Below are 72089 nucleotides of genomic sequence, written 5' to 3'. Positions count from 1 at the left end.
GTCTTCGCTAGCAAACCTTTGTATGAACTGTGTGAGTACGAGATTACTTCTTCACCTAAGGGTTTACTGAGTAAGGTGAGTGTCCTGATATGCTTCAGTTATGACCTTTGGTTACCTAAAGTATCAAAGCAAAGATATGCTACTTGTATGGGCAGGTAATCATCCCTATCCTTTGGTTTTTCTCATGGGTAAAATATCTTGCATGTGATTGATTAGGTTTAGAAAATGATTTCAGAAATTATGTTAAGCTCTCAAAATGTTGAATATTATGTTGATCATAATCTCATGTTGGCCACACGTTGTTTTAATATATTGTTTATTCCCTTACTAAGATATGTCTCACCGGAATACAAATTATCTTTTTCGGGACCTCCACGAGATCGAGCTTAGAGAGCTCGAAGTTATTATAGCATTTTTGAGTTAGAGAAATGAAGAAAAAAAAGGTTATAAACTTGATGATATTTTGGGGTTGTATAAATTTATGTTTTATGTTTTATGTTTTAAATCATCTAAGGAATGGATGAATGTGAATACTGGAAGTTGTGGTTTATGTTTTTGGAGTTATGTATATATGTGGATATAGGTGGACGTATGATGTATGATGGATTTTTGATAGATGTAGAAAACTTTGGTATTATACTGATTGAGGATTATAGTTATGTTTTTTGCTGTGTAATTATAAATGGAATAATAGGTATGAGAAAATGAATGATGTGGCACCCGAGTCCCATAAGGCGGGTTCGGGGTGCCACAAAGCACGGTTATTGAGGTTTAACACACTGGACCGGGTTTTCAGGTTTGAGGCGTTACACCGATGCCCTCTCTCTGTTCCATATGCTATATGCGACACCTGCGAGAATGTCGGGTCAAAGAGATTGTATGTTACCGATGCCATTAGTCAAGCCACATGGCGAGGGATTGTCGAGCACTGCCAGTGAATATGCCTACTCCTAGACCATACCGAAGAGGTCACCAGGAACCTCGAGGTGAATAGTAGAGGAATACCGCCCTTGACTGAGTCAATGTGTTGACACTGGGAAGTGTTAAGGCGGAAGAAGATGTCGTGACGGGTACTGTTTCAATACTGTCATATAAAGTTACTGCCTTGTTTGATTCAAGGGTGACTCATTCTTCTATCATTTGAGAATTTGTTTAATTTTTTGGGATAAAGACTCAGTAGTTAGACATTAATTTGTCAGTTTCTACACCGACCGGGGCTGTAGTATTGTGTAGAAAAGTACTCAGAAACTGTCCAGTTTGTATTCAGGGGAGGTCGTTACTAGCTAATTTGGTGATTTTAGAGATGCATGGGTTTGAGGTATTTTGGGGATGCTAGCTACGCTAGTATTGAATGTTATCAAAGAGAGGTAGTTTTCAGATCTCCAGGAGGACAGGAGTACAGATTTGTGGGGTCATGTGTGCGCACCCTACCGCAATTGTTATTCACCATTTAGGCAAGGAGGTTGTTGCTAGAGGGTTGCCAGGGATATTTTGCTTGTGTGAAGGAGGTATCAAAAAGGGAGTTGAGATTAGAGGATATCCTGGTAGTGAGGGATTTTCTTGATGTATTCCCTAAGAATTTTCCAGGACTACCTCATGAACGTGAGGTAGAATTTGCTATTGATCTAATTCCGGGAATAGTGTCGATTTCTAAAGCGTCGTATAGAATGGCACCAGTAGAACTAAAAAAGTTGAAGGAATAGTTGTAGGAATTTTTGAATAAGGGGTTTATTTGGCCCATGATGTCGCCCTGGGGAGCGTTAGTATTATTTGTGAGGAAGAAGGATGGGTCAATGAGAATGTGCATTGACTACAAGAAAATAAATAAAATGACTATCAAGAATAAGTACCTGATTCCCCGTATCAATGATTTGCTTGACCATCTACAAAGGACATAAATTTTCTCAAAGATTGATTTGCGGTCTAGGTACCATCAAGTGAAGGTTAGGGCGGAGGATGTTTCAAAGACAACATTCAGGACTCGATATGAGCACTATGAGTTCCTGATTATGCCGTTTGGATTGACAAATGCTCTTGCAGTGTTTATGGATTTGATAAACAAGGCTTTCCACCAGTATTTGGATCAGTTCGTGGTGGTGTTCATTGACGACATACTGGTGTATTCAAAGAGCCTAGGAGAGCATGAGGAACATCTGAGGATAGTGTTCCAGGTGCTGAGGGAAAATAAGTTGTATGCAAAGCTCAGGAAATGCGAATTCTGGCTGGTGCGAGTTACTTTTCTTGGACATGTGATATCCAGGGGTGGTATTTCTGTGGATCTGAGCAATATTGAGGCGGTAGTAGATTGGGTGTGACCAAAAAATATGCAAGAGATCAGGGGTTTTCTGGGTTTGGCAGGATACTATCATAGATTTGTTGAGGGTTTCTCTAAATTGTTGGGTCCTTTAACGAGATTGACCAGGAAAGGTGTGAAATTTGAGTGGTCGGATGAATGTGAACTAAGTTTTCAGGATTTAAAGCAGCGACTTATCACTGCACTAGTTTTGATGATCTCTTCAGGAGAAGAGGGTTTTGTGATTTACAGTGATGCGTCACATAAAGGGCTCAGATGTGTTTTGATGCAGCAAGGGAGAGTTATAGCATATGTGTAATGACCAGCTATTTAACTGGATTTTTTTTTATACTATGATATTTAACATGCTCTGATACCATACTGGATTGAACCCAATCGTTAACCTAAGCAGCAAGAAGCGGAAATCAAATATACATATTTATATATAATTATATACAATACCAGAGTGCTAATAGAATTCCCAAAATACACATATTTGACTGTTCCCCCAATATCCTCAACCGGTGAGGGCTATACAAAAATACTCTCAAAAATATACTCACTCTCTGACAAGGAAGTACTGTGACCTCTCTATCTGCGAGTCTGGTCCGCTCGCCCAACTGGCTCACCTGAAAAATAATTCAACACTAGGATGAGTCAAAACTCAGTAAGACGAAATATGCTATTACTAGTGTGTGGCAATTGAGGTACAATACTGAGAAAATCTATTACTATATAGTCATGTATCACTGAATCTGTAAAGCACAATACTAGAAATATAGTCTTCATCTTTTACCTGTTGCTTAACATTTTTGTACTTTAGGTTTCTATTCAAAATACTGCTAATATATGTATATATTTTCTGTTTCTGTAAAGTTGTATAAACATAATAATAACTGTAAACTTCCCTGTAGATAACTGTGTGTCATGATTTAACCCCTTATGACATGGTTGTGCGGTTTACCCTAGCTGGCCAACTAGGAATAAATTACTATACTCCATAGTCTGATCAGCCCTCCTCAACCCATATATAATGGGGAGCTTGTCCACTCGTGGGCTCTATGCGATCGACCTTTATACCACGTATTATCTGAATAGGTGGTTGCACTCTATAAACTGTATGTAGCTACAGTACTGTGCTCTATAACTATATGGTCCAACAGGGTTTGATACTATATAATACACCTCTATATACAACTATCTGTTTTACCATGATTCTGTAATAACTGTATAAATCATAACGCTGTGGAAAACTGTATCTCTATATCAGCTGTGTTTCTGTAATTAACTATGAATCTGTATGTCATGGTACTATAAAATTATATAATCATGGTATTTCTGTAATTGTTGAAAATACATTCACTATCTGTATATTCTGTAAAACACATCTCTGAAAAATACTGTAAAGCATGTTTCTATACTAGGTACATATTCTCAAGCCACACAGTAATTTTAAAACATATTAACCATATTTGATAAACTGCATAAATTTCTATTATAGATCAATACTCTGGTGAAACATTTATAATTTTATACTGAAAACATTCTCAAATAACCTAGCATAGCATATTTCCTTTACCTGTTTCCTGCTAAAAATTCCCTACTATAACGGGTTCAACACTCGCAGGATTCTCCACTCAACACCCTGAAAACCATAAATCTTAGACAAAACATCAATATTTCTTGGCCTACATCATTTCCTACAACTGTCAGGAAGCCAAAATCTGAATAAAAGACCTTACCCTGGATTTGGTATGAATTCCAACTTCGTTTCACCAACAATCCGTTCCGGCAGACTTGAAGAAAACTTCGCCAGAAACATCGTGGTGGCCTCAGATCATCGATCTGGCGACTGACGGGGCCGAAATAGAAGAGAGAAAGGAGAGGGACCATAAGAGAGAGAAAGGAGAGAGAGAGAGAGAGAGAGAGAGAGAGAGAGAGAGAGAGAGAGAGAGAGAGAGAGAGTACTGCAAATGTCATAAAAATCTGATTTTTCACTACTTATAGGGCCAGATTCGTCGATGAGACACGTCACCTCGTCGATGAGTCCTTCATTAAATTCATTGACGAACCTTTCCCTTCTTCAATGAAATTCAGAGTAGCCCAAAATCTTCGCTCGGTATTTTCTCGTCGACGAAGTAGAACCTCATCGATGAGATCCTGAAGACCTTCGTTGACGAAATCTTGCATTCGTCGATGAAGCCTAACAATTCTTGAAATTTTCCTCCTTCTGTCTCTATTTCTATTTCTCTCTCTCTTTATTATTTAAATACCATTATTTTCTTGGTCGTTACAATATGTCTTTTGATAGTTGAAAGATTATGAAAAGAATTACCCTACCTATGATCTGGAGTTAGTGGTGGTGGTCTACGCGTTGAAAATTTGGAGACATTTTATCTCTGGGGGTAGGTGTGAAATTTTTACTGATCATAAGAGCTTGAAAAATTTCTTCACACAAAAAGAATTAAACATGAGGTAGAGGAGATGACAAGAGCTGATAAAAGATTATGATTGTACCATCAGTTACCACTAAAGAAAAGCTAATGTGGTAGCTAATGTTCTGAGCTGAAAATCAATGAGAGCAGTAATGTCAGCACGGATGATTCAGCATCTGATCCAGATAGATTTAGAAAGGTGTGAAGCTGGTGGATGATGATCACCGGGAATTTATTGCCAATTTGGTATTACAATCGATCCTATAGAGGAGAATTAAAGCTACTCAGAGGAGTGATGCAGAGTTAGTGAAGCTTATGGATCAAGTGCCAAATGGACGTGGGACAAAACTTAGTATTTCAGATGATGGGGCCTTGAGGTTCTATACTAGACTGTGCGTACCTACCGACCCTAAGATTAAGGAAGTTATTCTAGAGGAAGCACACCGATCCCTGTATACTATACACCCTGGTGGCACTAAAATGTATAGGAATCTTCAGGAGTCATTTTGGTGGAGCAACATGAAGAAAGAAATAGCCAAGTATGTAGAGCGATGTTTGACATGCCAGTAGGTGAAAGCTGAGTATTAGAGACCGGCGAGATCATTGCAGCCACTTCACATTCTTGAGTGGAAGTGGGAGCATATATTAATGAATTTTGTCACAGGGTTACCGCTAGCACTACATAGACAGGATGCCATTTGGGTAGTCGTAGATCGACTGATGAAGACTGCCTATTTCTAGCCAATCAGAGTTAACTACTCCTTGAGCATGGTAGAGCTATATATATAGGAGGTAGTTAGACTCCATGGTGTGACAATGTCCATAGTTTCAGACTGAGACTCACGGTTTACATCTTAGTTGTAAAGACTTGAAAATTTTAATAATTGAATAATTAGGAAGAAGGATAAATTTAAGGGAGATTAAGCAGGGTTCGTTGACGAATTTGTTCTCTTCATCGACAAACCACCTTCTTTACTTCGTCGACAAAGCCACGTGTCTCGTCAACGGGAAGACCTTGAGACAGGCATGAAATTCGTCGACAAAGGGTAGGAGTTCATCGACGAAATTCCTTCCTGTACTCGTTGACGAGGTGACGTGTCTTGTGGACGAAGCCACCTGTATAAACATGCCAAATTTGGGATTTCAGCATGAGAATTTTCAGGAAACCTTTTCTCTCTCTCTCTAAAACGTCTCCCCCTCCTTCTTTCTAAGTTTCTGGCTTCATCCTTTGCTAGTTCGATGATCAAAAGCTGCCACGCTACTCCTGGGAATATTCTCTTCAAATCTTCTGGAGTAGTTCGTTGGTTAGGCCAATTTGGGCACCATCCCAGAATCTAGGTAAGTTGGTTATTTTGAGTTTTATAAGGTATTTGGTATTTCTGGACTGAGGAAAATGCTTTAGATAGAATAATACTGAAGTTTTGTTGGGAAAAATGCAATTTTAGGGTGTTGAGCTGGGGAACACACGGGTGTAAATTTGGAATATTTTGTGGGCTTCTCAGTAAGTCAGGTAAGGAGATAAATTAAGTCAGTATTTTTCATGAAATTATTATGAATTAAACAACATTTACTTTCGGGAAAGTATGTATGATATAGAATTATGTTTCGGAATACTGTTGTTGAACAGGGGAATGATTTTAGCACATTTTATACGGAAATATGATTTCAGAATAAATTATGGGTTTATAAAGCTATGTACATTTGTGTGGCATGAGTATAATATTTTCATGAAAATTATGCTATACTGAAATATTACAAGTTTTCCAAGATAAGCATGTTATAGCAGTTTTCAGGAAAATCTTGAAAACAATACATGAATTATGTCTTTAAAGATTATGTTAAATAGTGCAAGAATGTATGATGTTTATGTTATGAATTATACGGCATAAATGTCATGATTCTTATGTTATGAAATATGTCGGCATAAATGCTGTGATTTTTACGTTATGAATTATACCGATGTTGATGCTATGATTACATATGATATGTAATAAATCATGAAATATGGTTATGTCAAATATTACTCTGAATTACGTAATAGTTATGTTTTAATATGGAATGTATTATATGTTATCAGAACCTGGATAGCTTAGTTCAGTTTTATGAAGCATGGTACCGTAGCTATATGTTTACGATTATGAATATGTTAGTGCTACCACACATCTTATGTAGAGTGTGGGAGATGGTAGTCGATGTGGCTTTCTGGGAGTGTCATAGTTCCCCTGGTAGTCCGGAACAGGTGGAATAGGCCCATCGTACTTACACACTTATGTTTGACTTAACATGGTCGGCTAGCCATTGCTAGGTCTTGCCTTCAGGCCGCACAACCTAGCATGACGGGGTAAGACATAACAATAGCTAACTAACTATCTATCCTAGGTAATAAATCAAGTATGATATGATTATATAAGATGATTACTAAGTACAGAAATTTAGTATGCCACACTATGTTATGATAAACACTACAAAAAATTGGCTTTTAGTGACGGAATTATTATTGACAGATTCAATTTCGTCACTAAAGTGGGGTATTAGTGATGAATTTGTCAACCGTCACTAATACAGAACTATTAGTGACGAAATTGAATCCGTCACTAATAATTTTGTCACTAAAAATTGAAACAAATCGCGGGAAATAGTCTTTCGCACAGAAATTATTTCGGGAAAATACTTGCAATGATTTTTACAGTATTAGTGACGGATCTTATTCGTCACTAAAAGATTCTTATTAGTGACGAATAAATAACCGTCACTACTATTATTTTAAAAATAAAAAAAATTATTTTAAAATATTAGGGACGAATATACAAGTTCGTCACTATTGCCCCAGTATTAGTGACGGATTTGGGAACCGTCACTAATAATTCCCGTATTTAAACATAAATAAGAATATTTCGTTTCAGAGTATTAGTGACGAATATATATATTCGTCACTATTGCGTAGTATTAGTGACGAATTTGAGAACCGTCACTAATACATCACATATTTAAAAATAACTAAAAATTTCTTATTTCAAAGTATTAGTGACGATTTTGTTTATTCGTCACTATTGCACCAATATTAGTGACGGATTTGGGAATCGTCACTAATACTTCCCGTATTTAAAAATAATTCAAATATTTTTATTTCAGAGTATTAATGACGACATTATATTTTCGTCACAATTGCCTTAGTATTAATGGCGGATTTGAGAACTGTCACTAATGCTTCCCGTATTCTAAAATAATTTTAATTTTTTTATTTCAGAGTATTAGTAACGAATTTCAATATTCGTCACTATTTCCCTTGTATTAGTGACGGATTTGAGGACCGTCACTAATACTTCACGTATTTAAAAAAAAAAAAAAAAGAATTTTGGTTGCAGAGTATTAGTAACGAATTTATTAATTCGTCACTATTGCCCTACTAGTAGTGACAGTTATGGATTCACCACTACTAGTACTTTTATAACTTTGCCCTAATCTTCCTTCTCTTCCCTCCTTTCCATTTCCTTTGCCGCTCTGCCTCTGCGCTCTCTCAATCCCCCTCCTTTCCCTCCTCCTTCTTTCTCCTCCTTTCCCTTCTCCCTTCTTTCCCCTCCTTTCCTTCCTCCTCCGGTTGCCCTCAGAGCCGCCCTCGGAGCCGCCCCCTCCTTTCCCTCCTCCCTTCTTTCCTCTCATTTCCTTCCTCCTTTGGCTGCCCTCGTAACCTCCACCGCCGCTACCCGCCACTCGCCGTCGAGTCTCTCTCTCAGTTTGTCCATCTCTCTTCCTCGCCACCAGCACTAACGCTCCAATTTGTCCCTGTCGCCTTCTCCAAGGAGATCAACCGCTGGAGGCCTTCAAGGTATTCTCCGGTCTCTCTCTCTCTCTCTCTCTTTCTTTAATGCTCCCCTAGGCCACTCTCTCACTCTCCAGTTCTCTCTCCTACCCCTCAGCTTGCTGGATCGCTCTCCTCGACCGGTTCAGAAAACTAAGGTTTTTCATTCTCTAATTGTTTTAAGCGTTATTCCAGGAACAAGTAAGGGAAATAGATTATGTCAGCTCTTTCTTAAATTTGAACTGTTTAAACTCCAATATATGGACTTGTGTTTATGGTATATGATTTTCTGAATGATTCTGGCATATAAAAATGATAGTTTTGATTATTATATGTATTTGGGGAAAACTAAAGTGAATGGGTTGATCATCAATCTCCTTTTTCTAGTAAAACATATAGTTTGAGTTAAATTAAACCCTAGGGATGAACATACCCTTGTCTTCAGCAAATTATACTTTTCCCCAGGTAGTTTATTATATTATGATTTATCAGTCAAAATGGTGTGGCATGAGAATGTTATGATTTGTGCATAATTAAACCCAATGTTTTTATTGAATGACGACTGTATGCTGGGTTGTGAAATGACAATTGTATGTGTTGACCTTATAGGTCATATCCCTGTTTTGATTATGACAAATACTCATGTATTAAATGGCTATCTAGTTTATGTGTAGGAATTCTAAGTTACAGATCATAATGCACAGAGAGAAGATCAAAGATTGAAGACCCAATTTCTGTTGTATTGTATTTCATATTTATTGAAAGGGTCTGTAATAGTAAATAGGTTCTCTGGTTTGTAATAATTGCATGCATCACCTGCATGATCTAATACGTAAGCTCAAACAAACCGTGAATGAGAAAGGACCTTAGAAAGACCTTAGGTTCGGTCGACCGACATCGGACTTTTTTTGTGTCTTAAAATTGGATCCCAAGTGACCCTAGGACACACACATTTACACATATGTTTGTTAGACACTTGAATAGGGCTTGTATGTTTTGAAACGGGACCGAAATGCACACATGGTGCACTTTTGGTCGACCAGCACAGTCAGTTCATTTTGGCCTAGTCAACCGAAACTTCCCTGGGTCAACTGTTTGACCAAGGCCTTGGTTGACCGAACCAGAATAGTTCAAAAAGCCCTAGTCGACCGAAACCCTCTATGGTTAACATTTTGACCACCTGGTCGACCGAACCAGGTAGTTTAAAAAGCCCTATTCGACCGAAACCTCCATGGGTCAAAAGTTTGTCTATCTGGTCGACCGACCCTTTTTGTACTCCAACTACTTAGTCGACCGAAGGTCCTCGGGAGAAATCCCAGCGGTCTGGTCGACCGAACCAGCCAGTTCAAAATGCCCTGGTCGACCGAATCTCGAAAAATTGAGAAATCGCCCTCTCTTGGTTGACTGAGCCCTCAGTTCAAAAGTCTCCTGGTCGACCGAACCATATACGACTTGGTCGACCAAAACATTTATGGTCGACCAGACCTCTCGGGTTGCCCTGATTTTTACCGCGGTTAAATATTTTTTAAACAGGGTTAAATTGTTTTAAACGTCATTAAACTTCCTTAATAATACCCAATAGGTCCTTAACGGTCATATTTCTTTCCATGTTTATATATATGTGATCATTTGTGCAAATTAATATTAGATTAGAAGATTGGATTAGGGTGAAATTCTCTGAAAATCATAAAACCCGTAATACTCATCTTTGAGCCTCCAACACTTATTCTTACTAGATCTTACTTCTCAAATACTTTTGTAAGTGTGATTTAAGTGTTGTTGTTCCTTTAGGATTACTCTCTCAAGATTGTGCTTGTATGAAATTTATTTTATTTGAGAGCACATCCTCAAGTGTTCTTAGGTGGCTTTATCAATAAGTCTTTCCTAAGAAGACTTTTTTGGAACTTCTAAGTATTGCATCATCATTGCAATATCTTGAGAAGTTTATATTTGATTTTTTTGGAGGCAAAAACTCTTTCTAAATCACTTTCAAATATCTAGTGTGTTATTTGATAAATCTTTGAAGAGATATTTGTTTGGGTGACTAAAATCTTTGTTGCAATATTCATTGATTTATATCACTCGTTGAATGCAAAGATTAAACTCTTTTTGCAAACAAATCATATATATTACTTGAGCATCATACATATGAGAAAATCTTCTGATTGAAATATACATATATATTGTCTGGCTTGTATCTTTGTCTGAGCTATTAGATTGAACACATATTGTGATACAAAGATCATACTGGTTAACATCTCACGTAAGCATTACACTGATAGCAAATACCTTTGAGAGTTGAACTATCTAGACGACACTGAGCTTACATATTAAAAAATCATATTGTGGTGTTTGTAATTGCGCGTATCTGGGTACACATATGCTTTACTTGAAAACACATTCATTGTACCATTTGGTTGTATTTTTAAATACTATTATATTTCCAGGCACAGGCCTAAAGAGGGAGACTAGCCCTGGAATAGTCCCGAATTAGCTTTGACCTGGTTAGGAAAGCTAGGTGTGTCGTCCTGTTAAGGTGTGTAGGTTGAGGTCAACCTCGCTAATTGACCTGATTAAGGTTGAGGTCAGTCCTGTGTTAATTTGACCTGGTTGTAAACGATGTCGCTCCACCCTTAAGTGAGCCTTTAGTGGAATCCTCGAGCTTGCAAGCTTGAGGCGGGGACGTAGGCACAGTTGGCCGAACCTCGATAACATATTGTGTGTGTTCTTTACATTTCCACAATTTATTTATCGCACGTGTATGTTATGGTGTGAATGATGTGCATGATTTAAATTTTTGCATCATATATTATCTACACATTTGGAATTGTATAGAAAGACCCTGGGCTGCAAATATACCATTGTTTGATTAGCTAAACCTAGGAGAAAAGTTTAAAATTCCAATTCACCCCCCTCTTGGGATCACACCAATTCCAACAGTATGTTGGGTTATGAAATGACGGTTGTATGTCAGGTTGTGATTTGACGACTGTATGTTGGGATATGAAATGATGGTTGTATGTCGGGTTATGATGTGACGGCTAAATGCCGAGGTATGATATGACAACTTTTATATGGAAATGCGTATATGGCAGGTTTTATACTGATTTATGAAAAATGAGATCACAATACCATTTTTATTACTTAAATTGCATTATATAGTTTAAGAACCATGAGGACCATTTGTATTAAGAGCACGATACCATTGCTAGTGAATGAGTTAGTGCAGCCATACGATACTAAGACACGTATGCCTTTAGACAGTCAATTTGGCCGCAAAAAGTTGTTGTACCCCTCTGGAGTCCGGACAAGACTGGGTAGGCAAGTCAAACTAATAGATGGGATTTTATTGACTTAGCCTGGTGGAAGGCCAGTCAGGATTAAGTCCAGTCTTCAGACCACACAACCTGATTATGGGGGTTTATACATGATGATGTTGTTCATCCAAAAGGGGATTTCTTCTAAGTCATGTATATGATGTGAGTTACTAAACTATTTTATATTATGAAGGAAATGTGTATTTTCAATTGTATAGGCATGAGTTATTTTATACAAATGTCATGTTTGTCAGAGAAAGTAAATTAAAGAATGTGTCTGATTTCACTAAAACCCATATTAGCTACACATTGATAATAATCTATTTCGTTTTACTGAGAAGTGTCTCACCCCAACATGTATATCAACTTTTGATGACCTACAAGAAATCAAGCCTAAGAGCTCCAAAGCGGGACTTAGACGTTCTCACTGAGGGCGAGTGTTGGTGGGACACTGGTTCGTTTGTTTTAGAATGTTTTGGGGTTGTTGGGTTGTAATATAATTCTAGATATGGTTGATGTAATGGTTGTGAGATAGTACTCTGGTATGTATGAAATGGATGGATTTTTTGCTTTTGTTGTTTATGTATAGAAAGATTGTACCCAGGACCCTCTATTTGGGTTCGGGTCATATTATATGTGGTATCAAATATGTATGATATATGAATGGAAAATAGCACTCCGGGCCCCACCGAATTCAGGATGCTACAACACTCCTTTAATTTTAATTGGGAAATGGTTTGGTAAATTAGCAAATTAATTATTCCCCGCTTTAAAGCCTTCCCCCCTCCCTCCCAAAAGTAAATCCCACTTGAAAGTGGGATTCAATCGTAATTTTTTTATAATTTAAATAATAATAAAATATATATTATCTTTCAAATTTTAAAATTTATGTAAAAATTTTTAATTAAAAAATATATTTTTAAGTGTCATTTAATACTAAAAATATTTTCTACTTTTTATTTATTTTTCAAATGAATTATTATTTTTTTTTACTTTTTATGGTTCTATTTTAATAGGAAGGGTACAACACCCTCTACTTAAAGTAATTTAATGAAATAAATTAGTTTTTAAGATTTTAAAAATTGTTTACAATTTTCATTATCTTACATACTCCACCATTCCTTAAAAAAATATAATATAAAATCATAATAATTTTTTTTTTTTTTTAAATCTGAGTTCCATATGGGGACTTTTGATGTAAAAGACATTATAAAAAGCCATTTTATATATAATTTTTTATTTTAAAATTATATAAGATAGTCTTTAATAAAATATATTTTCTTAATTTGAATCTGTATTTGTGTCAATTTAAAAGAATTAATATGATTTTATATTATATATTTGTACAAACATGCAAAAATATTAATTTAAAATCCATATTTTATACTCTAAAATATATGCAAGAAATATAAAATTTTAAAACTTTCCTATATAAATTTACTGATGTTTGGTAAATTAAAATAGAAAATAATGGGAGTAAAATGAAATAATGGAATGGAAGAAAAGGGTAATGAAATAAAAAAAAAAATTAGAAAGTAAGATGTCATTTTTTTGTCTTAATATTCCCAAAAAAAAATTATTTCAAATTTTTTTGTTATTCTATTCATTTTTATACAATATTTTGAAATTAAAAAATTAACTTACATTTTTTAGATTCATTTGAAAATTAAATAAAAAGTAGAAATATTTTTAGTATTAAATTATGCTTAAAATATATTTTTTATTTACAAATTTTTATATAACTCTTAAAATTTAAGGGATTTGATAGGGGGAGGCTTTAAAGTGGGATTTAATTTTTTTGGTTGGGCATGCAAGGATAGGCGTGCAAGTCCGACTTTTCAAGAAACAATTCTTTGTTTTTTTTTATTTTTTTTCATGCTCAGATTTCTATGCGAGTTTTTTATTTAGTTTTTTTATTTTCTTAATTCCAACCCGATTTTTGAAAAAGCAATTGTGTACATTTTCGTATTTTTGCCAATTCCATCTATATTTGTGTTTTTTATTTTTTATTTTTTCTTAATATTTTCGTAAAAAACTCAGTTTTGGAATATCTCTCAAGTGATCTAACCAATGTTTACCCTTCTTTATCTTGTGGTCAATAAAAATAAAAGGTAAGACAGTCAATGTGAAAAGACAAGTATGATCAACTCCTGCAGAAGAAATTTCTTCTGTCACTTTTTTGGCTTGCCTGTGCTGGATCTGCTCTATAATTTCCTTCATGAATGTTTTGTTAGTGATGCTTCACGTGTTTTCTGGTGTTAGGTTCTGTACTTTGAATACCTATTATTAATTGCCCTCTCCATGCTAATGAGATTTTTTTTTCATTCGATCAATAATTAGATTTATTGAAGGAAGAAAAATACTCAAATATTGTGTTTGAGAACCTAGATGTGGGACCTTAGATTTAGATTTAAGTAAATTTGAATAAATAGTTCAAATCTAAATTTAAGATCTCTTCAAACATAGGGAAAAAGTATTGGGAGAGGAGAAGTCTCGATATTTTGCTTTGTTGCACAAATTGGACCAAATAGTTGTATTAAGAGAGAGAGAGAGAGAGAGAGAGAGAGAGAGAGAGAGAGAGAGAGAGAGAGAGAGAGAATTAACATTAATGTTAAGCTTTTTTTATTTTATTTTACTTGCTTCACATGGCGTGTTGGACAAAATGGATATTCTTGAATTTCTTCTATAAGGCATTCATAAATTATTAATTATTTTTTTCTTTTATTTGATATCTATTTTAGACTGTGTTTGGGAATATAAATTTTGAATTTATCTTAATTTAAATTTGAAAAAAGAAATATAAGGAATAAATCCTTCATGAATAATTTAGAACCTATTTACCATAAGATGTCACATTATATGATTTTAAATATATAAATAAGATAAGTTTGATTCTTGTATGAAACTTTATTATAGCTTTAATTACATTACTTTTAATTTACCTCAGCATACAAAAGAAAAAAAATTGTAGCGTTTTGTGATTTAATTTTTAATTCTTTTTAAAATAAAATTTTAAAAAATAATTGAAACAAAAAATTCCGTTTGTTGATTTAAATTATGTTTTTTTCGTCAATTCCACAATCAATAATATATAATTATATTTATTTTCAAAATATAAAATTTTAATTAGCTATTGTATGTGTGTGTATGTGTGTGGTATATCTATGAGTGGTGAGTGGGGATGGTATGAGTGGGGAGCAGAATAACCTTTTATCTCGTTCCTTCTACTCTCTCTCTCTCTCTCTCTCTCTGCTTCTGAAGCTCTCCTTCTCCTCCCGTCTTCTCTTTTCTCTAATCTGTGTTTTCTTTCTTTTTCTCTCCTATTCTTTTCTTTTCTCCTTCTCCAAATCCTTTCTCTCAGATCTCTGATTTCTTGTTCTCTAATCTGTATTTTTCTTTTTATTTTCTTTTTCTCTTATATTTCCGATTTTCCTCTTTTCTTCTTCTTTGGTTTTTTTTTTCTTATATTTTTCTCTTCTATCCCCATTTTCTCTCTGTTTTTTTTTTTTTTTCTCATTTTTTTTTTCATTTCCTCATTGAACATTCATGTTCTTCATGCAGATCCGATTTAACACGAAGGGAAGGAACTCCAACATTTTCAGATCCGCTCCAGAAACCCAAGATTAGTCTCACACTAGATCATCTATTTTCTATGCTGTGTGAATGCTCCTCGTCCTTCCTGCAAGCTGTATTAAGTGCCTTTTTTTTTTCCCCTGAATTCTCACACTGCTTGTATGTAAATTCTTCTTCAATTCACGCTCACTGAATTTCTCACACACCCCTGCCATGTAAATGCTGTGTGTCCCTTGCAATAAGAGAACCTCTAACAGATGTTCAGGAGTAATTGTGCCATTTTTTATTATCAAATCACCGACCCATTAATTTTTGCAGTCAGCTAATTTCCAGTAGCCTGCCAGCCAATTCTCATTAATTGCTGCAGATTGTTGCCGGCAAATTGCTAACTGTCTCCGGTCGGTGTAGATGCCAGCTTTGGACATGGAGTATCTGGATTCGTGCCTGCAATTTTTATATTTTGTACTGCTATAGCATTTTGTTATTATTATTATTTTTTCATATTCTGATGTATTTTTCCACAAGGATGCAAAGGAGAAGATGGGGTATCCTTCTTAGTGTTTAGTCAAGAAAATGAGAGTTTTCAAGTCATCTTCGAAGTTATTTTGACCATTTGGGAGGCATGTGACTTTGAGAGTTTTGAAATTCCAATAGTCATTTTCACAATTGTTAAGAGAGACATGTGGCATTGATAGTTCCTAAATTTGTTCCTAAAGTTATTTTCCTCTATTTCGGAGGCATATGGCATTGATAGTTCCTAAATTTGTTCCTAAATTTTTTTTCCTTTATTTCGGAGGCATATGGCAGAGTTTTCAATTCCAAAAATTCTCTTTTAAAATTATTATGGCTATGGATGCATATGGCATTGAGAGTTCTCAAGTCCAAATAATTTCATTCAAGTTGTACTAATCACTACTATCCTAGTATTGTATTAATCACTAATACTCTAAGATTACACTAATCACTAATGCTCCAATATTGCACTAATGGTTAACACACTAATTATCTCATGGTCGCATTCAAGACATTCGAATTGATTCAAAGACATGGTCTTTATAGATTTGCTTTTTAAAGATACAGAAAACTACTTTTCTCGTCATATTATGCGACCAACTTAAAAAGAAAGTAGCTATTGACACCCTATTTGATCTCGTCCTAAGGTTAAGTATAACAAAAGAAATTTTTATTATAGCATGTGTAAAATTATAACCAACTAATAATAATACAAAAAAAATTGAAATACAAGTACAACAAAAAAAAAATAAAAAATAATGCTGCACACCTGCACAGGAAATAAATAAATTTTTTTTAAAAAAGTGGGTAGGCCTCCTAAGGATTTTTTTTTTATTGCTGCCGGCATAGGTTATTGGAATTGTTTATTGTTGTCGGCATGCAATATGGGGTGGTAGGACTTTGCTCAGATTATTGGGGGAGGAATTCCAGTTCCAGCAACTAGCAATACAGCGGGCGTAAAATTCAGGGGCAGTGCTAGCCTGGGCGCAGCAAAAATAAGGCACATGCATGGGTCTGGGCCAGCACATGCTGAGACCAATTACGCCCGTGAGCATAGGCTGTGAGTCAAGTGCAGTGCTGTGCTGTGCTGTGCTGTGTTATAATAATAATAATAATAATATATTTTCTTTCTATAAAATGGATTTTTTTGGGGGGGGGGCGGGTCTCTACAAGGATGCAAACTAAGGAGAACATGAGGTTTCTCTCTTGGTGTTTAGCCATGAAAACGAGGCCTTCTGCACAGTCGTGTTTCTGGTTTGCTTCTATTTTTCTATGCTGGGTGTTTTGGGAGATATGTGCACAGCATCTTCTTATGGTCCTCCATATATGCGTATGTGTATTCAGCCCTACTCTTTAATTTGTATCTCAACTGTTAACATGGTAAGCACGGATAAAGTGAAATGCTTAAATACTAAATTGGGTTGCCTTTTTAATTCTTTACTGCGTCAATGAAGCAACCCTATGCAATGGTGACGACCAAGATCAATTCCCGCCGGGTAACCTCTTTTTGTAGGTTAGTGAAGGCCTGTGGGACAATGGCGCAGCATGTGGTCGGGGATACCGCCTGCGATGCTTAAGCGGCAACAATCGCCCATGCAAAGATGGCATTGTAGACGTGAAAGTGGTCGATTTTTGTATAAATCCATGCCTGTCCACGATGCATTCCAAGTCATTTGCAAAAACCTCAAAGAAAAAATCAACATTGAATACACATAGTAAGTTCCGTTTCCCACTTCCCTCTTTTGTACTTTGTGTGAACACATGCATGCATGCAAAACATACACTAACTAGCATACAAATGCCTCGCATAATTTGGACTCAAAATGATTGTAGGATTTAATGGGAGGATACGTTGTAATGCTTGCATTTGTTTCAGTTTCTGAATTCTCACACCATAGCACAGAAGGATGGGATGCTTTTCGCTGGTTTGTCAACTCGTGCAGCAAATGAAGCAAAAAAAAAAGTTTGAAGGCACATCTAGTTTTTCTAATAAACTTTTTTATGTTTTATGTAGTCTTACAAGTGATATATCAAGTGTTCATCATTTTAAAGAATAAAAAGAATAGCAGGTTACAACATTGACGACGCATAATCAAACTAATTGATCGAATATATGGAGGAGATTGAAAAGCCAATATATAAGGTGGTCAGAAAGTAGAACAAATCTACCGATCAAGATGAAAGTTGAGATTGAAATGTGTTTTATTTGATCATTCTTAAAGATTGACAAGGATGAAGAAAATGAATTCCCTCTAGGTATAAAGGTGTTTGCATTTCAATGAAGCGAGAAACCTATATAGATAGTTCACTTTTCAAAAAGTATTTCAGAAAGTAACTTCAATTACTCTTTTTAGGTTCAGTTTCGATCAAGGATTTTGGGTGAGAAGGGAAAAGGAAAGAAAAATTGAGAAAAAAAAAAATCATTTTCCATGATATTTTCTCTCTATCTAAATGCTACTAAAATGAAAATTTATTCTGATTTAAAATAAATAAATATTAAGCATGCATAAAATTCAAATTTTTAACCATTGATTTGATTTTTTTTTGTTTTCTTTTCTCATTTTTCTAATTTATGTATTTTTGAATGAAAATCAATATAATTGTCTACTATGCGTTGTCTACATTTACATAAATTTAAATTTAAGATGTGTATTATTGGCTCCAAATGCAGAGTTAATGTTTTTTTTTTTTTCATTTCTCTTATATTCTTTGCTTTCATATGCTTTTGAGAGAGAGAGAGAGAGAGAGAGAGGGGTAACTTTGGAGTATCTCTCATGTGATCTAACTAGTGTTTACCCTTCTTTATCTTGGGGTTAGTAAAAATAAAAGGTAGAGTGGGCAGTCAATGTTGAGAAGCAAGTATGATCAAGATAAAACTTTTTATGTCACTTTCTTGGCCTGCATGTGCTGGATCTACTCTATAATTCCCTTCATGAATGTTAGGTTAGCGTCGTTTCATGTGTTTTTTCAGTATTAGGTTCTATAATCTAAATACCTATTATTATTAATTGCTCTATCCAGGCTAATGAGATTTTTTTTCTTCAATAAATAATTAGATTTATTGAAGGATGAGAAATACCCAAATATTGTGTTTGAGAACCTACATCTCGAACTTTTAACATTTGAAGTAATTTTGTAATCAAAATTATCAATTTTTGTAAATGAATATAACTAACTCAAAAGTATTTTATTTTATTAAATTAAATCACTTTACTAAAATCAAAGATGTTAAAATTTTGATCACACCTGAAATTTCAATTTATTATTTCTCGGTACTTGAAAATATTTGTTTAAAATTAAAATTAAAACTTATATAAATTTTTTAAAAATAAATAGTATATTTTTATATTTTTAAAAATTAAAATTTCCACATTCAAAGTCATCTATAGCGGCCTAGCGGGTGCCTTCACCACTCCTTTGCCCCTCCAGTTATAGGTTTTGACCGCAGGGTGGGCCATTAACTGGTCAACCACTGTCTCCATCCATACCCGTGTCCCTGTCCCTGCCCCTATCCCTATCCCTATATATTATATTACGCATAAATAAAGGATAATCTGCTTCCAACAAAACTTTTGAATTGCATCCCTTCCCATTAATTGCTGTAGCCAATTGCTAACTGTCTCCCGTCTGTGTGTAGGTGCTAGCTTGGCATGGAGTATCTGGATTGTACTACTGTAGCAATTTTTATATATTTTTTTTCATATTCTGATGTATTTTTTTGTATTGCCCATGTTTTTTTTTTTTAGTGTATACACAGTGTAATAGTAATAATAATAATAATATATATATATATATATATATATATTCTTTTATTATATTTGATTTTGGTAAAGTGGGGTGTCTACAAGGATACAAAGGGGAACATGAGTATCTCTCTTAGTGTTTAGCCAAGAAAATAAGAGTTCTCAATAGTCATCTTTAAAGTTATTTTGACAATTTGAAAGTTTCTAAATTCCAATAGTTATTTTCAAAATTATTACAGGAGATATGTAGTATTGATAGTTCTCAAATCGGAATGGCCCCTCAAGTTATTTTAGTTTATTTCGAAGGCATGTGGCGTTGAGAGTTCACAAATATGAATGGTCCCTTTCAAAATTGTTATGGTTGCCTATGCATATGGTATTAAGAGTTCCCAAGTCTGCATTTTTCCATTCAAGTTGCACTAGCCATTAACATCGCAGTATTGTACCAATCGCTAACACTCTAAGATTGCACTAACCACAAATACTCTAACATTACACTAATCGCTAACACTCCCATTATCTCGTGGTCGCATTCAAGATATTCTAATTGATTCCCATATTTATGCAATAGACTCATTAGGTTGACTTGAAATTTCATGCATGGGCATCTTTTGTTATCTTTAGTGCAGTTCGATATTTGTGTCTTTCATCTTTATAGATTTGTTGCTCAAAATACAGAAGACTATTCTTCTCGTCATCATATTAAGCAACAACTTATAAAAAAGGACAACTGTTGAAACCCTATTTTGTCCTCGTATAACAAAGGGAATTTTTATTATAGCGTGTACAATTATAACCATTAGGTGAACTATGTCTACTATTAAGGCTGCTACCAAATGGATACATAAAGAGGCGAAAGGAAATGGTGTCCATGCGGCGGAAAAAAAAAATTGCTCTTGTTACGACGGTGTACTTTATTTGACACTTTAGGAATAGATGTAGATTTGAAAATCATGTAATCTCCCCTATAGAATTGGTTAATGTGATGAAAAAATATGTTTATAGGACTGTTTTTGATAAATTTGATATGTATCTTGTTTGATTGGCTTGTAATGAGGTTTTGGAGTGCTATAGCAAGTATCTAGGATTGGCCATTTTTGGTCCCCGGTTATGCCCGGTTTTGATGTATATATATATTTTTTGGATTACACACTGGATATCCATGTGTCCGTTTTATGGTCCACGTGACTAATCCTACGGTTTTGATGTATATTGTTTGGCCCTGGGAATGCCCAGCGTATTTATAGTATTCTTTTGATCAATATATTTTACCCCATTTTGATAATAATAATAATAATAATACAAAAAAAAAAATACGAGCACAACAAAAATTAATAATAAATAAAAAAAATGCATGCTGGAATTCTGCTGCATACTGCCTAGGAAATAAAAAAATAAAAAATGAAAAAAAAAAAAAAGTGGAGGGGAGTGAGAAGAGTACAGCACATGCAGTGTGGGTGCTCGGAATTTTTTATTTTTTTATTTTTAAAAAAAGAGAAGTGGGGGGAGAGCACAATATGGGGGACGCCTCCTAAGGAGTTTTTTTTTATTGCTGCGGGCATAGGTGATTGGAATTGTTTATTGTTGTCGGCGTAGGACTTTGGATTTTTTTAATTGTTGTGTTTGCTCAGATTATTGGGGGAGGAATTCCAGTTCCAGCTACTAGCAATACAGCGGGCGTAAAATTCAGGGGCAGTGCTAGCCTGGGCGCAGCAAAAATAATGCAGGGGGAGATGGACCACGGTTTTGAATAAAGGCCTAATGGTTTTTGGATTACCGATACCATTACACATCGCAAATCACAGTCGTAGTGACCGTTACGGATCGCGACCATTACGTAAAGGCTGCTTGGACCGTTAAGCCACTACAGGACTGTTTTAATAAAAAATTATTTTATTTTTACTTTTTCTTCTTACTTTTTTCCTCTCTTTCATATATCATTCTCAATATATCAAGTGACAAAAGGGGAGAAAGATTATAAAGAGGATGAGAATGATATAAAATTTCTTTTTTCTTTAAATACTCACATTAATTAACAATTTGAAAATACTAGTTTGATGGGAAAAATTTTATTTTAATAATATTAGTAATGTGATATTTATGTTCTACATTTTTCAACTCCATCCTTCTTTCTTTTTGAACTATTTTATATTTGTGTTATTCGTATGTCTTATGTGCCTAATAGATTAATGGAATGTATAATGTATTTTGTTTTATTAATTAATTTAGCACACATAAGAATTTATCACAGATAAGAACAATAAAAAATATAAATATGCACACATACATTATTTTTCTATCAATGGTGGTTTAAAACAAATGTAAACTTGTTGCCCTTATCAAATAACTTAGTTGCTCAAGCTAAACGATCCAAAATACTCTAAAACTTTTTCTCAAAAGAGTTAAATGCTTAAAACATGCAAGTACACTAATATGCACAAGATTGTGCTTGCTTCAAAAAAAATTCATGGCTGTTACACCCGCTTCCCGTTATGTAACATCCGCTACTCCCACTTCCCGCTACACCTGTTATTGTTACGTTACGCTACCCGCTACCGCGATTTAAAACCATGAGATGGATGCACATGCATGGGTCTCAGCCAGCACATGCTGGGAACAATTACACCTGTGAGCATAGGCTGTGAGTCAAGTGCATAATAATAATAATAATAATAATAATTTTTTTTGTTATATTTGATCCTTATAAAATGGAGTGTGTACAAGGAAGCAAAGGAGAATATGAGGTATCTCTCTTGGTGTTTAGCCATGAAAATGAGGCCATTCTGCACAGTTGTGTTTCTGGTTTGCTTCTATTTTTCTATGCTGGGTGTTTTGGGAGATGTTGGGACAGCATCTTCTTATGGTCCTCCATATTTGCGTATGTGTATTCAGCCCTACTCTTTAATTTGCATCCTAACTATTAACATGGTAAACATAGATAAAGTGAAATGCTTAAATACTAAAATGGCCGGCCTTTTTAACTCTGTATCGTGTCAATGAAGCAACCAAATGCTATGGTTACAGACAGGATCCATTCCCGCCGCAAAACCTCTTTGCGAAGGTTAGTGATGGCCCGTGGGACAATGGCGCAGCATGTGGTCGGACATACCGCCTGCACTGCTTAAGCGGCAACAAGAAGCCATGCAAAGGTGGCGCTATAGACGTGAAAGTGGTCGATTTTTGTGAAACTCCATGCGCGTCCATATTTGTCATGTCGAACGATTCATTCGGAGTCATCTGCAAAGACCCCAAAGCAAAAATCAACATTGAATACATACAGTAAGTTCCGTTCCCCAATTCCATCTTTCGCACTTTGTATGAACACATGCATGCATGCAAAACATACACTAAGTAGCATACAAATGCCTAGCCTAATTTGGACTCAAAATGATTGTAGGATTTAATGGGAGGATACGTTGTAATGCTTGCATTTGTTTCCGTTTCCGAATTCTCACCATAGCTAGCACAGAAGGATGGGATGCTTTTCGCTGGTTGGTCAACTTGTGCTGCAAATGAAATAAAAAAAGTTTGAAGGCACATCTAGTTTTTCTAATAAACCTTTTATTTATATAGCCTTACAAGAGACATATATATCAAGTGTTCATTATTTTAAAAAATAAAAGGAACAGCAGGTTACAACATTGACAATGCATAATCAAACTAATTGATCAAATATATGGAGGAGATTGAAAATTATATATATATAAGGCGGTGGATAAGTAGAACAAATCTACCGGTCAAGATGAAAGTTGAGATTGAAATGTGCTTTATTTGATCATTCTCAAAGATTTTGTTGTTGCTACTGGATACAAGGATGAAGAAAACGAACTCCCTCCAAGTATAAAGGTGTCTGCATTTCAATCAAGTGGGAAACCTATATAGATAGTTCATTTATCAGGAAAACGAAAGAAAAATTGAGAAAAAAAAATTCATTTTCCATGACATTTTCTCTCTATCTAAATGCTATTAAAAATAAAAAGTTGTTTTAATATGAATTAAAATATAAAAAAAATTAAATGTTAATCATGCATATAATTCAAAATTTCAACCATTGATTTGATTTGATTTTTTTTGTTTTCTATCTCATTTTTTAAATTTATTTATTTTTGAATGAAAATCGATATAATTGTATACTATGTTTTGTCTAAATTTACATAGATTTAAATTTAAGATGTATATTGTTGGCTCCAAATGCAGAGTTAATGTTTTTGTTTTTTTTCTATTATATTCTTTGCTTTCATATGAGAGAGAGAGAGAGAGACGGAGGCAGACAAGGGTAGCTTTGGAGTATCTATCTCCCATGTGATCTAACTAGTGTTTACCCTTCTTTATGTTGTGGTCAGTAAAAATAAAAGGTAAGTGGGCAGTCAATGTTGAAAAGCAAGTATGATAAACTCCTACAAATGAAATTTCTTCCGTCACTTTCTTGGCCTGCATGTGCTGGATCTACTCTATAATTCCCTTCATGAATGTTAGGTTAGCATTGTTTCATGTGCTTTTTCAGTATTGGGTTTTGTAATCTGAATACCTATTATTAATTGTTCTCTCTATGCTGATGAGATTTTTTTTCTTCAATGAATAATTAGATTTATTGAAGGATGAAAAATACCCAAATATTGTGTTTGCGAACCTAGATCTCAAACCTTAGATTTGGATTTAAGTGTCTCCAAACATAGGAAAAAAGTGTATGGAGAGGGGAAGTCATGACATTTGGACCAAATAGTTGTATTAAGAGAGAGAGAGAGAGAGAGAGAGAGGCAATTAACATTAATATCAAGCTTTTTTTATTATTATTTTCACTCCTCTTTAACATTTGAAGTGTGAAGTATGTGTTTCTAACTTGCCATGTGTTAGCTTATTAGACATGTTAGTCACACACGCGAATATAAGGCAAAACACTAGGAAAAATACACTCGTAAGTTAATTAATTAATTAATTTTGAAATCACAAAAAAAAAAAAACCAGACAAAAAAGTGCCACCTAAATTCTTTTAATTTTTTAAACAAAAAGTTATTTTTTAATTTATTTTTTTAAAAATCATATCTGATAAAAAGAAAGTGAAGATCAACATAGTCAACAAATCAAGTGAGGTGCTATCAAGCGGATAAAAATATATATGAAATAGGTTGGCTTGGTCTCAAGTGCATCGATAGTCTATTGACAAAATAAAACAAACTTATTTTCCTTTCCTTTCCTTTCTTTTTTTGCCAGGTGAAATCTTTAAACTAATTTTCCATTATATTTTCCTTCAGCATTAAATTTTACCAAAAACAAAAATTTGAATTTATATGATTAAAAATTAAGAAAAACTAAAAATAATAATGTGTAAAATTAAAATTTTATTTGTAAACTTGGCACGTTTTCATTTTCTTCGAAAACCAAACATGAAAAAGTGGACACCTTCATATTTCCTTTCCTTTCTTTAAGATTTTTCAAGTTTCAAATATGACTATTAATTTTGCATAAAAAAAAATGAAAAAAGTAATAGAGAGAGTAGTGAGTTATGAATAATATATTAATTTACTAATTTATTCATACAAATTTTATTTTAATTTTAAACTTGCAATTGAAAGGTGATTTGGGCGTGTTTTGTTTGATGTAGCTGACCAAGAAGGGGGAGCATAGTCCCTTTGCACCCTCTCCCTGTGTTTTGTTTTCAAATAAGGCCTACTCATGTATCCAAACATCCAATGAAGCAATTTGATGAAAGTATTGATGCAGCAACTCAATTAAATGTAGCCAATTCAATTCAATCTAATTGACTCCAATTCTATTATGTAAACCTTGACCACATCACACACTTCTGATCTAACTTGTGGACTCGTTCTTTTGTGGTTATAAGAGAATTTAGCTAAGACGCTTCAAGAATTTTGAACAATCAAGACAACGTTGAGCCCAACAAATAAGAATTGAATATTTGGCATATGCTACCATTTTGGCAAAAATAGATGAAACCCCATTAAGGCAAAAAGCTAAACCAGCACCACTATGATTTTCAAACAATTTTAAAAAAAAAAAAAATGACAAAGAGGACATGTTGAGAGTTGCCCCTTCTAAATTAATAGTAGAGTTAATGCTTATCTTTTCTAAAAAAATTAAATCAAAAATTTATAACAAATGTTTTGAACAATGATTTCCGAACTTAATTTCATGTAGATTTGAAAAAAAAAATTTTTAATATAATTTTACACTATATAATGTCCAAATCCATACAAATTCGAATCTAATATCTAAATTTTATGTTATCAGATGCTAGGAAAAGGAATAACTCATTTTCAACTTGATCATGAATTGTAGGGAAGCTAAAGTGGAAAAAGTAACACTTGGAAAATATATTTTAAAAATTAAATCACCAATGATCAATTAATATCAAAAGTTCCACGCAATACATTTAGATAGTGTTTATTAATGTGGATCTTTTTAAACTTAAATTTGAATTTTTTTTCCTGAATTTTAAAACATTAATTACTAAATAAATTGAAAACATTTCCTTACAAGATATCGCACCACAAATTAATATTTAAACATGTCTTTTTCTATATACTAAATACACGTGAGACATTCAAACTTATCTGCTCTATATTCTTCAAAGAATGCACGCACCTACCTACAAATCCAGAAAAAGAAAAATTATCAGAACGCTGACCAACCCAATAATGGGTATAGTAGTCCAAGAAGAAAATACGCAGTTGTGCTTTATTACTTGATGCCCAGTTGCAAAATACGCAGTTGTGCTTTATTACTTGATGCCCAGTTGAGTTAGAACTTTAGACCGATGCATGAAGTCTAATATTTTGGCCACAAGGCAAAATGCAGTTGTGCCTCTCTAGAAAACCAAATGGACGTCAGTGGGATGACCTCTTTCACATACAGCTGCCCTAAGATTTTCATTTCATTGGCACCGGCCAACTAAAGGCACAATGACGACTATGATGATTGCGATGAGAGAGAGGTTCCCAATTAGAGTATAAATTAGGATGCAAAGGAGAACAAGAGGTATCTCGGTGTTTAGCCAAGAAAATGAGGCCATTCTGCACAGTTGTGCTTCTGGTTTGCTTCTATTTTTCTATGCTTGGTGTTTTGGGCGATGTTGGGATAGCAATGCCTTATGATCCTCCATATTTGCATATGTGTATTCAGCCCTACTCTCCAATTTGCGTCCTAACTGTTAACATGGTAAACATAGATAAAGTGAAATGCTTAAATACTAAAATGGCATGCCCTTTTAACTCCTTACTGTGTCAATGAAGCAACCAAATGCAATGGTAAAAACCGAGATCAATTCCTAGAGAGTGGCTTCTTTGTGAAGGCTAGCGATGGCCTGTGGGACAATGGCACAGCATGTGGTCGGAGATACCGCCTGCGATGCATAAGCGGCCCAAAGCACCCATGCATAGGCGGATCTATAGTAGCAGTAGTGGTCAATCTTTGTCGAAAAAGTCCATGCCCGGCCACGCTTGTCCTGTCGAGGAAAGCATTTCAAGCCATCTCCAGGTTCCCCAATACAAAAATCAGCATTGAGTTCGTACAGGGAGTTCTGTTTCCCACTTCCCTCTTTCGCACTATGTATGAACACATGCATGCATGCAAAACATACACTAACTAGCATACAAATGCCTAGCCTAATTTGGACTCAAAATGCTTGTAGGATTTAATGGAAGGATACGCTGTAATGCTTGCATTTTTTTCAGTTTCCGAATTCTCACCATAACACAGAAGGATGGGATGCTTTTAGCTGGTTTGTCAATTCATGCAGCAAATGAAGTAAAAAAGTTTGAAGGCACATCTAGTTTTTCTAATAAACTTTTTATTTATGTAACCTTAAAAAATAAAAAGAACAGCAGGCTACAACATTGACAACACAATCAAACTAATTGAATATATGGAGGAGATTGAAAATCAAATATATAAAGGTGGTGGGTAAGTAAAATAAATTTACCGGTCAAGATGAAAGTTGAGATTGAAATGTGCTTTCTTGATCAATCTCAAAGATTTGCTGTTGCTACTGGAAACAAGGATGAAGAAAACGAACTCCCTCCAGGTATAAAGGCGTTTGCATTTCAATCAAGCGGGAAACCTATATAAACAGTTCACTTGTCAAAAATTATATCAGCAGTAACTTCAATTAATCTTTTAGGGTTAGTTTCAATCAAGGATTTTGAGTAAGAAAGGAAAATGAAAGAAAATTGAGAAAAAAACTCATTTTCCATGATATTTTCTCTCCATCTAAATACTACTAAAAATGAAAATTTGATCTAAGGTGATTTAAAATAAAGAAAAAATAAATGATAATCATGCATAAAATTCAAAATTTTAACCATTTATTTGATTTTTTTTTTTTTTGTTTTCTTTCTCATTTTCCCTTGATAACCAAACTTTAAAAAGTGGATTCCTTCATATTTCTTTTCCTTTTCACCCCATCTCTCAAATTTTAATATTTGTCTAAGGTCATGCCCATATATACTGACTAGAGAGAGAGAGAGAGAGAGAAGAGCAAGGTCTTAAATTTCAATTTCGACTAAAATTTTGAAACTCCGTGGAAATTTTTTATTTCGATTTCGATTTGAAAAAATAATGAGAATTAGTAGTAAAGCATGGAATTCTTTGTGAAACTTAAGAAATGGTTAACATAATAATGTAAGTTTAGGACAAATTACAAGTTAAATACATCTATGTTGTGTATGAGGTGGAAAAGTTGTAATATAGCATGTGTATCAAACATATTTGTAAGATAATGTATAGTAAACATATTCAACTAACACAAATAAAAATCATAAATCATCTAAATATTATTTATTATATAAATAATGATAATTTAGAGATAAATGGTTAAATAAAATGCTGCTATAAGTTTATTTTTTTATATAATTTCAAAAGTATTTGTAATAATATTTTGTTTCGATAAAAATAAATAAAATAAATTAAGAGAGAAATTTCACTTCACCCCTAAATCTCTTATTTGAATTCTAAGGAAATTTCATTGTGTAGTTAAAATTTCGACAATTTTTTGCTAAAATTTGTGACAATTTTTGCCACAAGTACTTGGATTGAGATATTATACATTTCTAATAGGAGTTTCCCTGCCCTATATATATGTAACCCTATGGGGTTTTCCATTGAAGCAATAACATAGTTCATAATCTTTGGCTAATTTGGATCTGGACTCAATCCCAATTGATTTGGGAATCCTGAAACATTAAATAATAGGGCAAAAGACATTCACTTCCCCTAAGATTTGCCAAAAAGACAAGAACCTCCCCTGAGGTTTTAATAATCCCACATACCTCCCCTCAAGTTTGAATCTATGGACACTCCTACCCCCTTATGTCAACTTTTTGTTAGTATTCAACATCGACCCTTAGGAGCTGCTAGCTTCCTACAAGTGATTTTTTTTTTTTTCCAGTTATGCTGTCAACCATCTACCCACAGGTTGCTGAATTTTTTACTCTATTATTTGAAATTTACTTAAAATATTTTTTTTTTCTAATCATGGGTAAAAATTTAGGAAATTTGATGGGAGTTGTAACTATTGAGTCAATGAGGGCCAAAAATTTATTATTTTTGTTTCGATTTGATATGGATGTAAAATTGAATAGAGATGTCTCTTTTGTTTTGAAGATAGACAACGTGAAGTGAGCTTAAAAAGGGTAAAGAAGGGGAAATTTTTCAAAGACAAACGAACCATGTTACGATATCTAATGAAGGGCAAAAAGGAAAAAATATACATATATATTTTCAAAGGCAAATTGTACAGCATATAATTAAGGGCAAAATAGGTAAAAAAAAATTATTTTTAAAGGCATCACATCAATAAGGGCAAAAAAGGAAGGAAAAAAAAAAAATTCAGCCACATCATGTATAGGAAGTTAGTAGCTCTCGAGGGTTGAGGGCATAATTGAAAAAATATATATATTATTTCTTAAATTTCCAATTGAATATTAACAAAAAGTTGACATGAGGGAGTATGGATTATAGATTCAAACTTAAGGGGAGGTCTGTAGGATTTTAAAAACCTTAAGGGAGGTCTTTGCCTTTTTGGCAAGCCTCAGGGGAGGTGAGTGTCTTTTACTCTAAATAAAAATCCCAACATTAAATAATACTAACATTAAATAGAATTCATTGGGAATCCTCACATATTATATAGAAATCCCAACATTAAATAATCCTAACATTAAATAGATTTCATTGGGAATCCTCACATATTATATAAAATTCCCAACATTAAATAATCCTAACGTTAAATATAATTCATTCGCAATCACAATAGATTAATTAGAAATCCCAATTGATTTCAGAATCCTAGCATTCCTGCCTCTTTTAAATCAACCTTGCCCTTAAAGCTCAGCAGAGCAATAAACCCCAAGAATATCTCCACTTTGCAGCTATATGCACAATGACTAGAATCTCTTTGTCATACATGCAAATGTGCATTGGAAAGAAAGTCTTACTGGTAAAAGCAATGGGGTGTCTGTCTTGCATTAAAACTACACCAATGCCAACTCCTGGTGCATTATATTCAATGATGAACACCTTGTTAAAATCTAGCAAGGCAAGAACTAGTGTGGTGGACACTATGTGTTTAAGCTTGACAAAGGCTTCTTCAGCTTCCTTATTCCATTTCAATGCATCCTCTTTTAGTAGAGCACTCAATGGAGCACTAACCTTTCCATAATCCTTGACAAACATGCAGTAGTAACTAGTCAAACCCAAAAATTCTCGCACCATTTTATTGTTTGTGGAATAGGCCACTCTACCACCACTTGTAATTTAGAAGGGTCAACTAAAACACCTTGGAAAACAATATGCCCAAGGTATTCCATGTGCAGTCGAGCAAAACTACATTTAGATTTCTTGGTAAATAGATGATGCTCAAAAAGAGTGGTGAGTACAATTCGAAAATGAACTAAATGATCTGGCAATAGAGGAATGCGGTGATCATGTGTTCGCTGAGGTGGCAATCCCTATGGCTCTGCAAATAGGTCAGAAAATTCTGAAATAAGAGAGACTAGCCCTTCATCCTAGCTAGATTGATGTTGTAACTCTTCTAGTGCTCGAAGTTGTACTAGGCAACCATGTTGCTCCTTTTTAAGGAGCTTCTCCATACAATAGCTTGAACCCGTAGTGACATGACTACAGCGTTTGCCTTTAACAGTAATTCTATGGCCACTCATGATGAACTTCATAACTAGTCTAGAGAAACTCCAAGCTATATCACCTCAAGTGCTTAACCATTCAATACCCAAAACCACTTCATAGTCTTCTAGTGACAGAAAAAATAAAAAACAAACCCATGATTTTGCGTAGCAAGTTTAACCTTCGGACACTTGCTCTGACATGTCAAGGTCTTTCCATTTGCAACCTTCACATCAGTTTTTTTTTTTTTTTACATTGCTCCATTAAACAGGCTAGTTGTTTAGCAATTTTAGTATCCATAAAATTATTAGTGCTACCCGTATCAATTAAGATAGCAATAGGTTGGCGTTTTAGGAAGTCACTAATTTTCATGGTTTCAAGATTAGCACAACCAACTAAAGCATGAATTGAAGAAGTGATTTAGATTCATCATTATCATCAAATCTATACCTTCCTGATCTAAATAATGGGGGTCATCCTCAACCTCTTCTGGCTCCTCCACTGGTTTAATCATGAAAAATCATCCATTTTTTGCACTGGTACTCTCTATTCCACTTTTCATCACAACACCAACACAAACCTTTGCTGCTTAAGTTCCTCTTGAGTCCATTATTTGGAAGGAGGATTGTGAGGAGCAAATGGTGTGATAGTGTTGTTAACATTATGCTTGCTAATGGTCTTGCTAGAGTGATTTCGTTTTTCTCCCAACTTCTCTTCTTCTAAATGTACAAAGGAAATTGCAACGGTCATAATCTGTGGTTGACGCACTTTGACTTCACATCAAAGGCTAGGTAGGAGACCATCAACAAAAGTACCCACTAGTTGGCTTTCATTCCAATCTTTAGTCTTGTTTGATAGCCACTCAAATAGTGTTTGATACTCCAAGATAGTGCTAGTTTGGCGTATTTTAGCAAGCTCTCCATTGATATTCTCATATTTAATGGGCCCAAATTGGACAAGGAATCCTGAAACAAATTCAACCTATGAAGGCATTCCATAATGAGCTTCAAACTAGTCATACCATTGAATAGCATTGTCATCCAGAAAAATAGAAGCAATATCAACTTTAGATATTTCTAGTGTTGTGAAAGAAAAAATATTTTTCAGCCCTAGAAACCCAACCGATAGGGTCATCATTGTCCCATCAAGGAAATTCCCCTTCATACGAGAAGGACCATGATCACACTCTCCTTGATAACCTCCTTCAAGCATGTACAACTGCTCCCTATGATTAGCTGATGTAGAGACATCATCTTCTCTCTTTATGGGAAGATGTACTTAGTAGTTTAGAGAGCGATGTCTGGATCCCTTCAAATTGAGACTTAAATATATTGCTAAGTTCAGCCTTTAACCTAGTTTCCTTCTGAGACTGCTGAATTTTCTGAAGCCATCGAGTATGATTGAAGATCAAGAATTTCAAGATCTTGTTTTTTTTCAAAGAGCTAACAGCATCCACAAGAAAACTGATTCTGATACCAAATCATAAGATCCTAGGGCTTTATCATGGAGAAATTAGGGAAACTTTAAGAAGTGAAAATAGTAAGATAAAGTAGGGTTGATCACTTCGAGGAGACCTACCTCCAAAATATCCAAAGGCTATAAATTATGTTATTGCTTTGATGGAAAAGCCCCACAGGGTTACATATATATATATATATATATATATATATAAGGAAACTCACTCCTATTAGGAATGTAAAATATCCCAATCCAAGTCCTTAATGGACTCAATCCCAATGAATTTGAGAATCCTAACACATAAAATAAAAATCCCAACATTAAGTAATTCTAACATTAAATAATATTCATTGGGAATCATAACAGATTAATTAGAAATCCCAATTGATTTGGGAATCCTATCATTAAATAGAAAACCCAATTGATTTGGGAATCCTAACATTAGTGCACAAAGAAAAACACAACAAAAGAATCTATCATTCCTCTCCCCCACAATTGTGAAAAACCAAAACCCTTTCCTAACCCAAAAAAATAAATGTGTATCAAGGAAAAAAGCAAAGCAAACCACTTATACATACTGATAACTTACACTCCACAAGACACAACTCTCCTCTCTACCTACATGGCAATAAGACCCCACTCATATAGACCTAATGTGAATATAATGATCAATCACAAAATAAATGACCAACGCTACAATATTTATACAATTATCTCCAAAGCCAAGACATAAGTTTGAAAAACAATACCTAGCATGCTTTGGAAGTTTAAGTCATACACATTATCCCACAAGGGGTCTTCAAGGAAGAAACTACCAAGTTGCAAAAGTTCAAACATGCATGTCTTGGAAAGACAAGCCCCAAACTAAAGCATAAACCCAACAATGAAGGACAAGAAGCAAAGCCTTGGGAAGATCTTTGTTGGAAAGTACTTGAGAAGAATTGGATCGATGATCGTTGGGTTTGGCTAGTAGTTTATTATGTGTTTAGTATTAACTAGTATATGATTATGTGTATTTTGGGGTTTGTAGTATTTGTGTAATTTAGGGGTTTGTTTGTAGTTTCATGTAATTCTAGGGATATATGTGCAATTTCATGTGAAGAAGCTTTCTTATAAATAGTTTGTGAAAGCCATGCTGCAAGCAATTCGTGTTAAGTTTGAATTTGAGAAGTGAATGTGAGTTTCCCCTAGTATCTCCTCTCTCCTCCCTTGCCCTTACTTCCTCCTTTCAATCACTTCTAATCTCTCCCATGACTACAAAACCTTGATGCTGCAGCCTGCATCATTTGGTATCAGAGCCAAACCACGATCTCATTCTTTCATTTTGACTCCCCCATCTTTCCCTTTCACTCTTCTTCTTACCCCTCTTCTTCTCCTCTCTCCTCCCTTGCCCTTACTTCCTCTCTTCAATCTCTTCTAATCTCTCCCATGACTACAAAACCTTGATGCTGCACCCTGCATCATTTGGTATCAGAGCCGAACCACGATCTCATTCTTTTATTTTGATTCCCCCAATCTTTCCCTTTCACTCTTCTTCTTCCCCTTCTGCTTCTCTTCTTCCTTCTCCCAAACTGTTCTATAATCTCATTCTCTCTCTGATTCTTCTCTACCTTGAAATTTCAGTTAAAAAAAAAAAGGGAAACAATTCTGAATTTTTCCTGAAATTCCAGACATGCCCCAATTTGTTCGAACAGCACTTTCCCAACCCCATTGTGCGACACCACCCATCCCATTGAAATCAGAACCCCCCACCCCACTGAAACCCTAGCCCCTGAACTTTTTTCACCATTGCCAGCCAAAAGAATTCCAGCCATCAACCCTCATGAATCCCTTGCTTCGGGTAATTCTCTTAACACATGCCATGACCACTAGATTCACCAACCCCTAAAATACCAGTATCCGAAGTTTCATCGTTGGCAGCGCATGCACTCCATGCACCAGCTACTGCAAGTGGGAGTGTCTGCCAGACTGTCCTCATGTTTCCAGTCTCAAGAAATTGCCCAGCCACGATTTTTTTGGGTTTTCTCTGCAATATTTTGACCTCCAAGGAGATATTTTGATTGTGGACACAATATTTTGCAAGCAAGCACGATAATTTGGCACAAAAATATAGAAATTGAAGAATTAGAGTACAATCAGCACTTTGGAGCACAGATTTGTCACTGCCAGCAATAACAAATCAGTTTGCATTGCTTTGTTTCTGAGTTTTCTTTGTGAATTTTTTTTCATTTCAGCATGACAATCAATATCAAAAGTGCACTGAAGATAGTTTTTGAGAAATTGGGAGTAAGGCTAGTGGGAAAATTGTGAGTTTTTGAGAAATTGGGAGTAAGGCTAGTGGGAAAATTGTGTTAAGCTTTTGGTGATATATAGTTGCAGTATATATAAATAAATCCAGCAATAGGGCGACAGCTTACTGAAAAAATGAATTGCTTTTTTCATCCCCTAAGCATAATATTAAGCCTTTCCACACCGTTCTTTAGTCTGGGAAAAGTATGCAAATTTATTTTTGATGGAAGATGTCCTATGAATGTGGTTTCTATTTATAGAGTCACTTGAATGCAACTTCATCTAGAATGGTAGAACCTCATCGAGAGCTTTATGAGATGTCTTGAATTGATAACACTATCTTACATGTTCATGAAAGAAGTTTAGTTCCTATCCAAATGGGTGACTATTTTGATAATGGTTGGTGTGATATCATACCCAAGAATATTGGCCATGTACTCCTTGGTTCTTGATTGGATGATTTGGGCGTAACTCAAGGATATGAGAACACTCATCTTCCAGTATAATTGGAAGAAAAATCATGTTGAAGCCTGCTCTGCCAACCAACTAAAACAAAGAATATGAGATTAGTGATCATGTCAAAGTTACTCAATTTAAAGACACAACAAGAAAAGAAGTCGAGTTTGAAGACATCCAAAATCTTTCAGGCATACCATTGTTCAGTTTGTCATTGTTGATGTGTTCATTGACACTAACTCCCAATTCAAGCCTGTGATACTGCCAATGGAACGTGGTTTCATTTTTCACTTAAGTGTTGGATCTCAAAGAGTCCAAGTTCGCTTCTTGCTTCAAATCCTCCAACATTTCAAAATTCAAGGCCGAATTTTTTCCAACTGGGAGACAAAAAGCAAGCCTTGGAAAGATCCTTGTTGGAGAATGCTTAAGAAGAGTTGGATTGATGATTGTTGGGATAGTTAGTAGTTTATTATGTGTTTAATATTAATTAGTATATGTTGTTTGTAATATTTGTGTGATTTAGGGATTTGTTTGTACAGGTATATATGCAATTTCATGTTAAGATTCTAATAACGTGTGAAAGCCATGTTGTAAGCAGTTATTATTGAATTTGAGAAGTGAACTTGAGTTCCCCCTTGTATCTCCTCCCTTCCCCTTTCTTCCTCTCTTCAATCTCTTCTACTGTCTCCCATGGCTGCATAACATTGATGCGGCCCCTGCATCACCTAATGCTAATAAATTAATCTTGAAAACAAGTTTGACACGAAATTGTGGCTGCGTCAACCAAACATTTATGCCCCATGGTTTAACTTCCAAACACCCTTTCTTCCTTCCATTTTTTTATTTTTCATTTTATTTTAGCATTCGAATAAGTTGGGTCCCCCCACATGGGCAGGACACCAATTCAACAATAGTTTCTTATAAAATTTCAAATATTAATCTCTTATCAATAAAGAAGTCACCTACCAAATTATAGTGCTGCCTAGATTACATCTAAAAAAACACTGAAAAATATGGAAATCCAGCTGGTGATCCTGCTAACAGGATTCCAGACATATTCAAGGTTTCTACAGCTTGTAAAGAGGTTCAAGTAATTAAATTCAAAGTGGATAATGAACTATTTCATGGCAGAACACAAAAGAAATTGGAAACATTACATATATAAAATTGAAATCCATTAATTACATGCTTGAACTCCATTGGTCATTGTGCCAAGATTAGCAGACTTCAGCAGGGTCAAATAGATTGACCTAGTTTTTTATTCAGAAAACTCTCAAGCATAGGAAGGTAAATATATAATGTGCCTTTGGCAGGACATTTAAGCATCTATTGACCCTGTATCACAATTATTGTTTCTATACAGCCAACTTCTTCATGAAATGAATAAAACATAGATCTTTTGAGAGTGCAGACAAAACCACTATTTTGTTTGCATAATTTAGAGCCTTGAAATTGGAGCCACCAATTCGACGGAAAGTTCTCTTTATTTTATTTTTTTGTGCAGGTGTGTGTGGCCCTCCCGGAGAAGAGGGGGGGGAAGGTGTCATATTTAAACCAATAGATTTGAAGTTAGAGTGTATATTCTCTCGGGACCCCAATTTTACATTATCATTTCAGGACAAAACCAGTCTTTCCAGATTCCGAAAAATTGGAATTTCAAAGCAAACAGAGAGGGCAACTAAAGTGGTCAAAATCAGGAATTATTAATCTATTAAAACTGGATGCAATTCAAATTCTCATGAACCATCGTTCAAGCCGCATCCATCATGGTAAAGCAAAACTCTATCTTCAATATCTGCTGATACAGAGAAACAAAAACCACTTACTGCACGACGGAAGGCAAACATCTCTTCTTGTCCTGACAATATGGATATTATACCAGCTGCTTCACCACCAGAGCTCACATTGCCTTCTGCTAAAACATTTCGGCGAAGCTTCCCACCTTCTATCTCCGTTTCAAACTGAAAACTGATGAAGAAAACACACTCACAAAGTGGTAATCACATACTTTAAACAGAAGGAATGCATTACTAGCTACAGGAGACCTGATAAAACCTTCCACGAGGGAAAAGCTTCGTCAATATTCAGAAAACTCATTTTTAAATTTACACGAAAAATTCAAAGTACGGCAATATAAAAGTCTTGAACACATCAGTAAAGCTGAACACTTGACAAATATAGAATATTTTAATACAGCTGTTGAGACCAATTATTAGACTGATTCACTAAAGGAACATGGGATTTAACATGACAAATAGTTCATTGCATTTGATCAATTGATACATACACAAAGGTCATGCTCACCTTGGCATCGTCTTTAATGATTGCAATTCTAATTTTAAATAAAGTTGCACACCATCACAATAAATTTGAGCACTATTACTATCCACATGGAAAAGCTCTGCAAATTAGAATTTTAAACTTTAACCTGATTTTTTTTTTAATAAAAAAGAAGCTATATTCGATAGAACGAAGGGAAGATACAATGTGAGGGGATAACGAGTCCACCAAAAGAAAACAAGAAAAACACCAAAGAAAAAGAAAAGGAAAAAACAAAAACAAAAAACACTAAACCACCCCTTTTCACATAACACTAGACAATGTAAATTAAGGAAACCCCTTTTCAATCCCTTCCCATCATAATCTATTGAACTCTTCAAATTCAATTCCCTTTGTCCTTTCAACTTTCGACTTTTGCCACCATCCATGCTCACTTCATTTCCTCCAAAATCAATCAACATTAAGCCCATTATAGCCAAAAGATCTTGAGCTTCTAAATCCTCCTTAGGAACCTCCTCCACAGATGAAGGCAAATTTCCATCCCTTAGCTGTAAATTGTGTAGGCAAAATTCCATTACTTCACTGCAAATTGTTAAGCAAACCATCATAATCAATACTCCCTCAAGTCCTTCTAACGGGGGTCAATGGACAAAAGATAAATCCCCTATCACTTCAGAAGAATCCGAAGCATACCCATATTGTCCTCAAATCTCATCCAACAAAAGCCCCCTGCCACAGTAAAACTCACTAATATCATCACTTTCTGAATATGAGAAGTCCCCATTTCTTAGCCTCTTTTTATTTACTTACCCCTTTACTACACCCAACCTCCTTAGCATGGGAAACTTCCACTATACTAAGCTCTCCTTTAGAGTCTGTCTTAAATATCTTTGCAACTAGTGTTGCCATTGGCTCACCATATTTTTCTCTCTTATCTTCAAGCACCTTCCTCATTTCAGCACCCATACAAGCCGCTCTCAAACGAGCATAAACCTTGTTTCCTGTAAATTTATTACCACAAAATACATGAGACTTCCTCCCCCCCTAAACACCACCTAATTTTTTACTCTTTTCCCCATCACTTCTGATCCCTCTTCAAAACTTGTTGCATTTTTAAAACCACAATTATGTTCCAAATCTCCTCTGCTGCTATTCTGAGTTTGTTCTGAAACTAGAGCAATTCGACTCATAGCTTGGAAATCAGTCGACTGGGAATGAAGTGTACTATCAGAGGGTATAGTGACCTCCTTCCCAGTACTTGGCTTCTGGGTTTTAGGAACATTATTTTGGGCCTGCCTATTTTTGGTTTCCAGCAAGTACCTACATGGACCACTATTATCCAAACCATAAGCTTGACTACCACCTTGGCCCATCTGCATGAAACCCAAAGGATGAGAACCTCCCTTTGAGCCCAAATCAGACTTTCCTAAAAATTGGACCTGGTCAAACAACTGGCTCATTTATTCAAAAAAGATTTATGACACAAACTGAGAAACACTTCGTGGAAGAATTTTCTTCATTTCATTCGAATAATACACAAAACATTAGCTATATACATCAACCCTAGCAACAGAAAAAAGAAAATTAACTAGGTTATATCAGATCCCATGATTTATGGGATATTCTAACAGAATAGGAAACTAACCAAATCAGCCTAATTCTAAGAATACAAGCTGTTATAGCTAACTATACACGTATAGAATACAAGTCATTAAACACGCTTTCCCACTCCCCCTCAAGCTGGGAAACAGGTATTTTCCATTCCCAGCTTGGATACTTAACTACTTAACCCCTTGGTAAGTACATCAGCAAGTTGGTCATGTGTTCTACATAAGGTGTACAAATCAATCCGTTCCCCAACTTTTCTTTGATGAAGTGTCTATCAATTTCAATGTGCTTTGTTCGATCATGCTGTACCGGATTATGAGCTATGCTGATTGCGGACTTATTATCACAATAAAGTCTCATCAGACCATCCCACTTAATCTTCATGTCTTCTAAGAATCTTCAACCAAAGTAGATCACTTACACCCTGAGCCATTACTCGGAGTTCTGCCTCTGCTCTAGACCAAGCCACCACATTTTGTCTCTTACTCCTCCACATCATTAGATTTCTGCCAAAAAAGGTGCAATATCCAGAGGTCGACCTCCTGTCAACAATCGACCCAGGATAAGCGGCATCTATGTATGCCTTAATAACTAAGCTTCCATTCCTTTTAAACAAAATACCTTTTCCTGATGTCCCTTTGAGGTGTAACACTCGGTGAGCTGCCTGCAGATGGACTTCCTTCGGGCTATGCATAAATTGACAAACAAAACTCATTGCATAAGCTATATCCAGTCATGTATGAGACAGATAAATAAGTCTTCCTACCAGGCGTTGGTACATTTCTCTATCTACTGCAGTCTGCAGCACCCTCCCCAGCCAAGTCCAAGATTAGGATCTATTGGAGTACTTGCTGGTTTGCAGGCAGTCTTGCCAGTTTCTTTGAGGACATCCGTAACATACTTCTGCTGAGATATAAAAATGCCCTGTCTAGAGTGAGCCACCTCGATTCCAAGAAAATATTCAGCCTCCCTAACGCCTTGATCTCAAACTCCTTATCCAAACACTGACTCAAAATCTATCGCTCCTTATCATCATCCCCTGTCACTATTATATCATCGACATATACCAAGAGGGTTGTGACTCCCCATGAAGGTGAGTGTTTAATGAACAATGTATCCCTTGGCTCTGTCTATATCCCATGGCCATCATAACTCTTGCAAACCATGCCCGTGGCAATTGTTTAAGACCGTACAAGGCTTTCTTCAGCTTGCACAGAGTATGAACAGCCAAATTATTCCCATAACCAGGCGGGACTTCCATATAAATTTCTTCCTCTAGCTCTCAATTCAAAAATGCAGTCTTGACATCAAACTGCTGCAAGTCCCAACCATAATTAGCTACTAGAGACAACAAGATTCTAACTGTGTTCATCTTCGCAACTAGAGCAAAAGTCTCTAGGTAGTCAATTCCATAGGTTTGAGTATTACCCTTGGCCACTAACCTTGCCTTGTATCTCTCTATTGATCCATATGCTCTATACTTCACAGTGTAAACCCATTTACACCCCACGGGTTTCTCTCTTGCCGGCAATTTCACCAACTCCCAGGTTTTGTTTTTTCCCAATGCCTCCATCCCCACATTTACAGCTTGTTTCCATTTCTCATTGGATAAAGCCTCGGATAAGGTGATAGGGATGACAATGTGTTTAAGCTAACAAGGAAGGATCCATGGGATAGTGAAAAATTTTTTAAGGACAAGAAATGTGAGAGAGGATATAAAGGTTGTTTTGTGCACTTTCTAGTTCCTTTTCTAACAGCAATGGGAAGACCTTGGTCATTAACCTGAGGTTCGGTTTCAGCTTGCAATGAAGGGTTGGAAATTGTTACCTCATTCTCAGGATCCGAGTTGGAGTCTCGAACTTGCACAGATTCAGGGACAGCCACCTTCCTCTTTGAAAACACTTGGTCAAATCTCCCATTCTCAAGAGCGGAAACAATTTTTTTCCTGGGGAATTTCGGGCACAGGTTTGGACATATGATTTGGCACAGGATTTGACATAGGCTCAGACATGAACTCAGACACAGGATTTGGCACAGGGGAACAAGAAACTGGTTTAGATACAGGAAGTGAGAGCAAATCAACTAAAACATCCCTATCCTCCCTATCCTTATCTTCTATTGTTGAACTCTCACCCTAAAGATAAGGAGTGGTGAAATAGGACTCTTGTTCATTGAAAGTAACATCAGCTGAGACAAAGAACTTCTTATACGGAGGATGATAACATTTATACCCCTTCTGAGTTGAAGAATAACCCAAAAAGACACATTTTAACGCCCTCAAATCTAGTTTGCCCTTACTTTAACTATGAATATGAACAAATGACACGCACCCAAATATCCTAGGGGACAAGATTATTTGTAGTGTGTACGTAAGGATAGAATGTTGAGACCATTTCCATTGGACTTTTGAATCCCAAGACTCTGGAAGGCAAACAATTTATAAGATGAGCGGCTGTAAGAACTACTTCCCCCCAAATGGATTTAGGCACATTTTTCTTGAACATGAAAGCTCGGGTTGACTCGAGAAAGTGACCATTTTTCCTTTCTGCTACGCTGTTTTGCTGTGAGGTATTGACACAAGATGACTCCTGTACTATCCCTTCCCTCTAAAAGTATGGGCTTAGGACTTGATTGAAATAATCCCTAGCATTATCCGATCTAAACCTTTTGATATCGACCCCAAATTGATTTTTAACCATAGAACAAAAATATGGGAGAACAGTACTGACATCAGATTTATGTTAGAGCAAGAAAAGCCTGAAAATTCTCAACATTCAAACTTTTGAATAAAGACGGAAACAGAATTTTAATGATTCTAAATGACATATGTCCAAGTCGGAGATGGTGAAGCCAAACTTTCTCTTTATTGGACGAGTCCATGGCCTAGGAGTTGGCAAAGGTTTCACCCAAGACATTCAATCCAAAAGAGGTAGAAAACTCACCTGAATATGCCAACGAACAAGTACTTGAAGGTTTGTCAAGATTCCCAATGAGATCTCACCCTTTCGGCCTCTTCTTTGTTGAGACCGCCTAACTCCTGTGGTGCTGCTTCATTTTGCTATACTGCAGCAACACGAGACTGACCATTGTTCCTTGGCTGCTCTCCTTTCTGTCCCCACTCTATGCTTGGAAGTTTTCCATGAAATTTCCAACACCGTTCACGAGTATGGCATGCCTTCTTACAATAAGTGCACCACAAGTTGTCCTTGTAATCACAGTTCTGGGCCTTTGGCTGACCAGGTCTCCCATTTTCAAAAACTGGTGCTCATTCCTTATTTGTGACTGAATTATTGCCACCACTAGCCACCATAGCCGAGTTGTCCATGTTTTGTGGTTCAAGCACTAGACCTCTTTTGCTTTCCTCGCCTCGAATCAGTGCCACCAACTCATTAAAACACGGAACTTCCTGCTTGCCGAGAATTTGAATCCTCACTAGATCAAATTCTGGATTAAGTCCAACAAGGAAATCATAGACTCTATCTTGCTCGATGAAATCCTTTAGAACAGCAGCATCTTCAGGTCACTTGGTTTTTATCACTCTATAATGATCAAGTTCTTGCCAAAATGATTTCAATTGGTTGGCATATTCAGTAACATATTTACTCCTTTGTTTTGCTGCAATCGTTTTCACCTTCACCTCATATACTTGAGCCACATCTCTAGCTTCTGAGTATGTCTGTTGAATTGCATCCCAAATATCCTTGGTAGTAGCCAAGAACATGCATGTGTCACTAATCTCAGGAATCATAGAATTCCACATCCACGCCATAATCATGGAATCTTCTTCATCCCATGCTTCAAAACAAGGATCTCCTGGGGCCCCATACCCATACCTTCAGCACGGCACGGACAAGTTGAGACCATTTGAGGTAGTCTTTTGAGCCTATATGCTGCCTGGATATTTTGCAATTGCCTTGGTTGTTGGGATCAAACAATCTCCTCCGATTGTGTTGTAGGGGTCGTCTTTGCAACCTCCGACATTCTTCATGAACAATGATCTCTTGGCGATTAAGGCTGGTCACTCGAAACGGAAACCACCAGCAATGAAGGCTGGCTAAGGTAGAAATAAGAACACAAACTACTCTAAGAAATTTCAGCAATGAAGGCTGAAAAGAAAAAATGCAAAAATACTCTGTTTTTTAACTAAAAACAGGGTACAAAGAAGCAGCAGTATGGTCTCAGCAATGAAGGCTGTGTGAAGAGGTTTTTAATCCCAGAAAAGAGCTTTAGGCTCTGATACCATGACACAAACTGAGAAACACTTCATGGAAGAATTTTCTTCATTTCATTCGAATAATACACAAAACGTTAGCTATATACATCAACCGTAGCAGCAGAAAAAGGAAAATTAAATAGGTGATATCAGATCCCATGATTTATGGGATATTCTAACGGAATAGGAAACTAACCAAATCAGCCTAATTCTAGTAATACAGGCTGTTACAAAATTTCCTAAAATAGCTAACTATACACGTATAGAATACAAGTCATTAAACACGTTTTCCCACAATTTTCCTTCATTTTCTATAATTTGGGCCAGGTCTAAAACCAAAAAAAATCACCCGGCCCATTCCTCTTCGCAGTCTCCTCCCCAGAAGTAGCCCTAGCTGCACCTGAGAAGATCGCCACTCCTGCCAAAACCCTAGCTTCCTTGCCATTCTGATCAAATGATTCTGGTCGGTCTGTGAGGGATCCTAACTTCAAAACTCCTGGATCCTTCAACTGCATCACACCTCCACACTGACAACACTGATCTTCTCTCACAACCACCATACCCTAATTTCTATAACAAGATTGATTACACGACCCACACTTTCTCCCTTCTTACCTCCCTGCCCCACCAGACTCCACAATCAGGGATGTCACAAGTCATCTGCAACTACAGCTTCAGATTCCTTCCGAAATTCCTCCACAATCTCGCAGAATCATCCGCAAAGTTTTGCCACCCCTCACCCTTTGGCCGGCCGGGAATGAACACTGAAAATTTCCTTCCTTTCCATCCCAACCCTACTCCATAAACTTTCCCATCTTCATCCAGACTGATTGTTCATCAATCATTGTATAACTCACTAACTTTTGTAATGCGCTTAACCTATTTGCCTCCCTTGCTAAATATACGTTGCCTAAGGAGGTGTAATAAATGGATTACATTGCTTTTCAGTTTATTAAGTGACTTGTGTGTACTTTCATGTTTGCTTATTGCTTCCATTTACCAACTGTTTGATGGTTGTGAATTCCTACATGCATTGAAACCACAATTTACTTTGGGCTGACTAGTTAAGCTAGTGTACTACAACTAAAGCTGCATGGCCCTTGACACTCAGCCATGAACTTACCATGACCCTCAATCATGAACTTACTATACCCAATAATAACTAATTTTCATGACACATGTTGGCCATTGACTACAAAATAATAAATCCTCCCACCAAACATTCATTGCCACTTATTGCAGATTTCCTGTTTCTTCTCCATTTCTAGCATGGTAGATGGGATAGGAAATTAGTGAATTAGTTTGATCCAAAGTCTTAAATTTCGATTTCAACTCAAATTTCGAAGCTCCAAAAGTACGATAATTTCAATTTCGATGTCAATTTCGATTTCGACTCAAATTTCGAAGCTCCAGAAGTATGAAAATTTTGATTTCAATGTCATTTTCAATTTCGATTTGAACAAATAACGGAAATTAGTAGTAAAACACGGAATTCTTTGTGAAACTTTAGAAATGGTTAACAAACATAACAATATAAGTTTTAGGACTAATATATTACAAATTAAATACATCTATGTTTCGTATGAGGTGGAAAATTTGTAAAATAGTACGTGTATCAAACATATTTGTAAGATAATATACATTAAACATATTCAGTTAATACAAATGAAATTTATAAATCATTTAAATATTATTTATCATACAAATAATGATAATTTAGACATGAATGGTTAAAAAAAATGTTGTTGTAAGTTTATTTTTTCATACAATTTCAAAAGCACTTGTAATAATCTTTTGTTTCGATAAAATAAATTAAGATAGAAATTTCACTTCACTCCTAAATTTCTCATTTGAATTCTGATGAAATTTCATCGTGTAGTTAAAATTTTGACAAGTTTCACTAAAATTTCGAGATTTCGATAAATTTCAAATGATTCGTTGAAATTTTGACAGAAATTATGCAATATGGAAATTGATTGTCATTTCGATTTTGAGGGTGACGGAAATCAGAAATTTTGACAATTTCGTGGAAATTTAAGACTATGTTTTGATCCCAATTCCCAATGTCATCATGACGGCCAAGCAAACTTCGAGAATCAAAGAGAGGCTGCCTTCAAGATGGACCTAGAAATTCTATCCAGAAAATCAAGAGATCATCTTACACATCCAGCAAAAACATAAAAATCTCATGAAATGGTCTGTTTACTAGCAGCGACACTCTTTGCAGAGCCTGAAAATGAAGTTTGCTTAACAAATCTTCATGAACTTCTTGAAAATTCCCATGATTGAAAATTAATTTAAATTTGCACGAATTTTGAAAAAAAATATTTAATAAGGCAGCAATGCGGAAAGGCATAAGCAGGATGTGTCAAATTCTATCACGTAAAAAAACTGACTTGCTTGAGAAGGTTTATAATCACAAGTAAAACACTTGCCTCTCTAAATCAAAAAGCGCTCCCTCTTCAGTTCCCTGAAAGAGATTATCAATAGAAGACGCTGCAGAACAAAATAGACAGCAATGATGATTGTACAACTCATCAACGAGGGTGATAAACCTCCGTGCCTGGTAAAGAAAACATGCTGATCATTAGAATGGCAATAAATGTACAATATTCACATAGTGAAGCAATTTTCCAATAGTTGATCATATGGAGTGAAACTTAGAAATAATGCATATATACACATCTATGCTAGTGTATGAGGTATATAAAACTATGTACCCAACTAAGGAAATTTAAATTCCATAAGTGATTTAATATAATCCTATACAAACTCTTATTATCCTAGACCTAATCTTTTGATAATTTAATTCGTTTCATTGAAAGGATACGATATACCTATTTTTTTATTTATTTTTAATCCTATCCATTTTGACGTCTAACCAAGCTGATGTGTACATTAATTAAACTCAGCTAGTTACTTACTCCATTTACCACCTAACTTTCTCAGGCATAAATTTTTTTGCATGTTCCTAGAGTGTGCATGTGTCTGTATATTGTTTTCAAGTGGTGGATGTGCATTTCTATCTTTGTGCGCACACACACTTGGCTTGCACTATTTCCAGATCTCATTTGTGAATCAGTGATTCCGACTCAGCAGTGCTAAATTTACAACCACTGGGTAACATTGAAAACAAGTTATTGAATGGTAAGTAGTACTTTCCGCAGAAAATCTTATATCAAATGTCTTCGTTTAATTTCATGTTGTCAATATTCACCCAACACCAAAACTGGCAAAGAACTGAAGTTACCTGCATCTCATTTGGAAACAGAAACTGCCTTTCAGCACAGAGGGCACTGTTTTGGTTGATTGATTCTTCAACCAACAGTATCTCAAATCATATTTAAAATGGAGAGAGACATCTGTGATGATTGCTTCATATTTTTTGTAATCACTAACATTACTGGAAATGTAATCACTGGTAATGCTTTGGTTGATTGGTTCTTCAATCTCCCATATTTACAATCATATTTTGAATGGAGAAGACATCCATGATGATTGTTTCATTTTTATGTAACAAGTGACACTACTGGAAATGGAATCAGTACTAAAAAAGAAAAGCAGTGGTACCTTGTCACGAATACGCATACTCATCACAGGAATGTCAGATATAAAGACAGTATGGTAGTTTTTTGCCAATGCAATGTAGTCTGCTGCTCCAACCTGATGACAATGAGAATTAAGGTAATGACTTCAAGGAGAGAACAAGGAACAGTGAGGCAACAATAATATTCATAATAATAAATCCATGAATCAAATAACTTAACAAGCTGAATTAGAATCCAGCCATCTTATGGTGTTCATGACTTCATTCAACAAGAGAAGCATAAGTTGTGAAGATTCATGAGTAACTATGATCATCCTGTGGTGAAGATGAGCCTTGCCATTCTTTCTCAATTCACAATTTTTTTCACTACCTGTATGAATCTTCTTTCTTCTACGGTTCTACTTTATTCTAGTCTAGCACAAGCTGTTTTTATTTCCCTTATTTTTTCTTGGCACATTCTAGATCAACTAGAAGATCATTTAGGCACTGACCATGAGAGAGAGAGAGAGAGAGAGAGAGAGAGAGAGGAGCTTGAAGCAGAAATATGTAAGATCATAAAAAAATTTACAAACTTGAGTAAAGGTTAGTATGGATAATACCGGTTGGCCACATAAATAATCAAACTTGAAACGTGCAACTCCATTACAGCTTTCAGGAACCTCCAACTTTCTGATTTAAAATGTATGTCACTAAGTAGGATCAAGTACAACTGTACAAGAGCAGGCTAAATATCATTAAATTTAAGACATACCTTCCAAACATCACAGGAATAGCGCGAGAGATAATTCTTCCCCCATGATGGTTGGTTACTTCATCCCACATTTTCTCAAATTCATTACAAGAAGCACTATCCAAAGGCCAGAAAAAGTGAACCTGCAAATATTTGAGTTAGATATCCACCATGAGATAGAATGCATGATTAACCACACAAGTTTTACTCTAAAGTCAGCTACTTCGTATTATTTCTAGATAAAATAATTATTTGCAAAGTAATGTGGGTGTTGGTGGAGCCATGAAAGGAGAGCTTTACTTGGTCGTGACCAAGAAAATATTGCTTGGCAGGTAAGGAATGCCTAACTTATGAATTTATCTTTTACCATCCCATGATTGAGACCCAATTGTTCATAAAATGGCCGTAAATCCTGTCGAAAATTGAAAAGAGTTATGTATTGATCTGAACATTACATGTGAATATATACAACAATCCTAGCATTCCTAAAAAGTAAATTAATAAATCAAATCCCATGATTTATGGGACACCCTAACAAAATAGGAAACTTGGCTGTATAGGCCTAATTCTAAGGATACAATCTGTTATTAAAAAGAATATCCTAAAATAGATAACTAATTATACACAGTTTTCCCATTCTCCCCCTCAAGCTGGTGAATAGGTATTCTCCGTTCCCAGCTTGGAAACAATAGTTTGGAAAACAGAGCTACTCAACCCTTTGGTAAGGACATTAGCAAGTTGACCATGTGTAGACACGTAAGGTGTACAAATCAATCCACTCTCCAACTTTTTTTTGATAAAGTGTCTGTCAACTTCAATGTGCTTCATTCGGTCATGTTGTACGGGATTATGAGCTATGATGATTGCAGATTTGTTGTCACAATAAAGTGTCATAGGGCCATCCCACTTAATCTTCAAATCTTCAAAGATGATCTTCAGCCAAAGTAGTTCACACACACCTTGAGCCATTGCCCAGAATTCGGCCTCTGCACTCGACCAAGCTACCACACTTTGTTTTTTACTTCTCCATGTCACAAGATTCCCACCGAAAAAGGTGCAATATCCTGAGGTTGATTTTCTATCAACAATTGATCCAGCATAATCAGCATCAGTGTATGCCTCAAGTACCAATCCTCCATTTCTTCTAAACATGATAACTTTCCCTAGTGTTCCCTTGAGATACTGCAACATCCTCCTCGGGTTTTCCAAGTTTAATACTAGAATCCATGGGAGTACTTGCTGGTTTGCATGCTGTCTTGCCAGTTTCCTTGAGAAGATCTATGACATATTTCTGTTGAGAGATAAAAATTCCCTGCCTAGAGTGAGCAACCTCATTCTTAAGAAAATACTTCAGTCTCCCTGACGCTTTAATCTCAAACTCTTTAGCCAAATATTGACTCAAGACTTGTTTCTCCTTAGCATCATCCCCTGTCACTATTATGTCATCAACATACACTAGAAGGACTATAACTCCCCCTAAAGGAGAGTGTTCAATGAACAATGTGTGATCCCCTTGACTTTGTTTGTATCCCATAGCCAACATAACTCTTGTAAATCTCCCAAACGATGCTCATGATGATTGCTTAAGGCCATACAGTGCCTTTTTCAATTTACACACAGTTTGAACAGCCAACTTCTTCCCATATCCCGGTGGAACCTGCATATAAATCTCTTCCTCTAGTTCCCCATGTAAGAAAGCATTCTTGACATCAAATTGTTGCAACTCCCAACCATAATTAGCTGCTAGTGATAATAATACTCTAACCGTGTTCATCTTTGCAACAGGAGCAAAGGTCTCTAAATAATCAATCCCATAGGTTTGAGTATACCCCTTGGCTACCAACCACACCTTGTATCTCTCAGTCGACCCATCTGCCCTATACTTCACCGTATATACCCACTTACAGCCCACCGATTTCTTTCCTGCCGATTCACCAACTACCAAGTCTTGTTCTTTTCCAATGCCTCCATCTCTACATTCATAGCTTGTCTCCATTTTCCATTGGACAAAGCCTCGGATAATGTGGTAGGAATGGTGATGGTATTTAGGCCTACAAGAAAGACTCTATGGGATGGTGAAAAATTCTTAAACGACAAAAAATGTGCAAGAGGGTACAATGGTTGCTTTGTGCATTTTCGAGTTCCTTTCCTAATGGCAATTGGAAGGTCCTGGTCATCATTATCAACATGAGATTCAGTTTCATCTTGCAATGGATGGTTAACAATTGTTACCTCATTCAAACGATCTGAGTTGGACTCTTGGACCTGCATTGGTTCTGGAACAGCCATTTTCCTTCTTGTGAACATCTTGACAAATATGGTATTTCTAGGAGAATAATCGGCCTTTTCTTTGGGTTCATTTGGTGTTTCAGGCACAGGTTCAGAAGAATTCTCAGGTACATGGTTGGAACAAGATGAATAAGGAGGTACAGGTACAGGGTTCGAGGTTTTAGACATAGGAATTGATGGCAAATCAAGCAAAAAATCTTCCTTATCTTCCCTAGTTGAATTCTCCCCCTGAAGATAAGGATTAGTGAAATAAGACTCTTGTTCATTGAACATAACATCCACCGAGACATAGAATTTCTTTGATGGAGGGTGGTAACACTCATATCCTTTTTGAGTCGAAGAATAGCCCACAAAGACACATTTTAGAGCCCTCGCACCCAAAAAACCTAGGAACAAGGTTGTTTGTAGTGGTTAGGTCTGGGTAGAATGTGGAAAGTATGTCCATAGGACTCTTGAAACCCAAGACACTTGAAGGCAAACGATTTATCAGATAAGTGGCTGTCAGAACAGCTTCCCCCCAAAAAATCTTGGACACATTTTTTTGAAACAACAAAGCTCTGGTCTTTTCAAGGAGATGGCCATTTTTCCTCTCTGCTACCCCATTCTGCTATGGGGTATTCACACAAGATGACTCATGTACTATTCCTTCTGTCTGAAAATATGGGGTAAGAATTTGATTGAAATAGTCCCTGGCATTATTTGACCTAAACCTTTTGATATTGACCCCAAATTGGTTTTTGACCATGGAATAGAAATTTAAGAACACAATACTAACATAAGACTTATGTTTAAGCAGGAAAATTCAGGTAACAAGAGTGCAATCATCAATGAAAGAAACAAACCATCTTGCCCCAGAAACATTAGAAACAGTAGATGGACCCCAAATATCACTGTGAATAAGATAGAAAGGAATTGAGCTTCTTTTGTAACTAATTGGAAAAGGTACACGCTTGTGTTTAGCAAGTTCACATACCTCACACTGAAAGTTTTCTACATCTAAATCCTTAAACAAGGAAGGAAACATAACTTTAATAACCCTAAACGATGGATGTCCAAGTCGGCAATGACGAAGTAAAATTTTTTCTTTATTGGATAAGACAAACTCTTACATAAAGGAAGAAGATAATCTGTCCTTGGTCATGTGCAACTGACTTGGTGTTTCAAGATAGTAGAGGCTATTCCTTTCCCTAACACATCCAATCATCTTCCCCGAATCCTTGTCCTGAAATATACAATTACTACTATCAAAAATCACATTACAACATAAATCTTGAGTGAGTTTATGTACGGAGACCAGATTTGTGGACAATTTAGGAACATGAAGGACATTTTTCAAAGTTACTGATGGTCTTATTTTCACATCCCCAAAACCAGCTACAGTGATCAAGGATCCATCTACTGTGGCTATTTTCCTACTGATTGGGAATGGAGTATAGGTTGAAAAAATAATGGATAAATGGGTCATATGATCAGTTGCTCCTAAGTACATGACCCAGGAGTTGGTAAAGGTCTTATCTAAGACATTTAATCAAATAGAATATGGAAACTCACCTAAATATGCCAAAGAACAAGTACCTGGAGATCCTTCAGGTTTTCCAAGACTGTTGATAAGTGATCTCAGCCTCTCAATCTCTTCTTGGTTCAAACTACTCAGCTCCTGCGATGTCGATTCACCTTGTGGTCCTGCAGCAATGTGGACTTGTCCATTGTTCCATGGTTGTCCTCCTTTTTGGTCCCATTCTCGGCTTGGAGGCTTTCCATGAAGTTTCCAGCATTTTTCACGGGTGTGACGAGACTTCTTGCAGTAAGTGCACCATAATCCGTCACGATTTTGGGTTTTCGGCTGGCCACCTTTTTCTCCTTCAAGTGTTGCTCCTCTCTCCATGTTTGTGGCTGATTTATTGTTACCACTAGCCACTATAGCCGAACTATCAGTGATTTGTGGTTCAAGCATCAACCCTCTTCTACTTTCTTCACTTTGGATTATAGCCACTACATTGTTAAAGCTTGGAACCTCCGGCTTCCCAAGAACTTGTATCCTCACTTGATCAAATTCTGGATTAAGTCCAACCAAAAAATCATACACCCTATCTTGATCAATAAAGGCCTTTAGAACCGCTGCATCATCAGAGTATTTTGTTTTTATCACCCAGTAGTGATCCAATTCCTGCTACAAGGATTTCAGTTAATTTGCATATTCAGCAACTGTTTTATTCCCTTGTTTTGCAGCCATAGTTTTTACCTTGACCTCATACACTTGTGTTGCATCATTAGCCTTGGAATAGGTTTGCTGAATTGCATCCCAGATGTCCTTTGCAGTAGCCAAAAACAAGCATGTGTCACTTATTTCTGGAATCATGGAATTCCACAACCACGCCATGATCAAAGAGTCTTCTTCATCCCATGCTTCAAACTTAGGATCCCCTGGTTTAGGACCTGTACCCGTGAGATGGCTAATCTTTCCCTTGCCTTTCAACACTGTGCAAATGAGTTGAGACCACTTAAGGTAGTTCTTTCCATCTAACCTGTAGGAGGCATGAATATTCTGCAATTCTCCTGCTTGTTGGGGTCGGATTACCCCTTCTACTTGGGTTGTAGTAGTAGTCTCCACAATTTCTGACATCTTGAAGGCTTGAACAATCAGCTAATCAATGATGATGTCAGCTGGAAGCTGAAATGATGATGACAACTGGGAAAAAATGAAACCCATATAAGAGAAAAATTGGCAATGAGGGCAAACAGAAGTTTTTAAGGATTTGACGAAACAAGCCCTGTTTGGTAGAAACAGAGGTGCACGAGCTCAAAAAATAGAGTAGAACAAAGGTCTGCAAAGACAGGAAGAAACCAGCAATGAAGGCTGGGAATATCAGCGATGAAGGCTGAAAAAAAAATTTTGAAACCCTAAGGAGCCTAATTTGGCTCTGATACCAAGTCGAAAATTGAAAAGAGTTATGTATTGATCTGAACATTACATGTGAATATATACAACAATCCTAGCATTCCTAGAAAGTAAATTAATAAATCAAATCCCATGATTTTATGATTTATGGGACACCCTAACAGAATAGGAAACTTAGCTGTATAGGCCTAATTCTAAGGATACAATCTATTATTAAAAGAATATCCTAAAATAGCTAACTAATTATACACGGTTTTCCCACACATCCATTGCCTAAACAACTAGATTTTGCGGTTTTTGAGAGAAAGAAAGGAAGAAAAGAAGGGAGTCACACCAATAGTAAATTATGTCACTTCCTAATATGACAACTAATTCTCTGAAGTCTTAGGTTATTCATGTCACTGTTTTTCAACTCAAAAGTCATGATTTGAAAATCTTTTCTGCACCTTCGCCAAATTTTTTTCATTCCAAGGAACCAAAAAAGAAAACATCAGTATTATATTACATTCTGTTGTTTTATCTTCCATTCATAAAGTCATCAACGAAAATAAATAAGTGAATTTGAGAATCAAAACACTGGAAATGTTATTACACTCCCAGTGGCTGTACAACAACAATAAAACCAAGCCTTAAGTCCCACTAATGGGGTCAGCTACATGAATCATTTTCTGCCAGTTTATGCGATCATGGGAAATTTCCTTCGACAAATTTAGAGTTATTAAATCCTTAGTCACTATCTGTAATTTTAGGTCTACCCCAACCCCTTCTACTGTCCCTCACAATAACCAATTCATCTCCCTCACCAGTGCACTATAGGGCTTATGTTTCAAGTGCCCAAAACCATCTGAGTCGTCTCTCCTTTATCTTATTTTCTACAAGAGCTATGCCTAACCTACCACAAATATGTTCATTTCTTAATTTATTTTTTAACTTATACTACTCATTCATCGAAGCATTCTCATCTCAACAACTTTTACTTTTTGGATAGGTTGTTTCTTACTCACCCAACGTTCTGATCCATATAGCATGGTTGGTCTTACAATCATCTTATAAAACTTTCCTTTCAATTTTAAGGGTATTCTACACACACTTGAAGCACTTCTCCATTTTACCCAACCTACTTTAACTTTATATATTACATCTTCATCAATTTCTCATTCCGCTTGCATAATAAATCCAAGGTATTGAAATCTACTAGTGCTATTGATTTCTTCATCATCAAGTTTAACTTTGTCTCCTATATTCCTCCTACTATTACTAAAATTACATTTCATATATTCTATCTTATTTCTACTCATCCTAAAGTCTCTAGATTCTAAAGCTTCTCCCCATAATTCTAACTTAGATTCTACTCCATCCCTAGTTTCATCAATCAAGATAATATCATCCGCAGACAACATACACCATGGAACCTCATTTTGGATACTCCTAGTTAGTTCATCTATCACTAACGCAAAAAGATAAGGGCTCAAAGCAGATCCTCTGTGATTGGAAATTCTCTAGTCTCTCCACCTATAGTCCTAACACTAGTCATTACTCCATCATGCATATCCTTAACGACGTCAATATATCTGCTACATATACCCTTTTTGTCCAAAACCCACCATAAAACTTCCCTAGGTACCCTATCATGCGCTTTTTTTTCTAAGTCAATAAATACCATATGCAAGTCCCTCTTCTTTTCTCTAAACTTTTCCATTAATCTTCTTGAAAAATAATTTTCAATTCCTTGCTGCCAAAAGAATTCTTTTTTTCTTTTGGTCATTTTTGGGGTGGCAAGTGCAGTAACACGGGTTCAAACCCTGGAATCAGTTTCTCCAGAAATGGGGGGCTAGATTACCTATCATCCACCCCTCCTCTCTAAGCAAGACCCAGGTTCATGGGCCAACATTTTCTTGTGTTTTCCCATTTTCAACCCAAGAGAGATTATCACTTTCAAAACCAATGATTGCTGGGAAGTATGGGGAAAACCACTTAATTTTTCTATTTCTCTTCCAATTAATTCAGCCAAATTTATATTGAATAATTAAAATACCAAGTCCTAAACATTCCTGCATGTCGTGCTCATAATTTTGCCAACATCTATTTAGTATCACTTATATTTTTTGTTTTCGTTTCTCTAAAGTGAAGAAACAAATTACGAAAACCTGTTTCACTTATTTTAGCATTTTCTAAGGTTCCATGCCAAAAACATATCACTCGCAATTTTTCTTTTTCTTTTTTTTTTTCAAAATTATTTTGACATTGACATGAATGTATATAATCCGCCAGACTGTTATTTACACCAACATTGTCTTCAATACCAAAACATAAAGAGAAACATACATGTAAACACGTCAAATAATACAAGCTTCAACACAACCATCAATAATTGAGTTGACTAAAAAGAAAAAATCATAAAAAAATCACAATGTTTTAAAAGGCACACTCAAAGCGCGTCTCAAGGCAACGCATGTACAGAACACAGTAAGGCTCCGCTAGAAATACGTAATTCGCAAAAGGCAAACGCTTTCATAAGACATTTGCCTCATCCCAAAGATGCATGCCTCATACGCCTTTTTGCTGAGGCATTTATCTGACAAGACCCCTATTATTGAATCATTAACTTTATATGGTTTTAACATAATGAGCAACTTCTTTACAAGTAAAAACATATTTATATCCATCTTACTATTACTCTTTCTATGTAAATCATGATTTTATAGTTGGTAACTTGGTAGGATTTTGCAACTTGTTCATTTATTTAATTCTGCAGGCTCAACTTATATGTGTGCACTCTCCATATTTGTATTTTTTGTTGGTAATGTTCTTTGAATGGTTGAACCATGAAAACAATTATCCATTTTCATTTTATTTTTTTTGTTCAAGCTTAAGTTGTAACCATACAATGGCCTACAAATGGTTTATAAATTATATTCACTTTTGCTTCTGAGATTTTCTTTCTTGATTAGGTGTCAAATATATATATATATATATATATATATATATATGTGCAGTTTATCAATATTTTCAATAAAAAAAGATAGATTGACAAAAGGGCTATGCCTGAAAGCTTTGAGATTTATGCCTTGCCTTTTTATGGACAAAATGCCACACCTTGCACCATCGCGTTTTACAACATGGAAAAATCAAGAACATAAGCTCACACCTGGTCGATTGATCTTTGTGCTATAAGACGGCGATAATCAATCTCACTACCAATCAGAATATCCTCACAGTGCTTCTCCAATTCTGCAACAAATTTTAGGAAGATTTCCCTCTGCATGCCATCCTGCATGAGCAAAATTTGTAGAAAAATGTAAGAACAGAACATCATTTTCACTTTGAAACTCCAAAACCAAATAAATTGTGAAAATAACCAAGGAATATAAACAGAACAAAGAAGGATATTTGATAAATTTAATACTATGCATTTTCATTTTGGCTCAAACATTGAAACATATTAACAGACAAGCAGAGAGCTCAAGATTCCAACATGACCAGGTGAGAACTTAAACTAATGAAAAAGAGCTGAAGCTTTTTGAAATAGGATAAAAAATAACCAATGATAAATGTCATAGAAATAAACTGGGCGTTATGCGAGTCACTGTTTCTCAAGGAACTCAGCCAAAGGCGCACCTGATTTAAATCCTTAGGTGCTCGATTACTCGTAGCCACAAGAACAGTGCCGGTACTCAACAATCTGCTCACAATTCCAGATAAGGCCACAACAGCAAATACGTCAACAGTCTGTAATAGAAAGCAACGCACTTTTAAGCCATAAAATTTGCTGCAAACTGACAAGCAGGTTTCCGAGCAATTCACACACACACATGAAAAAAAAAACAAATGCATTCAAACAATAATTCAGATTAAAGCTAATGCAGTGGCATTCAATAAATGGAATTAAAGTGGCCCTCAACTGATATGCACAAGACTGAGGATGTAACATGCAATATGTCATTGAATTGGCTCAGCAGGTAGCTCACAGCCAACATCCACTTTAGATGGATAGCTCAATAAGTGATTTTGACCTTCAACCCAAGCGGACAGAATTACCAACATATAGATTATCTTCAACTTAAATCTACCACATAAATGGCCCTACAACATATGTTGGTTCTGCATAAATATAACAAAGTGTTTGTGTCAGGACTCTGGACCAAAATCAAGAATATCTAACAAGCTACATGCCATGAGATTTTTTTGCCAATTAGCCATATCAAATTTACATAATCACATCAAAGCTAATAACCAGTTCGTGTCCTTTTTATGTAGGTTGTGAATGAAAGACATGAATTGCTTAAACATCCTTTTGGAGACAGAAGAATGATAAATAAAAGGGAAAAAAAAATTGTAAATAAGAGCACAAGAAAAAATCTTTCAAATTGTAATGTCAAAATATCAATAAGAATAAACACTTGATGCTCATCCTTTTTCTCACCTGTATCTCATCAAAGCAAAGAATGCTTGCTCCTCTTTGATTCACTTGCCAATCTATAAGAAATTTATCCGCTACAGCGCTAAGAATGTTTTCCATCTTTACCTCTTGATTATACTTTTCTTCTGCAGCCAACCATTCTCTAACTTTTGTGTCAAAGCCAAGATTCATAATCCAGCTAGAAATGCCTGACTGCAAGGACTTCTCTGCCACTTGATTCTTCCATATCTTATGCATATGTTCATGTATTTCAAGCATAGCCTGGGAGGGAAGATGTCAAAACATAATCTCCATTCAGTTATAAATCCATAAAATTTGATGAAATAACATAATCAAAAAATGAAAATGATATTTTAATGAAACGGCATAGGGTGTTGACTGAGTAAAATATTTAATATTACAAAATGCAATAACAATGTATGGTATACGATATAATAAGGGATGGCAAAGCTGTAATAGGTGTGTCCCATGATGCATTTGACTATTTGAGCAGCGTTCAAACCTCACCATCCCCCCTCCCCCAATTGCTTATTGAAAACCTGATAATACCACAGAGGAATTACAGACAATTATCCCACAATGCATTTGAGCAGCTCTCCAACCCTCACATGCATGTGTCCGACAGCCACAACAAAACATCCTTTGCTCCAATGATTTTTGTCAATTACCTTGACCACCTGCTTCAAGATAAACTTTTTGAATGATCCTTGTAAAGTATAAACACCTGAAAAACAACCAACACCCACAACTCTAAAACACAATTTCTCATACATATGTATGATGATGTACCTAATGACAACTACAAAACATTCCAAGTCCTTTGGTCCATTGATTTACTTGATAACTCTATCTCAAAACATTCAGCACTTTGCCTTATAACAAAAGAAACCATCTTTTCTAAATAACCGATTCTGATTTAGACCTTCAACCCAGACAAACAGAATATTTCAACAACATAACAAAAAGGGTTGCTGCCTTCTTTAGAAGAAGAAAAAGGATGGCTACCTTATTGCAAAAAACAAACCATTCTTCTCTAAAATTACCTATTCATATTTGCTTATTACTTCTCCATGGCACCACAGAATCTACTTTGCAGATTGGAATGGGTCTATCATAGTCTCTCTTACAGAACCACCCCAATTAATTCTTAAAAGGTCAGATTTGACAACCCTCCGATCAACTTAAAAGAGCCTTGATGCCTCTCAGACTGTTTTTACCCTACAGGACTTGTCCTTATACGTAGGCAGCTCTTTGCTTCAGTTTTGGACTCAAATCCAGACATCTCAATGCTTGACTTGCAGGCCCCACAAAACATAAAACAGGAAAATCATCTTTCCTCCAGCCATATGTCTATTTGAAACTGTTCCCAAAAAGGGGCAAAGGGCAGTCCAGTACACAAAGCTCTTTCGTGCATATGGGGGGTCTGGCGAAGGGGCGGACGGCAGACCACTATGGGTCTATAGCACCTAGCCTTACCTCACATTTTTGCGAGAGGCTGTTCCCACTTCGGCATAAAGTTCTCAGGTGCTCTCCCATCCTCATCAATGTCTAGCCCATACCTCATAATGAAACATAGCTCCAATCACCAGTTTGTTTTGAAGCCTTATTCTCCCTTCCAAGCATTTGTCTATTTTATTTTGGCTTGGTTTGCCATTTTTTTTTTCTCTCTTTTTATATAATAACCTTCTTCTGGTTTGTATGTGCAGAGCATGTTCTATCACTGTTTCATGAATTGTATAAGCATGATGGTCCCAAAACCCAAATACTTGTATGTGCCAACCAAGGTCTTAAATTTTGATTTTGACAAAAATTTTGAAGCTCCAAAAAGAAAATTTCTGTGATGGAAATTTCAATTTCCATGTAAATTTCGATTTAGATTGGAAAAAATGATGGAACTTAGTAGTAAAGCATGAAATTCTTTTACGAAACTTTAGAAATGGTTAAAATAGACATAATAATGCAAATTTTGGGAACATCCCTGTTGTGTGTGAGATGCAATAGTTGTTCTGTGTGAGATGCAATAGTTGTAATATAGTGTGCACGTTAAACATATCCATAATATAACATGTGTACTAGACACGTTCGGTTAGTATCAATGAAATTCATAAATCAATTAAATATTATTTATATACAAATAAAGATATTTTAGGCATGAATAGTTAAATAATATGTTGTTGTAAGTTTAATTTTTCATACAATTTCAAACGCCCTAGGAATAATCTTTTTTTTTTCCAAAAAAAAGAAAGATTAGTTAAGAGAAATTTCACTTTGCATCTAAATCTCACATTTGAATTCCAAGGATATTTCATTCCATACTTAAAATTTCAACTTTGCTAAAATTTTGAAATTTCGATAAATTTTAGATGATTCATTGAAATTTCAATGGAAATTATGCAAGGAGGAAATTGGCTGCTGTTTCAATTTTGATGGTAATGGAAAGTGGATTTTCTACGGAAATTTCAACAATAACATGGAAATTAAGACTTTGGCACCAACTGTTAACTGCATTCATTGATTAATAAGTGCCGAATTGCTGATCATGTATCATTCTTTGCTTGTGTTGTGGTTTTTTTTATCTTGCTTCTATTTTCCAAAAAGCACTAGGTTCTTTAACTGTTTTGTTTCTCTACCCTTATTTTTCCCTATTTTAGCTTTATAATTTCCTTGTTCTAGCTATGTAATGATAGTGGATGGTTTATTGCCTTTTGATTGTTACAGGCAAGGCTTTTATGGTTTATTGTTTATATGTTGTCTGTATTATAGTTATAGTTTTACAACAGTCAACAGGTATGAACAAATCTATGATTAAAGGGCATAGCTTTTTAAATTGGAATTTATATAAACACTTGATGCAAATTCAATGATGCTTGAATGCAGTTTTTTTTTTTTTAATGATAAACATTTGGATTTAAAAATCGTTATTAAGTTATTACAATAAGTACATATTCAAAAAAAGAAAAAAAGAAACATGTCTTTATTTTGTTTTTCCGTTTTTAATCCCAATGTCCTTTCTGTGTCATGTCTTGATGTCTTTTAGATTTGGTGTGTCAATATGTTGAACACACATCGTAGCAGACATGTGCGGGTGTCCGTCTCAATGTCACCTTCCATGCTTTATAGCTTGTTAATAATTTGACTAGTTTGCGAGTTTGCCATTGAGACTGGACTCAGCACATTGGTTATATATGAAAGGTGCCATCCCAATATCTTTTAATCAAGTGTTTGAAATTGTAAATTGAACTAATTTACCATTTACACAAGCAAAGGATGAATTAAATGGCTATTTTGAAGAATAAGGATGTGGTCCCAAACAGAACCAGTCACTAGCATATTAAGAGCACTGCCTAAGGGACGCATTAAAATTCTAGAACAGTGAAGACTGCAGACAATCAAATCAAAAAGCATCATCTCTGTCAGGAATAATGGCATAAATATAGATGAATGCCCATGTATTAGCTGATGAATTTTCTTAAGTGAAGATACCTGAGAAATAGAGAAGGGATTTAAGACAACATCCTACTCCTTGGAAAACAGCATATTTTGCACAAACCAACATGTTCACATGTATGAAACAATTATATATATTATCAAGACATCACTGCAAACATGACTAATACTCACCTCATGAAAATGAAACCTTCTTCGATGTTTAACAATTCCTTCAGTGGCACTATAGAACATGTCCATAAGCATTGTCTTCCCTAAACGATGCACAGTAGTATCTTAAGTTAACCGTGAGTTTAAAATGAAGAGAGAAAACAAAACAGAAGGCAAGATAATGTCCTAACTGCAACTTGTAATTTCTGTAAGGGTAAATAACTGAAAGAATGATTGATGCAACCGGCATGGAGAAGATTATCTCTTTTAAATATACATATTTTTTTTGTTTTATTTACGGCATTTTTTTAGGACCATATGTTCCATATTTTAGGGTATTATTTTTTAAGCAAGATTCTATGGTATTATTAAGCTTACTTCAATTACTTTTCTAATTGTCCAAGCGTTGAAAGCCTATAAAAAGCCTCCATGTATTAGTTTTATTCAAACTTGAAAATGCAGAATTAAAGTATTTGGGTGCAGTCCTGCATCAATGACACATAAGATATGTTAACACTTATCACCCAAAAGTTTATGCAGTTAAGCTCTCAGGAATAACCTACAATGTAGAACAAACTAACCCCAACTCAGAAACCACAACAATTTTTTATTTTTTTTTATTTTTTTTTTTTAAAGGCAGCCTCTATTGCATGTGCAGATGCAAACTAGTGCAAAAAATTGCAGGGGATAAATGGTAACAACAAAAAACAAGTAATAAATGAGAGTAAGGAGGTTCCCACCCGAGACCTCCAAAGAACCAAAGCACATGAACCATATTAACTTACCACTTAGCTCCAAAAGCATAAACTAGTAAGAAATGAACCGAGTATATCAAGCTAAAAGATACCATAAATAAGAATTTAAGTTTCAGTTTTCTGCCAATTGGATGGCAATTATTCCAGCTGAAGTCACTTCACTGACCAGCGTCAATAAGATATGATAGTCATACCACTTCCAACACTTCCATAAAGATAAAGTCCTTTAGGAGCTGGAGGAGCAACTGGACGGCGACCGACTAGCACATCCAACTTCTTCTCTCGATTTAGATATGAAACCCATTTCCCCACTCCAGGTTCTACACTGTTAGGTTTTTTCCTGAATTCAAAAGAAATTCAAATGATACAGAATGGAAATACGAACTGATCAGTATAACTGAAAGAATTTAATTTATGATCCAATGTAGTAGATGATTACAAATCGTCCATCATATAAGTCTAGATATGCACTTAAACACATAAATCTCACTCATAAATGGAAAAGATAACAAGACATATCTTATTTACCTAAAATCATAACTTAAGTAATATAAACCTATATAAATGCCTTTATTTTCTTATGTGTGTGTGTGTGTAAAAGAGCGAGTCTTGACCCTACCATAACAGTGTTGCACTCAACAAAAGGCACATGTCCATGCCACAGAAGCACCCTCTCTAAAATCTTGAGCTAAGGCTGCATGCATCATGCTCCCCAGACCCCTGATATGGCAGAGCTTTGAACACTGGGCGTTGCATATAAATTTGTTTGTATACACACACACACACACATATGGGAAAACAATGATAAGCTTTCAAAATGAGATCTAATCTGCATATGTAAACAAAAATATGGGAAAATTACGATAAGGATTCAAATTATGCAATATGCATATGAAAACAAGTACCTTATCCGACACAATCATATTTGAATAACTAACTCAATAATTATATGTAAGTTCATGCTGGCTTCTTGGTTTCAAAAGAAAAGAAAAAAAAAATAGATTACGGTACCAATGGTGCCATAGAGAGCAATAACGGCAGTATCACAAGCTGGCAGCACAAAGGTATGATAAGCACTGCCCCTGATCTAATAATAGTATTGGTGATAGAGTCGAAGCACAGGTGAAGAAGTTCGCAGGCTGATATTAGTCACGAAAGATGGACTGCTAATGGTGGATTGGCGACCACAACAAGAGCTGTGATGTAGTAGGTTGCATTCGCAGCAACGGTGGGCACCTTGATGCTGAGGGTTTTGGTAAGTAAACTTCACATTAGAGCTTGTGCAGTGATGATTGCCCTCATCGAATTCAAAGCATTCCACTATAGTTTGTGCAACACTATATAAAACTGCATATGTTTATCCGGAATTAAAATGAAGGAATTAGAACTTGATTCTTTCACTGTGGTTCAAGTGTTTGCTGTTTATGATAACACTTATTTTCTCAAATGATGATATTGAGTTGGTTGTAAATATACGTACTATTTTACAGATTTTTGAGATGGTCTCTGGTCTTAAAATTAATTTGGGGAAGAATGGAGTTGGTAAACTTAGTTTTGATAGGGTTTTGGAATTGACTTCATTAGCTGGGCATGGCGTCCTAGATTGGTATTGACTTATTTAGGAGTCACTTTGGGAAGGAAATCTTATTCTTTAGCCTTCTTGGATCATGTGGTGCTAAGGTAACTACGTGTTAGGATGGGGGGAAAGTTGCTTTATTTTCTTTAGGTGGATGTATCACCCTCATTTATGCTAGTTTGTCTACCATTGCCTTGTATTTTTTGTCTTTGTTTAGGATCCTCAGTGGAGCCATTTAAAAGCTTGAGAGGATTATGAAGGATTTTCTTTGGTCAGAGGCAGGTGAGAGGAGGGACCATTTGCTTAGGTGGTAGGTTGTATGTAGATCAGAGGAGGAGGTGGGGTTTGTATCTTGGTTTTTTTTTTTTTTTTTGGTTATCCAATAGAGAAAGAAAATCATTAACAGGAAAGAAAAGAATTTGCAAGGGGTGGAGGATAAGAGGTCCTCCTAAAGCAAAGAAACAAAAAGACAAATGAAATTACAATAATGCTCCCCTTCAATTCCTCTGAAGGCCTGACAACAAGAATCCCCAAAGGGGGGGGGGGGGGACAGCAACAACAAAATCAAAAACCGAAAAAAAACAAAAAAAAAACAAAACAAACAAACAAACAAATGAACGAATGAGCCCAAAAGGATGCAAGGAAAAGCACTCTACCCAAAGGAAACGAGAAGGAGTTGATTTCCCATTAAATATTTTTGCATTCTGTTCCATCCAAAGGAGGGCAAAAGATAGCACGTCTCCAAAGAACGAACACTTCCTTACTTCTTCTGAAGCCTCTGTGATGCACCTTTAGGACGCATCAATTGTCCATGGGAATACCACAGCCTCACCAAAGATTGAAAGAAAAAAGGGCCCAAAGCCACTTAGCCAACCGGCAGTGAAGGAACAAGTGGTTGAAAGTTTCATTCAACTCATAGTCATAGCACATGAAACATATATCTGGACTCATAGCTTTATAAGGCCTCCTTGTCTGCAACAAATCATTGGTATCAATCTGGTAAAGGACCAAAGTCCACATGAAAGCTCTAATTTTGAAGCAAACCTCTGTCTTCCAGGTTCAACGGGAAAGTACAAGGACTCAAATATTTCATAAGTTGAGCCAAAAAAGATTGCGTAAAAAGAACCAGAGGAGTCTCCTACCCAAATCCCCAAGTCGTCTCTCGCTTCGGGAGAAAAACACTCCAACATTCTCAACAAAACAGTTAAGTCAACAACCTCTATCTCATTGAGATTCCTAAAAAAGTGAAAATCCCAAGAGAGAGGCCCCATCCAAAGTGTACAAATTAATAATTGGGGAATTATGTAACCTAAACAGTCTAAGAACACTATGATTTTTTTTTTATTTTTGCAAAATATATTGAAGAAATATATAATAATGCATTGAGTTAGAATATTATTATAACAATATGTCATTAGTCCTTAAGTATAATCTTATTATATCAATATTTTCATTAGTCTTTAAGTATCAATATTGTAATATATTGTAATGCGAGTGTAAAAAGACATGAGAAGAGGAGGGATTTTCTTGTTAAGTAGCCTGAATTTCCCCAATCCCAAATTAGATTCCCACATCTCCAACCTTCTTCTAATTAAAGGAACTTGATTCCACTCAAAGTATGAGCCCCAGCTATGCCATTCTGATTCTAACAAGGACACCCTTCTCTTCTCATATTTTTTACACTCTCATTATATAAAATATTATAATATTGGTACTTAAGGACTAATCGTAATATTGTTATAATAAGATTATAACTCAATGCATTATAATATATTACTTTAAAATGCTCCCTAAGTTCTCTTTCTTCTTGTCCGTTTCATCTATGAGTTAGGAACAAGGTCAAATGATCAGTTAGGGATTCCTTTCTGGTTTCTGCTACATAAACAGCATCTTTGTTAATTATGGTATGAACGGCACTGTAAAAGAGAAATAAATTTGTTCAAAATTCAATTTCCACATAAAAACAATGGAAATGATTTATTTTTCAAGGGGTTTCCAAGTGCCTTCCTAACCAGTGAAGGCATAATCTAGATTATTATTGTGCTGCGTTTAAGACCTTATATAACCTTACATAGACTTAATAATGTTTTCTATTAATCATGTCTTAGACCTATATCACAGGAAAACCATACCCTGCAACAATTATTATTATGCTCCAGATGACCGCGAAAAAATATACAATGGGGCCCAAAAAAATTCACTACTTTGCAAATATTAGGAGACAAGGAATTTAAAAGAATTTCCAAACAGGAATTATAGAAAAATAGCTTGCCTCACCATGATACCAATTTTTCAATAAGTCTATTCCGATTCTTGTTTACAGTTGTCCACATACCCCCCTGCTGTTTGTGCTGAGCTTCCTCCATCAAAAGTCTTCGCCGTTCATCTTCCCTGCTCTTCTCCCACTTGGCTAGGTTTTCCTGCAAGAAGTAATTTGAGAGAGAGAGAGAGAGAGAGAGAGAGAGAGAGAGAGAAAATTGTGAAACTGAATATTTGGATACTTGAGTTTCACATGGAAAACATAATTGAGATTATTGGTACATCATATCATCAAAATGAATCGTACATGATATTCCTCCATATCTTTCTCATACAGGTCCAACCTCCCAAGTAGATTTTCCAATTCCAAAGCAACTTTTTCCTGATATGGATCATGTTGCAGCCTCCCTTGCTCAACTAAATTCTTGTACTGCACAAGTGGACCTAATGGAGATATTATTGGATAATAATTTTAAAGCTAAATCTAGGAAGAGGCACCAAAAGGCCCAACATGGACTGATTAATCATAAACAAATGGAACACCAATTTTACAGCATGATGAGGATCTAATGCTGCAGCTCAAATGATGAGACCATGCACCTTTAATTGCAAGCGAAATGTCAGTCATCTATGTGCTCAAAATAATCAACACATGAATCTCTTTCACTGTTCAGTCAGCAGGACTTAAAAGCACTTAGGCTACAAATGCACCATCAACGGCAAAAAATGTAGTTCAAAATATAATCCCCCAATAATAAGGTGACCTCCTTCTTGGTAGAAAACCCTTTTTTTCTCATAAAATGGCTGTAGCTAGCACAAACAACTTCTACTTGAATGCAGAATAGAAATTTATGTGGCATCAAGATTTTAATTCTATCTATAGTTCTAAGGTTGGAGACTATAAACAAAACAACACCAAAACCTTTAGTTCCAGTAAGTGTATCTAAATAAATTTTTGTTTCCACAGGAACATCCTCTGGGGCGACCAAATCCCTCCTGAATACCTTAATCCCTGCTTTTCTAGGTCTATACCTTCACCACCTACTGTCTCTAACATCAATAAAATCACTCTCTCTCACTTGTACTCTATTAACCTGCATAGCAAAGTACCCAATTCATCTAAAACATCCTTCCCTTGTCTTCTATAACTACAACTACCAACTTACTAGGGATGAGACAATTTCCTACTTATATTTTAAAGTAATACTAATCCATCTTAATGTGCTAATTTCAGCCACAATATCTGATCCTGTAAATGATTCAATATAATGGTTAAATTGCATTCAGAGATACACTCCTCTTGAGGTTTATAAAATCTGCACTTATCACTCTTGAAGTTTCAAAAAATGCACCTACATCTGTTCTAGTGCTAGATTTCTTCATTTTATCATATTATTAATAAAAAGTCTATGATACCTTTTGAATATAATACGAAAGCATCTGGTCTTGTATAAGATCTGAATGAACAGCATGACCACAAATGGCAAAAGTTTATGATCCCACGCCAACCTACCCTCCCAAAGTAGAATAAGTAACATATAAAACATATATTTCGGTATGATATATTATTTATATACACATTTTTTATATATTTTTTTAATTTCAAAGATATATTTTTTTAAAAAAAGTTTAAATAAATAGGCATAGACAAAGCCTGTTCATGCCTACTCTGAACATTGCTCGATTCACAACCGCTTTGTTCAACTACTCTTTCCCAAAGTTTCATCGTATGACTCATAAGTTTAATTCCCCGATAGTTATTACAATTTTGAATATCTCCTTTCTTTTTGTATGTAGATATTAAAGTGCTTTTCTTCTATTCATCTGGCATTTTCTTAGTTTTTACAATTGTATTAAATAAATTAGTTAACCATATAATTCTGTTATCACCCAAGCATTTCCAAACTTCAATTGGGATGTTATCTGGTCCAATAGTTTTCCCATTTTTCATTTTTTTAGTGCAAACTTAACTTCTTTAACTCTAATTTTGCAAATAAATCTTATATTTTTAGTCTTTTCCTCATGTGACAATTCTAAAATTTAAGCCTTCTATTTGGTTTTCGTTAAACAACTTACTAAAGTAACTTCGCCATCTTTCTTTAATATCTTCGTCCTTAACCAAGACAATATTATCCTCACTTTTTATACATTTTACATTTCCTAAGTCCTTGCTCTTCCTTTCTCTAGCTTTAGTAAATTTAAATATATCTCTTTCCCCTTCTTTTGTACCTAATCTATCATACAAACTATTAAATGATCTGTATTTGGCTTCACTAACGGCCCTTTTGCATCTTTTCTTGCCTCCTTATATTTTTCAAAGTTATCTCTATTTCTACATGTTTGCCACGTTTTATACCAAATTCTTTTTATCTTTATGATTTTTTGTACATCTTTATCCCACCACCAACTTTCTTTGCGATTTGAGAATCTTCCCCTTGATTCACCTAAAATCTTTTTTGCTATCTTTTTAATAGAGCTAGCTAATCTATTCCAAAGAGTATTTGTATCTATCCCATCCTCTAAGGTCCAATCCCTATCTTTGATCATTATATCTTTAAATTTTATTATATTTTCTCCTTTTAGGTTACACCATCTAGTTCTCCTACACTGGTTTATTTTATCCTTTTTCTTCCATTTTTTAATACATATATCTAACACTAAGACTCTATGTTGTGTGGTTAGGCTTTCACCTGGAATAACTTTACAATCCTTGCATGATAAACGATCTACCCTCCTAGTTAAAAAAAAATCTATTTGACTTCTATTTTGTCCATTTTTAAAGGTTATTAAGTGTTCTTCTCTCTTCTTAAAGCAAGTATTCATTAAACTAAAATCATATGACATAGCAAAGTCTAAAATCATCTCCCCAGACTCATTTTTGTCTCCATATCCATATCCTCTATGTATCCTCTCATAATTTTTATTATCTCTTCCAACGTGTCCATTCAGATCTTCTCCTATAAATATTTTCTCATTCCCTAGTACGCCTTGTATAATACTATCCATATCTTCCCAAAATTGTCTCTTAAGATTTTCTGCTAAGCCAACTTGAGGAGCATAAGCACTAATGATATTTATTATCTCTTGTCCTAATACCATCTTGATTTTTATAATTCTATCCCTTACTCTAGTTACATCCACAACGCTATCTTCTAAGTTGTTTTCTATAATAATGCCTACTCCATTCTAATGTTTTTCTTTTTCAGTGTACCAAAGTTTAAATCCTGATTTATCGATTTCTCTAACTTTCTCCCCCACCCACTTAGTTTCTTGAAGGCAAATTATATTAATTCTTCTTCTAATCATTGTATCCATAATTTCCATACTTTTACCCATAAGTGTCCCTATATTCCAAGTTGCTAATCTAATCCTAATTTCCTGAACTAATGTCTTCACCTGCCCACGTCCAGAATGATGCAGGAACCCTCGCACATTTGACACCGCACCCAGGCGCCGACACCGCATCCCACATAGTGAAATGATGCCACAACAGACAGCATGAATATACACTAGATAGCACATATCATTGGACAGCACACTGTGGTAAACAGGTTATATTGAAAATTTTGTACTTTCTTTAGTAACTTCTCTAACTAGTCATTTTGGTTCAATGGCAGAGCAAGGTCCCAAAGGAGCTCGCCATCTCTAAACAATCCCTTGTCAATTAAAAAATTCTTTGATATTTTACCATATTTTGCAGCCATGCTCAAATAATCCTCCTCTAAACCCCCCCCCCCCCCCAATTATGCCCCTTAAGAGAGTTTTGAATAGCCATTAGCCAACTTCACTTTTAAAGTAATGAAAGATTGAGTTCATTATTAAGTATAAATCCATTTGAAATAAATCCATTTGAAAAGAACAATGCTTCCACAAATGATCATGTCAACTTTGATCAATTATAAATATAATAAAAATTTTAGAATCTAGTTTAAATTTTCATTTCCTTGCATTTTCTTTATGTTGTTGCATAAGAATAAATTTAAAAATACATTATAATTCATAAAAATAAATTTACAAATATATCATGACTCGTATTTTGACTGTCTTGGGAAAACTATCTTCCTTTGCCGCTGGCTTATGGAATCTTTGTGGATTCCATGATTGATTTACCAAGAATTCCGTATGCCCACAAAGGATTTACCCCAAAATCCTTTCATGACAAACATCTTGGAATTCCTGAGGATCCAATATTCCACAAAATATAAGGACATCTAACTCACCTATTTCTGTAGAAGTATTGGATTCCTACAAAAATGGCATCGTATCTCCAGGAGTAGGATCTTTAGGCATGAGGTTACTTCTAAACTGAATGCCCAGTAAGGGCCTGTTTGGTATTGGCATTGCCTTTGGTGTTTCGTGCAGCTGTTGCTATTGCTGTTGCAATTTACTGTTGAGGGTTAAGGTTGAAAAAAGCTAAGGGCATGTTTAATTGTAAAAAACAGTATTCATTTTACATTTTTAGTTTTTTAAAGAATTATAAATGGCCGCTTACTTTTTCACTTTTCTAAAATTTGTATTAAACAAGTTGAGAATAAAGGATTTCTTTAGTTGCAAAAATAGTTTTTATTTTTCATTTCTAGATTTCTAAATAATTACAAAATCACACTTTTGTTTTCCAATTTTAAAAATTTTAAAAAATATAGAAAATAATAAAAAGATTTTTTCCAACTTTTCTTTAGAAATTTAGAGAACTAGAAAACAAGTTGGCATTTTTGTAACTATTTAAAAATTTAAAAATAGAAAAAAAAAATTACCTATTTTGCACTAGTGAATGGTGCCAAAACTTTTTGAGGCACCGCTTAGTATTATCTAATGTTATTACTCCTAAAATGTCGACAGTCAACCGCATCCTCCAAAAGCATTTAAAAGGCCAAACCAAACACATCCAAAATCTGAGACTATTTTCAAAAACACAATATCCTCTAAAGAATTTCTTGCAGCACTGAAGAGTTAGCTGAACTTTTTATAATTCTTTGAAAAACTAAAAATGAAAAATGAAAAATGAATTTTCTAACAGCTAAACAGGCCCTAAATTTTGCAGCTTCTAACAATGACTTTTAGTCAGGGCCGACTCTTCACAATATGGGGCCCTAGGTGAGATTTAATCAGGGATCCTTAATATTTTGTTTAATATTTTTGTTTTCTTTCTTCGTTTTTCATATTTTCTCATTGACATAATTAAATTTCAAAATTAACACTAACTATAAATTGACAAATTATGTAAATAAATAAAAATAAATTTAATAAATCCATATAAATAATAGATTGAAATAATATAACCTGATTATTATTATTATTGCAAATCAATCGGCGAGCGAGGGTTTAGAGATAGCGGATTCTTGCCAGATACAATGTTCTAACCTCAAAGTTTCCAAAATTTAAGAAAAAATAGAAAAAAAAAAAAAAAAAATTCAGAGTGAAAATAATAGAAAAATAATGCACAAACATTGAAATCAAAATTAGGGTTGATGAAAATTACAAAGAATCGGAGGCCCGCAGATGATGAACACAAGAGTCGGAGCAAAAATCATAGAGAGACTGAGATATGAGAGTGAGAGAGTATGAGAGATGGAAAAATTTTTTTAGAGGCTAAGAAAGAGATATGAGAGTAATAGATGGTTAGAAATATAAAAAAGTTGTTAGTTCGTAAGTCAATGAGACTTGAAAAAGAAATTGCATTTATTTTATATTTTAAAATACAATTTCATTTGTTTGTTAGTTGGGAAGTTAATGTAAGGGAAGAGAATATAATAAAAAATGTTAACATTATTTAATTAAAAAAAAATGGGGGCCTAAAAAATATATTATTATATTTAAAAAAATTTGGGGGCCCAAAATTTTTGGGACCCTAGGCGAGCACCTTAGCCGCCTAAAGGAAGAGCCGGCCCTGCTTTTAGTATCATATTAACTTTTGGCACCGATAAGTATTACCCACTGTTTATACTCCTAAAATGTCGACTGCATCCTCCAAAAGCATTTCAAAAGGCCAAACCAAACACATTCTAACTCTAACACTATTTTCAAAAACACATTATCCTCTAAAGAATTTCTCGCAGCACTGAAGAGTACATAAACGCATTAATTGCTGAATTTGAGTTAAGAAGCAGTCAAATTAAACAATTAATTATTAAACAACAAAAGCACGCCATAAGAAGTGCACTGTGTTGATTTAATTCCAACATAGCTGGAAGAAATGATTTCAAATTACGGAGAAAAGAGAGAATGGACCTGCACGTTTAGAGCTGGAAGAAAGATGCGACTGATCAGAGTAAAAGCGAGGCACGCTGGTGCCTAACTTAGGGATTCGACGAAGAAACCCCGAAGAGTGATGCGAATAGAACAAATAGACTCCTCTCATATTACCGAAAGCTCTTCCTCTCTCTCTCCCTCTCTGTGAAGGTGTTGATCGGGATGACGGTATCAAGTCCCAGAGCACACAGACGACTGCAGGATCGCTGTTTCACGAAGCTTTTAGTTCCGTTTGATGAAAGATTTTCCTCGAGAAAATAAAAGGAAAGGAAAATAAGACTATTTTTTATTAAATATTATTAAAATAAATTTTTTATTAAAAAATTAAATATAAATTATATATATAATTAAAATTTTTATTTTATTTTACTTTGTTTGATAACCAAACATCAAATTGTGAATCCTTTAATATTTTTTCATTTTTTTAATATTTTTCAAATTCCAAACGAGCCTCGGCCAACGATAAGATAAAAAAGTGCAAGAAAACGCTAGTGACGAGGCCAAAAAGCATTGGATCACCTAGTAAATGATTCAATAATTATATTTCTAGATTTTGAATAATTTTTAACTAATGACTATTGAGTTAAGTAAATTTAAAAAAAAAAAAATTATGCGGATTTGTTTGTCGTTAAAATTATAAAAGGAGTTAGCCTTTTCA

The 72089-nt window shown here is 35.3% G+C and overlaps 1 protein-coding gene across 7 annotated transcripts; it reads right to left on the bottom strand.

Moving 5' to 3' along the window:
- Positions 1-26088: 26088 nt before the first annotated feature.
- LOC131152068 (uncharacterized) lies at positions 26089-71694 on the bottom strand. Of its 7 annotated transcripts, none has more exons than XR_009135835.1 (16): positions 71411-71694; positions 65490-65626; positions 65201-65343; positions 61542-61687; positions 60617-60696; positions 56999-57256; positions 56194-56304; positions 55724-55846; positions 47409-47530; positions 47257-47326; positions 46681-46773; positions 45546-45673; positions 36836-36977; positions 34971-35099; positions 27613-27750; positions 26089-26280 (listed from the first exon to the last, which is right to left on the bottom strand). XR_009135835.1 is itself a non-coding variant. In XM_058103673.1 (15 exons), exons 1-15 carry the CDS (start codon positions 71538-71540, stop codon positions 27676-27678), a joined length of 1887 nt encoding a protein of 628 aa, XP_057959656.1. In that variant the 5' UTR covers positions 71541-71667; the 3' UTR covers positions 27464-27675. The 7 variants fall into 7 exon arrangements, 2 of the variants coding, with proteins under 2 accessions (XP_057959656.1, XP_057959657.1); XR_009135839.1 differs by having other exon boundaries at positions 65490-65612; positions 71411-71537; XR_009135836.1 differs by lacking the exon at positions 26089-26280 and adding an exon at positions 26409-26838 and having other exon boundaries at positions 71411-71667.
- Between the last annotated feature and the right edge of the window lie 395 nt (positions 71695-72089).

The sequence above is a fragment of the Malania oleifera genome, chromosome 3 (assembly GCF_029873635.1).
Source record: "Malania oleifera isolate guangnan ecotype guangnan chromosome 3, ASM2987363v1, whole genome shotgun sequence".
Taxonomy (NCBI): Eukaryota; Viridiplantae; Streptophyta; class Magnoliopsida; order Santalales; family Ximeniaceae; genus Malania; species Malania oleifera.
The sequence above is the reverse complement of the archived record's forward strand: the minus strand, read 5'-3'. Positions and strand labels throughout refer to the sequence as shown.

What these genes read in the sequence shown, in the direction of transcription:
- LOC131152068 (XM_058103673.1), bottom strand. Translation starts at nt 71,540, where the DNA reads ATGAGAGGAGTCTATTTGTTCTATTCGCATCACTCTTCGGGGTTTCTT. An exon ending in AAGATATGGAGGAATATCAT is followed by an intron (nt 65,344 to 65,489) that starts GTACGATTCATT and finishes TACTTCTTGCAG; the next exon opens with GAAAACCTAGCCAAGTGGGA. An exon ending in CACAAAGATCAATCGACCAG is followed by an intron (nt 47,531 to 55,723) that starts GTGTGAGCTTAT and finishes AAATATTTGCAG; the next exon opens with GTTCACTTTTTCTGGCCTTT.